General features: G+C 39.6%; 1 protein-coding gene across 1 annotated transcript; it reads left to right on the top strand.

Annotated features, from left to right (window-relative positions):
- Window positions 1-22,701: 22,701 nt before the first annotated feature.
- CGA (glycoprotein hormones, alpha polypeptide) lies at window positions 22,702-38,628 on the top strand. Its single transcript, XM_047859708.1, has 4 exons — window positions 22,702-22,839; window positions 36,609-36,715; window positions 37,881-38,065; window positions 38,465-38,628. The coding sequence occupies exons 2-4, from the start codon at window positions 36,616-36,618 to the stop codon at window positions 38,540-38,542; spliced, it is 363 nt and encodes a 120-aa protein (XP_047715664.1). The 5' UTR covers window positions 22,702-22,839; window positions 36,609-36,615; the 3' UTR covers window positions 38,543-38,628.
- Window positions 38,629-66,698: the final 28,070 nt, after the last annotated feature.

Raw genomic sequence — 66,698 nt, 5'->3', positions numbered from 1 at the left:
GTCATAAAATGCCAGTGGCAAAGACATACCAGTTGTCACTTAAGAGAGTATCACTTAGAGAACAGAACTGTGCACAAATGACAGAGAAGCCCTTCATGTTGTCTTAAGAGTTAGGAAGTTTCACATTTTTCTCTGTTCAGGCCATGCTTTAACAATTTGTACAGATTATGAACTTTCTCTGAGAGTCTCATGGAAAAATAATCCTGTGCTGCTAATTATTGTTGCATACACAGAGTTCAAGATTTTTTTTTTGCTTGATGTGTATGTCTAGTTTGACAAGTATAAACCTAAAAAGCAGAATTTAGTGCCTATGATTCGAACCATCTACCGGAGAAAGTGCTGGACTCTGTAGCAATGCCTTCTTAGAAAATTGTGGTGTAGAGAACCTTCAGGATAATCAGACTGAATTATTAAACTAGTCCCAGACTGGAAGGTGGGTGTGAAGGCATGTGCAGGAGAAAACCTGCTTGAGTTATTCAAGCCATTCATAAACCAGGAACAAGAATTTATCAATCTCACCTTTGGGGGAAAGTTCACAATATCCCATAAATTATTGCAACTAGGCTGCATATACAGAATCAGGACTGTCTGCATGAAAGTGACATCTAGAAGTTATATTTGAAGTCTCATAAGGCCAGCAATCCTCCCCTGGGTGCAAGTTCCTTCTATATGACATTCTAGTATACTTAATTTTATTTTTGTATGCATTTTAAGAAGCATGAAATTTTTATTTCCAAAATAGGTGAGTAATTATTTTGGGAGCAATAAAAGAAAGAGAGAACTGAGAATAGAAAAGAAGAAAATGCCAAAAGTATTAATGGAAGATTAGGAGAGCAAGATTTTAGAAAGCTTGAGTTAGACAAAGATAAAAAAAAAAGCTAAATGTTGGAACCAGCCTGCTATGTCTGTTAGAACAAAGGACACTGAGATGCCCCCAAAAGGGGCAGGTGAATTGGGGCCCCTCTTCAGGCCTACATTGGGATTCTGGGGACAACTACAAGTCCTGAGTAATAAAAGCAGAAAGTCTTTAGCATTTGGATGAAGAAGCAGGTGCACAAAAAAGCTAACGTTTAGGATGTGTACTATCTTCAGGAAAGTGAGACAAGTTTACTAGCATTTCCTTGAGACTGTAAGTGAAAGAGATTTGGAAAACTCTCTAGTAATCAGGAAAAGGTAGATGAAAATTAATTGTATGGTGCCCATTATTACTCATTTAAAATGCTTTTAAACCCAACCTCAATCAACCCCAGGCCATATCTAATAGGTCAAACACGTGGTGAAGGAAGACTGCATTTGGTAGATGTGTTTATACCTGTTCAGGTTCATAGTTTCCATGTCTGCAATCCTTGGGGACAGATGTCAGAATTCATAGATTTTTTTTAAAAAATTTAAAAATTAAAAATTTTAATGTTTATTTTTGAGGGAGAGAGACAGAGTGCAAGCAGGGGAGGGGCAAAGAGAGAGGGAGACACAGAATCTGAAGCAGGATCCAGACTCTGAGCTGTCAGCACAGAGCCCAATGTGGGGCTCGAACTCATGAACTGTGAGATCATGACCTGAGCTGAAGTCAGACACGCAACCAATTGAGCAACCCAGGCGCCCTAAGAATTCATAGATTTTTAAAAAATGTTTATTTATTTTTGAGAGAGACACCATGAGCAGGGGAGAGGCAGTGAGAGAGAGGGGAACAGAGGATCTGAAGCAGTCTCTGCAGCTGAGAGCGGAGAGCCTGATGTGAGGCTGGAACTCATAAACTGTGAGATCATGACCTGAGCCAAAATCAAGAGTTGGAAGCTTAACTGACTGAGCTACCCAGGCACTCCCAAAGATGTTTTTTTAAAGACGATAATGATTTTAGAAAAGTATATGTATTTATATGTTTTGCTGAGAAATATTGGGATGCTTGATTACTTGTGAGTTACTTTCCCCAACTCTACCAGAGTTGGATATAGATATATAGAGAGAATATAATACTATTTGGTGTCTCTCTTTGGTAGAGTTTGGAAAAGCAATTCATAATCAAGTGTAAGAATATTTCTCAGCACAACATAAATATTCACTCAAAGCAAAATAAAGATTATAAATGGTCTCCTCAGTTCAGGCCAGGATTTACTGCCAACTGAGTCTAAGTTGGGTCCAGTTTTACTGCCAACTGAGTTAAGAATGAAATTTCAGTTTTAAGAGATTTTTAGATTTCAGATGTAGGGCTGTGGGATTGTGAACTTACATTACTTTTTTTTTTTTTTAAGCCAAGACTCAGTTTTGGCTGAGAACTATGGAGTTCTATATGCCAAGTTATACTGTTTCAATGACAAGTGAGGTCATAGAATCTGGGTTGGACAAAGTAAAGGGTAGAGATGGGCTGATATGGCATCCTCCACGGGAGCAGACTGTGAAGGTATTTCCTCATAGAGAGCAAGCATGCACAGAACCTCTGGAGTAATCTTGTTTGGTGATGCTTGTCAGAAGGACAGGCTCAAGGGGCATCTGGGTTGCTCAGTCAGTTCAGCATCCAACTCTTGGGACTTCCTGCTTGGGATTCTCTCTCTTCTCCTCTTTCTCTCTCTGCCCTTTCTCTGCTTGCATGTATTCTCTAAACAAACAAACAAACAAACAAACAAACAATAGCACATATGCATGTGAGAAAGTGTCTCCATTATTAATCTTTATAACCTTTGTGCCAAGTGTAGGGGGTATATTAACAACAATAACAGCAACAATAATAATACAGTAATAATAGTTAATTTGCAGAGAACATTTTTTTTTATTTGAGAGAGAGAGAAGAGAGAGAGAGACAGAGAATCTTAAGCAGCCTCCATGCTCAGCATGGAGCCTGATGCAGGGCTCCATCCCACGACTCTGGGATCATGGCCTGAGCTGAAATCAAGCATTGGACACTCAACTGACTGAGCCACCTAGGCACCCCATGCACAGAACATTTTTTATGCACCAGCATTGTCTAAATGCTTTATGTGAATTAGCTTATTTACTTTTCACAGCAACCGCATGAAAAGGATACTATATCTACATCTCACAGATGAAAAGACTAACTAAAAGAGCAGTGAAGCAAGCTTGCCCAAATTTATGGAGCTATGAAAGAGTAGAGGTGGGATTTAAGCCCAGACAGACTTCACTCTGAGTGAATGAGTATGGGGATCAAACAAGAATAAAGTCAAAAGTAATCCCAAGAAAAAGTGGTGATACTATTAGCAAGATGGAGAACGAGGTTGGAATGGAACTGAGTTTGTAGAGCAGACAATGGAATTGTGGCCTGGCATCTAAACTCCCTTGTAGATATAATCCTCAAGTTTCGTTTGTGATCTCTCCTCTCAGAATCTCACTCCGTGTAGCTCTCATGCATCGGACTCCATCAGGCCCTAAAATGTGGAGGCAGACGATTCAGGGGATTCCCTCCTGGCCACGCCTTCCATGGTCCTCCATGGGTGACTGATCCCAAAGGAGTCCATAAGACAGTAGGAGCCTTTTCTGAGGAGAAAGACAGATGCTCTTGACTGCTGAGTTAGAACTCAGAGATTGTTGAGTCCAGATCGGCTGTAGCCGTCTGCTATCATATGGAGCCTGTGACTAATGCCCACACAGTAGGAGGGAGAATCAGGCTGTGGAGGGATACTGAGCACCAAAGACAAGGCTTGAGACTCAAAGCCAGTCCAACTATTCCTCTTAATGAAAACTTCAGGTTTATGAACCAACAAATTCCCTTTTAAAATGAACTCCAGTGGTGCCTGGGTGGCTCAGTCGGTTAAGCCTCCGACTTCGGCTCAGGTCAGGATCTCACGGCTCTCGTGAATTCAAGCCCCCGTGTTGGACTCTGTACTCACAGCTCACAGCCTGGAACCTGGTTCAGATTCTGTCTCCCTCGTTCTCCCCACTTGCGCTCTGCCTCTCTCTCTCTCTCTCTCTCTCAAAAATAAACATTAAAAAAATTTTAAAAACTTTTTAAATGTTTACTTACTTTTGAGAGAGAGAGAGAGAGAGAGAGAGCACGAGCAAGGGACGGGGAGAGAGACAGGGAAACACAGAATCCAATGCAGGCTCCAGGCTCCGAGCTGTCAGCACAGAGCTCGACGTGGGGCTCAAACTCACGAACTGTGAGATCATGACCTGAGCTGAAGTCGGAGGCTTAACCAACTGAGCCACCCAGGCACCCCTAAAAATTTTTTTAAAAAATGAACTCCATTTGGGGAGGGAAAGGAAAAAAAAAAGGAAAAAAAAATTAGAGAGGGGGGAGCCAAACAGTAAGAGACTCTTAAAAACTGAGAACAATCTGAGGGTTGATGGGGGGTGGGAGGAGGGGAAGGTGGGTGATGGGTATTGAGGAGGGCACCTGTTGGGATGAGCACTGGGTGTTGTATGGAAGCCAATTTGACAATAGATTTCATATTAAAATAAATAAATAAATAAGTGAACTCCATTTGTATTAGTTTTTTTGTAACTTAAAAACATATATATACTAACACAAATAGAATAAGAATTTGCAAGAGAAATAAGTTTGGTTGTTAGAACAGTCACTGGAGATGTTCCACAGACATTTGAAAATATAAACTAAAATGCAAATATGTGGGGATATCTGCTCAATCTCCCTTTAACAGTTAAAGTTGATGATTGGGAGGCTAATTAAACAAGGAGTGTGACTAAGCTGGTGATATAGAGGAAATGGAAAACCAAAGATGAAGTTCCAGGGCAGTGGTCTTCATAATATTTTCACAATACATGTGCTCAGTCAATATATTTTTTAGGTTCTAAAAAATTTCCATCATAAGTTGGAGTATTGCAAAGTGTGTAACTTCCTGCATATTCTAAGTTTGACATTTTAAATTAAAATGATAATATCTCTCTTTTAAATGTATCACATGTAATCCAAATGCCTTACCAATTTGATATGTATCATAAGCCATTTAAAAAATATATGAACAAATTCTTCTTTAATAAAGGAATTTTACATTGTCACCTTTTCTTTTCAAATTCCTTTCTATTGCACCTCCCCACATCATTTTATACCAATGTAATATATTTCAATATTTGAAAAATCTTTAGTAGATAATTCTAACATCCTTTTATGCCACAAAAATTATTTTCAGTGCAATTTACCAAAAGAGCATTCACATATTATGACTTGATTAATAAATATTAACAAAAAACATTTGGAAATGCATGTAGAGATAGCTGTGATACATGACTTTCACCTCTATGCCATGTACAATGGTAATGATGACGATGATGATGATAATCATGGTTCATATATATTGCCATTCATTTTGTGCCACATATTGTCTAAGCCCTTTTTGTGTTATTTACTTTTTACACCAATGGTATGCTGTATGATGACTCTTACCACTTATATTTTACGTGTATCTATGGGCAACTGTTATCACTAGAAGATGGGAAGTTAGCATCAATTCTATTCTATTTTTGTTTATTTTAATAAGGTAAGCTCCCCATAAGTAATGGGAATGGAAGAAGTTTTATTGTGGCAATATTACTCATTTTGTCAAACTTCTTTCCACTTATGTGCTAAAAATATTGCAACTGACAACTTGATTAGGGGCTCTTTCAATTTTGTTGAAAGCTCAGAATTAGAAGCCACCTAACTTAAAAAGTATTTATTACTCAGTCATTAGAGTCCTTTGATTTCTGAGAAGTCTCCCAAAGAGGCTTCACTAAGAGTTATCAAATGAGTATTAGTTACTCTTGTTCACTTTGAGGCATGTCAGTATACTCAGAAAGGGTTGGGAAAATTGAGAAACTATTGATGTCGATTTACCTTTGCAAATATATTTTACCTTATATGCAATTTACTTTTTTTTGGGAGGGGGTGCTGTAAAATCTTTGGAGCTTTAGGTTTAGTTCATTCAATCTGTGAGAAATGTCCAACATGTAAAATGGCCACACCAATCCTTTTGTCCAACTGATGAGCCAAATCACACCTACTTTCCATCAGAATAAATCTGATTTATTTTTTGAATCAAATGTGTGAGTTAGTATACATCCCATAAATTAATTCTTCCTTCCTAATTCTCATACTAGGGTAAATGTTTAGATTAAATCATTGAGCTTTACTAGGAGTTTGTTATGGAATGAAAGAGAAGACTGCTACTTTGATGACAGTGTATTAGATGGCTGTTTGGAGAGAAACAAAAAAGGAGAGGAGTAGGATGTGCAAGAGGATGTGATGTTAATTGTAATGCTTACAGAAGGCCCCACTGAAAGATGATAACTGAACAGATGTGAAGTAGGGAGATGAGCTGTGTCTGAGGAAATTGTTTTTGGGGCAGAAGGCATAGCCCTGAAGTGGAAAACTGTCTGCTATCTCTAGAATCAGAAAGAATGTCATGGCTGGAGAGGACAGAACAACGGAGAGAGTAGTTCAGGTCACAGAGAAGGATGGAGATGGGGCCAGTGTGAAAAGGTTTGGGTGGATGGTCTTGTTCCATCCCTGAAAAGGAAGTGTGGGTGGTGGGGATGACAAGCAAAATGCAAGTCAAGGTTTAGCAGGGCAGCACATGCAAAGGCAAGAGAGACACTGGTATGTTCCAAGATCAGGTGCACAAAGAGAAACCTTAAGACGTGGGCCTGAGTCAGGCAGACCCTTCTGGGTCAGGAAACCTTGGGAGGGGGCTGGGACATTGCCCAGTTGGCAAGGGCAGGGACAAGAGGGTTGTGAGCAGGAGGTGGACAGGGTAGATGTGCTTTAAAAGATTCTTGGTGGCACTGCTGGAGAACAGACGGTCAGAGTTCCATGGGGGGAGGAGGTGGGGGAGAGACAGACAGGTGAACAGATTTGTGACAACTTTGGAGTCTCTATCATTAGGAATCACTGTTGGACCCTACACGAAAGGGAAGGTGGAAATGGTACTCTAGGTACTAGCTTTCAACGAACACATGTTTTTCTTCCACACTCCTAATTGATATTTTTTTGTAATAGATTTCTCTACAAGATGATTGGAGAGCTTAATAATGTTAATAGGGAAATGGTTTTCTCTAAACAAGAATGCTTGCTCTTCACAGCAAACATTGGTCTGAGAAAGCCAGCATTGGTTTAAAAAACACAGTATTAGCATACGCATTGGATGGGAGATGTAGTAAGTTAGCAGGTTAGAGAATTGCCCCCTGGGGGCGCCTGGGTGGCGCTGTCGGTTAAGCGTCCGACTTCAGCCAGGTCACGATCTCGCGGTCCGTGAGTTCGAGCCCCGCGTCGGGCTCTGGGCTGATGGCTCAGAGCCTGGAGCTTGTTTCCGATTCTGTGTCTCCCTCTCTCTCTGCCCCTCCCCCGTTCATGCTCTGTCTCTCTCTGTCCCAAAAATAAATAAACGTTGAAAAAGAATTGCCCTCTGAAAAATGAGATTAAAGTAATACAGGTGTGTAAAGTGACAGGTTTCTATGTGTAAAGTTAATGAAGGTAAAGAGATAAGCATGCATTCAAAACCAGTGCTTCAGTCTTGATAATTTACAGTCACAAGATCTTGTGCTACTACTATTTTATTCATTTAGGTTGAGCTTTTAAAGTCAATATACAACACATGAAGACAATACCGATACCTAATCAGAGAGCATCCTAGGATGTGGGAAGTTGGGGTTTGAGTTCAAATGTTGGTTCTACTGCTTCCCGGTTTCCTCAGTGTCTTTTCACTGATTTGTAAAATGGGGATAAAATTTCTGAGATCTCAGGGTTGTTCCTATTGATCAGAGTTGTTATGATCATATTATGGTAATATGTACTGTATGTGTATGATATACTCTATATATCAAATGCTTAGTATGGGTTCTGACCCTCAGAAATCACTTATAACTCTGATGATAATGATGATAGTTTCAACAACCAAAATCTGAGGCTCCACAATTTAATTCAAAAATTCATGCCTTGAATAACGTGGCTCCAGAACTTGCCCTCATTATACTATCTGATCCGATAGTTAAACTCAGATCCTGCTGTAATACAAGATGAGTTTGAGTGTGTGTTTGTATGTGTTATTTCTTTCCTCCTTAAAAAAAGACAAAGAGATTAATCATTTTTAGTGAATAATAAGTCAAAAGCATCTTCCAATTTGTTTCAGATGTCTTGTTACGAATTATGGCTTTTTTTTATTCCTGCCATCTTTATCAAACTGCTTGCTGGGAGAGCCCAGTGTTTTGAGAGAATGGCATGTGTGTATGATCAGCAATCTATAGATAAGACTGAGAGGAGCAATGCTCTTGCCCTTGAAGTAGCAATGCTGAATTTAGAAGACACTGTATAGCAAAAAGCCACCCATAGACTCAGGAGGATTCCTGATCCCTTTAACTACTGGGCCTTACTTTTTGCCATACAATCCTGAGAGTAAATAGCTTCTAGACAAACTATGTAAAGGAATGGAAAAGGGGAGGAAAAATAATCACTTTATCCTAGTCCAAATAGTCAATTTGAGAGAAAGCAGGGGGAAAATAAACATGATATCATCTGTAATATATCCAAGGTAGAGATATGGCCACAACTTTTTCTAGATTTATCTTACTTGCTACCTTTCAACACACCCAGATTCTGGGCTTAAATACATTTAGAGAGAATTTTTCCTTTCAGATAAATATGTCTAAATCTTAAGGAGTGGCTCACCAGAAAGCTTAAGATAGGGCTCCTCAGGAAGTCACCCCCAATCCTTCATGGGCTATTTAGAAAAAATAAAATAAGAACATGAAAGAGAAGCTATACATCCAAAATCCAGGGTGGGCCTATACTAGGGAAATGTGTTATATTACCTAAGGATGAAAGAGGTAAATATGGCTAATTCATCCTTATTTCTGATGGAGTTTTTTTAATCTGAAGAGAAAAACTGTAGAAGTTCTCTGGCCTATTTCCCAGCTAAATATCATCTCCTTTAAATTTTGTCTCACATTTTGTCTCCTCTTTTCCTTCACAACATGACTACAATTTGTAATTATATATTTACTTGTGTTCATGTAGCATTTATCACCCCTACACAACTATACCGCACCGGGAAAGCAAGGATCATACATATTTTACTCATGTATAAATTTTTGTTCATCCATCACTAGTGTCTGGATGGACAGTGTCTGGTAGATGGGAGATATTAATGAAAGTTATGAATATACAGTTGCATCCTATGTTATAATTTTATGTATGTTATAAAATTAAGTTCTTTTTAGAATGGATATATTATTCTATCCATAGAATCTGTAGAATGTATGTATCCCAGAAGGTCAACATGTTAGAATCCTTACCTTTAATTTACCAACTTGTCATATTGCAACAAAGAAATCTTAGGTGTTGAGGGTACTCAATGGAGTTTAGTAGCTTAATCAAACAAAAATAACTTCACAACTGTGGACTCTCCAGTGTAACTTGGAACATAAACATGTTATATGGGTGACATGCTTCAGTCTGTGTCAGGCACTGTGCTACATAAAGAATATGCAATAGAATATAGTCTTTACCCCAAAGGAGCCAACAGTTCAATGGGAGGCAGAGCAGTAAATCCTCACCATGTCTGATGAGTACTATGGCAGGGGTTAGACAGCACTGTGGGAGCACTCTTGGGGATGCTTCACTCAGGAGAGGGCAGGCCAGGGATGATTAACAGAAAGGTGATACTTGACCTGAATCTTAGAGGGTAACAGGAGTTGTTGGACAATAAATGAAGGGACATTTAGGGCAAAGTCATGGGACATGAAGAACATGGTAGATTCAGTGTGCCATAATCAGTGTGATATTAAAAGAATAAAAAGTGTATGAGGGGGGAGTGATGGCAATGAAGTCAGGGAGCTTGGCAAGGCAAAATTGAAAAGGTCTCAAGGGTCATGTTAGGTAGTTAAGATTTTGTTTCCAAAAGCAATTGCACAGTGCCTGGTATAAAATATTATTGACCATCACATTGCTGATGGTTCTGATGTACAGGCTGCTCACAATCGATCCAGACATCAAAAGGCATGGTCACAGAATTGATGTTTGGCACTGGGACTGTTATACTGACATCTTTGCTTTGGGAGAGAAACATCAATGTGAAAACACTAAATTTTCTACATTTTTAAAATCTAAAGATCACAGGCATGAATAGGACAGGGAAGCTGTATATGAAAGGAGTGATGAGTAAAATTGGAAAGCTTGGAAATAATACACATTTAATACATACTCAAAGAGCCTCTATATTTCTAATACACTAGTTATTGATAGCAAGGATCTTTGCTGGGAATCTATTGATGAGCTTCTGGTAGTTTTTTTTTAATAGATTTTTTTAATGTTTATTTTATTTTTGAGAGAGAGAGAGTACAAGTAGGGGAGGGGCAGGGAGACAGGGGGATAGAGGATCTCAAGTGGTCTCTGTGCTGACAGCAGAGAGCCCAATGTGGGGCTTGAACTCATGAATGGTGAGATCATGACCTGAGCCAAAGTTGGACACTTAACTGACTGAGCCACCCAGGCGCCTGCTTCTTGGGAGTTCTCAAAACGTCTTGAAATTTTAGGCAAAATTTTGAGTATACATGTATTTATTTTCCAAGGGAAATGGATTTTGAATTTTTACCAGGTTCAAAAAAGTCCTTGACTCCGCAAAGGTTAGGATCCACTTGCCTCCATGACAGGCAACTAGTTCAAAAGGACATGGAGCAACATTGTTTACACATTGCGTTGTGAATTATAGTGGGAGTGGGAATTTCTTTTCAAGTCAATGTAGGGTTAGCAGGTAGGCCAATACCCAGTGGTCTAATAAACAATCCCCCAAACCCCAGTGCCTTATCACAGGTGTAATTTATTTCTGCCTCACCTCATAGATCAATGCAGTCAGTGGTGGGAGGTGGGGTGGTACGGGGCTATGCAACACAATGTGTGGGGAGGGTCTCCTATATACAGGCCTTTAAAGATTAGATTAGGCTCCTTCCATGCTCTGGCTCTGCCAGCTTCAACGTGTCACCTTCAAGGCCCTGGCATCATCCAGGTGGCACACAGGGGAAAAGCGAGAGCACATGGGGAAGGCATGCCCTTCCTGACTGCCATGATGGCAAAGTAACACAGCTTTTCTCACATTTCATTCCCAAGAAGAGATCATATGATCCCACTTCTAGGTATAAGGAAGTCCATAAAATGTAGCTTATCAGGGTGCACAGGAAAAGGAAATACATTTGGTGAATATCTGGATAGTCTCTTCCATGGGGAGTTTTAAAAAAGTATTTGGGGGCACCTGGTTGGCTTTACCAGGTTGGTAGAGCACGTGACTCTTGATCTCAGGGTTTGTAAGTTGGAGCCCCACTTTGGGCTTAGAGATTACTTAAAAATAAAATCTTTGAAAAATAAATAAAAAATAAACAACTGTTTGGATTTTTATCTGCTGGTTATGGTTTTGGTCTAATTCTAAATGAAAAAGAGGAATTGACCTAGATATCCATTCTCAAAGGCCTTCTTATGGTTGTGCATGAGGGTTTTTAAAAGTGCGTCCTTTGTTTAAAAAGTGTTTTATTTTATTAAATTTTTAAAAAATGTTTATTTATTTTGAGAGAGAGAGAGACAGATTGTGAGCAGGGTAGGGGAAGAGAGAGAGGGAGACACGGAATTGGATGTAGGCTCCAGGTTCTGAACCGTCAGCCCAGAGCCCGGTATGGGGCTCAAATTCACAAGCTGTGAGAACATGACCTGAGCCGAAGTTGGACACTTAACTGAGGGAGCCACCCAGGCACCCCAAAAGTGCTTTAGAGCAGGAGCACAATCTGAAGAATTCTCTGATTCAACAATGCTCTCAAAGGTAGTCACCCACCTGGTGCCTCAGATGGAATGTAGGCTAGGAGTCTAAGCCTTCAATATGGAAAAAAGGTTTCTCCCTATAATCCTTGATTTACTAGAGATAGCTGAAGTTTTTCAAGGCCTAGTGTGTTTTATTGTCAAGATTCACTTTCTGCTCCATTCTGAGAAATCATTAGTCCAGGAGCTCCTTAACTCAGACTGCCGAACAAGCCAATTCCAGAGGGGAACACGGAGATCCAGTAATACAGGTCATCTAAGACCTGAAGCATATCATATTAAAATGCTTTGCTTTGAAAGACATTTTCAAGTGACTACTTAAATCATATAGAATTCAGCTAATTAAACAGTCAATTTAAATGCCAACTCTACTAACTGGATTTTGAGTTACATTCAATCTTAATTGTTTCTGTTCTCTAAAAATATACATGAGAACTTTTTAATTTTAATTTCACTTTTTATGCAGCAGTTAACTCTCCCACACAGTCAACTCCAACAGCCGCAAAAGCAGAAATATGCTTGCTGAGGGTACAGTTTCCCAGTTTTAAGCTTTTTAAAAATTCATCTGTTGAAGTGTTTAGATTAAATTCTGCCCTTTATCTTACCAGTCTCACAAAGACTGAGCGGACAGAGTGGTCAGTTTGAATGTAATCATGGTCACATTTTGACTTTATGTAGTCTTTTTTGGATTTAAAATAGTTTCTTCTCCAATAAAATCAGTCCTGCCTCTTTGGATACATTGGGTTAAGTAGAAGATACTATTAAACAAAACAAAACAAAACAAAACAAAACAAAACAGCAAATAAATCACATCCTGCCTCTTCCTCTTGATTGCCAAGTCAATATTCTGGCTCTGTTTTCATTTGTTCACTTAAAAAATATATTAAAAATTGTCTACTTAGCCATCGGACTTTGGGCAACTTACTGTGCATTATAGAGCTGTAGCTTCTTTATCTCTGAGATAGGAATAGTCTCATAGGTTTGTTGAGAAGACCTCAAAGAGGACGAAGAATAGGAAGCGGCTTTGAAAAGCCTGTCAAGGGCTGCCATTATCAATGTTACCCTAAAACCCCAAATGATATAACAATAAGTGCTGAAGTTTGGAGAAGGAAGATAGTGTGATTTGAGGAATCTCTTTGAGAGAGAGAAGTGAGAGTGGGGAGGTAGGATTTGTGCAGTGTCATGGTGGAGTTAAATACGTGGAGAGGAGAGCAGTGGTCACCTCAGAAAGAGCTTTAAGATGTGAAAATGCACACAGGTGGGAATGAACAACTCAAGCTGGCTGCCTCCGAAGCAGGTTGTTGACTTAGGTGTATTGAGGAGTAAACTTAAAAAGTAGATTGGGATTAAGTGGAGAGGGTCTTTTCATCGACAAGGACCTTAGGTGTTTGATTAGGATATAGTGGGAGGAGGTTAGTATCTTCACAGAATCCAAAGCAGGCTCCAGGCTCCAAGTTGTTAGCACAGTGACCAACGCGGGGCTAGAACTCACAAACCATGAGATGATGACCTGAGCTGAAGTCGGACGCTTAAACGACTGAGCCACCCAGGCGCCCCTAGATTGGTATCTTTAGAAGACTCATCTGGCAAGAAGAGAGAGTGACCAGGTGTGCCAAGACAGGTCAGAGGACAGCCATGCCAAACCTGGTGAGAAGAAATAAAAGCCTGAACCGTATGACAGCAGTGGAGTAAGAAAGAATGGTATATGAGGGAAATGGAAAATCACTACTGTCATCATTGCACCACCACAAATACCACAAAAACCAAAGCACTGCAAGAGAGTAGCATGGATTTTGGTTTTGGTAGGATGGGTAAGGAAAGTAGTCAAGAATGATTCTAAGCTTTAGAAGTTTAGTGACTAGGAAAATGACATCACCAATAGACAAGATGGTACCCTTTGGGGGAGAGAGGGAAGCAGACTTTAGTGTTGGATATATTGAGTTTGAGGTGAAAGCTGGAGATGCATGTGAAAAGGTCAGAATTCCACTGCCTGCAACTCCTTGCTTTGAATGTTATGTCCTTGTAATATTGAATACGGTAATATTATAGTCTCTTTTTCCATGCACCATATTGTCATAATTCCATGACTTTTGCTGTTGTCTCTGATGAAATGTCCTTCCTACACTTATTTTTATTATTTTTCAAAGTCATGTTTAGTGATGTATAATGTATGTACAATAAAATCCATCCTTTCTAAGATGTATGGTTTGAGTATCTACAAAAATATACAGTCATGTAATCACCACTACACTCAAGATATAAACATTTTTGTGTGTGTTTCTTTGGAGTCAATCCCCTCATCCCATCTTCCAAACACTAATCTGATTTTGGTACCATAGTTTTGTCTTTTCCAGAATGCCATATAAATGGAATCATACTTTGTGTAGCCTTTTGTGTCTGGATTCTTTCCTTAGCATAACGATTTTGAGTTTCATTCATGTGTTGTATGTATCAGCAGTTCATTTCTTTGGATCGCTTAATAGCATTTCTATGTATAGGTGTGCCATACTTTGTATGTATACATTCACTAGTTGAAGAACAATTGAATTATTTTTAGTTTTTGGCTTTATGCTTAAAGCTACTATAACCTTCCACATACAGGTCTTTGCATGGACATATGTTTAAATGTTTCTTGAATAAGGACCTAGGAGGGAGATTGCTGGATCATAATATAAATATATATTTAACTGTATAAGAAATTGCTAAACTGTTTCCTATAGTGATTGTACCATTTGCATTCCCACTAATAATGTATGAGTCCAGTTCCTCTGTATCCTCACAGGCTGTGGTTGTTTTGGGTGTCTTCTCTTTCTCTCTCTGTCTCTCTCAGGAAAGCCAACTACAAGTTGTTAGCAGCTCCATGGAGACGCCTATGTGGTAAACCCCCTGCCCCTGCCCAGCAGCCGTTGAGGGACTGAGGCTTGCCAGGAACTACATGAGTGAGTGTACAAGTGGGTTCTTCACTCCTGTCGGACCTTGAGATGATCGCAGCCCCATCTGATAACTTGGGTGCAGTCTCATGAAAGACCCTGATTTGAAACCTCCAGGCTCAGAGGCTCCCAGAATTCTGACCCTGAGAGACTATGTGAGATAATAAATGTCTTAAGGTGCTAAGTTTGGGGTAAATGGTTATACAGCAATAGATAATTCGTACACTGGACTAAGACACTGCCATGAAGGTCAACAGAGATGCCAGGTCTGGGATAGAGATTTCATGTGGAACTATAAGAGAGGACTAGTTTTGCATGGATTATTCTTGAGGTCAGAGATTACCACCCTAGCTCTGGGACCGCATCCAGAATATCTTTATCTCAAAGGGTATAAATACTTTTCAAAACAAAATTAATTTAAAAAAATACAGTTTTGGGGGGGGCCACATACTCAAATAATGATTGTGTTGTCTCAACTCTCTGAATTCTAGGTGTCAGTCTCCACACTGGTTTTTTCCATCTCTTTATCAACAATTGTAATGCTATGTTTTATGACATTCTATTCTTTTGACAATTTTCAGGTATTTTTCAGGTAAAGTTCTTTACCTTCCACACTTCCTCCCCCTTCTCTTTCTTCTTTTTATCCTTGGAATCCAGCTTTAGTGTTTCATGGAGTGATCCAAGTTAAAATGGCTCCCATGGAATCTGGTCAGGCATAGAGAAGGATGAAGTGGGGAAACCTTTACCCCTATTTCCAACTGGTCCCCAAATCCAAGAGAGTACATTTATCCTGAAGATGTGACTATGGGCAATATACGGGTGTGGAGAAGGGTTGGTGGGTAATGGCTGAGTCACATGGCCTCTAAAATGCTGGTGAAATATGGAGGGATGCCTCTGTGGGAGGCAGTCTCCCAATGAATGATGACTGGGACTCACACCAGCTCAAATAAGGGTTTGGCAGCAATTAAGGGCTGAAATTAGACTCTTTCCATCCTCCGATTCAGTTTGAGCTCCAGGGTGGTTGGGTATGTGGGGAGGGGGATGTCAGGATAATGTTTGTGACAGGGTCTCTTTTTCCTTAAACACATTTTCTTTTGAATAGAAACCAAGATTTGAGGCCAGGAAAACTGGCACTGCTGGCCCCTCCTTTTTGTAGGAACAACGGGATTTCTGTTAGCCACACCAAAAACCTTGTCCAAAGGAAATCTCCTTTACTTTATAAAAGTGGCTCCAATTCTCTCCCACCAAGTTCTTCACTGTCTCTAAAGCTGCACATGGCCATTCATACAGCCACAGAAGGAAAGTATGCAGATTTCTGAATGTAGCACCCTAGCTCCTCAGGGCAAAATAGCCAAGCCCTTTAGGGAAGAGATGCTTTAGGCAAACCCACATGACATCTAATGTCTCCTAAGACTTCCCCTGAAAAATTAGGGTAGGAAGTTCTGTTGGACCTCATTTGCCTGTCTCCCACACTGCACTATAAATACAACTGAACTTCTCTGTATCAGTACCATTGCTTCTTTTTCGGTTGTGTACAAAACCCGTTTCTTTTGTGAAGCTTTTCATTGATAGTCCATCACCAAAAGCTTTCTGGAATGGAAGCAGAAGATATGTGCAAATCAGAAAGAAATGGGAAATTGTTAAACAAATTACTTTTCACCTGTGAGATTTTCCTCCCTTTCTCCGCAGCCTTATTTGCCTCATCTATTGACATTTCAGACTAGAGGAAGATTACGCATAATTGTACCAGCAGGTTCTTTATCTCTCTGAGGGTTCGAGTGACAGGGGTTGTTAGCCTGAGAAACAGGATGTTTGCATTATTGATTAGGCTATGCTGTTTTGACTGAAATAGTGGAGAATATTCTTGGCTGCTTTGCATGGGTCAAGTTGGTCTGCTTCTTGTCCATCAAGTCTGGGGAGATTTTGTTGCTGCATGTATTAGATATCACATCTCAGGTTGTTCTTTCAGACTGTCAGTCACCTTACCTGCTGTGCTGATTAAAAATCTTATCTCAACCAAGAAACTCTGCTGCTGTTTTTGTGTCTGTGACCATGGGGTAGTTGTTTGGTGTTTTGGGCTATCTTTATTGTAGATTCCCATGGCTGCGTGTTTCAGCTGTTTTTGTGGAATGGAGACTCACATAGCTGAACAAATGACTTTACCATTTTCAATTTAGTGATGCTACAGGGGCAGCCGAAGATGAAAACAAACCATATTGTTTCTTAACTATGTTTCCGGCTTACTAAACAGTGTTGTACAGTCATGGTTCTCAAGCTTTGGTATGTAAAATGCAAATTTCTTGGCTCAACTGACAGAGATTTTGATTCAGTAGGTCTCAGATGGGACCCAGGAATATGTATCTTAAACAGCCTGAAAATTCTGATTTAGTGGAGAAATGGGACATACTGCAAGAAATATAGCTACACAGCATCAAAGAGCTGAGTGGAAGTTAGGAAATCAAGATTCTGTCTTAGTAGCTTCATGGTAAGTCAAAGAAAATGTTGAGGGAAAGTCCCAATACCTTAATTTATAGCAACCAAATGGTTAGCAACTTAAGGATATGATTTACATCTAATTTCTCTTTGGTTGGTGATGTACTTTGCTTGGTAAACTTGGTAGGTAGGCACTAAGTAATGAAATCAAATACTTAATTATCTTAACCAAATTAGAACATCTATTATCATTTATGGAACAATTTTTGTTAATATGAATCACAGCAAAAAACCCAAAACTAGACCCAAAATATTTGAGAATTTAGTAACATTTCATATTAGCCCAGAAAGAAAAAGGATTGATTATTCCTCCCCCATATGGTATTATAACAACTGATTTGCCATTTAGATTTATTTTTTTAAGTATATTTATTTATTTTTGAGAGAGGGAGAGAGAGAGAGAGAGAGAGAGAGAGAGAATGCATGCATGAGCTGGGGAGGGGCAGAGAGAGAGGGAGAGAGAATCCCAAGCAGGCTCCACACTCAGGGTGGAGCCCCATGCAGGGCTTGATCTCATGACCTGAGCCCAAACCAAGAGTCAGTCATTTAACCGACTGAGCCACCCAGGCTCCCTGCTATTTAGATTTAAAAAGAAGCTGGATTTCTACTTCACTCTTCATTCCCAAATAAGTTATAGGTGAGTTAAAGATCTAAACTGAAAATAAATAAAGCTGTACACATTCTGGAGTAAAAAATGAATACTTCTTTTTAGTATCTTGGCATTACATAAAATCAACAATTCTAAAAGTTAAAGATAGATACCTTTGCCTACATATACTATTGTATGGTAAAAGTACCATAAAAGAGTTAAACGTCAGGCTTAAAATTAAAGATGAAATTAACAGCTTGAGATTTTTTTTTTTTTTTTTGAGAGAGAGAGGGAGAGAGAGCACGAGTTGAGGAGAGGCAGAGCGAGAGAGAGAAAGAGAATCTTAAGCAGACTCCACTCCTAGCATGAAGCCCTATATGGGGCTTGATCTCATGACACCAAGATCATGACCTGAGCCAAATCAAGAGTCAGACAACTAACTAATTGAGCCATCTGGGTGCCCTGAGAAAGATTTTTGAACAGGGAGTTCATGGAAAAATAACCCATGAATGAACTATAATTTATTTTTATTTAATTATATGTTTTATTTTTTAGAGAGAGAGAGAGAATGTGTGTGAGCAGGGGGAAGGGGCAGAAGGAGACAATCTTATGCAGGCTCCATGTTCAGGGCAGAGGCTATCCTTGGACTTGATCCCATAACACTGGGATCATGACCTGAGCCAAAATCAAGAGTCAGATGCTCATTTGACTGAGCTGCCCAGGCACACCTGAACTATAATTTATGAAGTGATGCTGAACCCTGCTCAAAATTATATAGATGCAAATGAAAATAAAATTATTTTTTTATGTATTTCATAACACTAACATATTTTAGAGCACTGGCTTTGAAGAATGGTGCAAAGCACTTGAGTAATCTCTATACAAGTTTTAAATACTCATATTCTTTGATCCAGCAATTGCACTTATAAAAATGTATTCTAGAACTATGATTGTATGTGCAACCAGAACAAGGATGATAATTATAGCATTGTTTACAGTAGTAAAAACCTGGAAATGATGCAAATGATCATTAACAGAGGGCTGGTTAAATAATTAATGGTCCATAATCCTTTGTGCTATTTAAAAAGTATGGTTAGATCTGCATATCTGCATGTGGGAAAACCCACTAAAATACATCATTAGGTTTAAAAAGAAGAAAGGAGCGCCTGGGTGGCTCAGTTGGAAAAGCATGTAACTCTTGATCCTTGAGGTTGTGAGTTTGAGCCCCATGCTGGGTATAGAGAGTACTTAAAATGTATACATACATACAAACATACACGAACAAACAAATGTTAAAGAAAATAAAAAGAAGAAAGAAGCCAGGGCACTAAACAATACGTATATTATATTTCTCTACAGTTGGAGGGGTTCAGTATAGCCCTCCACCTCAGAATGTGCCATTTTGGCATGTGGATTATTTTGAGCTGAAGGCACTGAAGGCACTTGAGACCCTGTGGAGTCAAGAGAAACTTCTGCCCCCCTTCCTTTAACCACACAGAAGAATCTAAATTGTGAGTCTTTCCCAGAAGAAGGATTATTAACGGAGATAAATTTTATCTGAGTGACCCATCTGTATTGCAGGGCAAACATGTGCTCTCCTTATTGCCTGTAAAGTGCATTCTTTTCCTCTAAAGTCCCAGGCCCCTATCTCCTTCTCCTTAGTTCAGAATGACATACAGTATATACTTCATTTTGCCTGACTGTCTTTGGAATTTCCATGTCTATGTGGATTCCCTGTACAAATGCCCATTAAATTTTATTTTCTCCTATTAATCTGTCTCATGTCAATTTGATTCTTAGTCCAGTTAGAAGTACCTTTGAGGGGCGCCTGGGTGGCTCAGTCGGTTAAGTGGCCGACTTCGGCTCAGGTCATGATCTCGCGGTCTGTGAGTTCGAGCCCCGCGTCGGGCTCTGTGCTGACAGCTCAGAGCCTGGAGCCTGTTTCAGATTCTGTGTCTCCCTCTCTCTCTTCCCCTCCCCTGTTCATGCTCTGTCTCTCTCTGTCTCAAAAATAAATAAACGTTAAAAAAAAAATATTAAAAAAAAAAATAAAAAAAAAAAAAAGAAGTACCTTTGAAAGGACAGGAATTCTTGCTCCCTGACACAGTATAATCTCTGAAAACATGTCTATATACATAGAAAATGTCGGCAAACAAGAAATTGTTAAAAATTAACTTTGGGACAGGGAGTGAAGGTTTTGAGGTAGAAGGAAGACTTATTTTTCATTGTATGTACTCTTGGGTTGCTTGAAACTTTAAAATCATGTAATGTAATTTGTTATTGAGATTACTGAAAAATACACTACTTGAAAAAGCAAGCATTTATCATGCCTCAGCTGTTCTTCTGATTATAGCATAGTGTTTGTGATATCACACTTTGCTATTAGAAAGATCAAATTAGGTTTAATAAAACAAATCAAGTAAGCATATGAAACACTTGTAAAGGTTGTTACTTAAAAAAATTCAGTGCGTAGATGACAAAACTTCACTGGGAAAAATTCATGCATTTAGCATAACCTCATAAAACTCACTGTGTCCTGCTACTATGTAAAGATCCTGACATGGTCTCCATACCATGCTAGGCTTTCAGCACCTTGCCCAGTAGGGGTGGCTAGTTGCCTTGTCATCCCAGTGTCTTCAGCCAGTCTACCTTCTTGGAAATGGGCACTCCAAATTTTAGGATCTGGGGGGTAAGTATAAATGAATGAGGAGTGGCTTGGATCTCTTACCCACCAGGCCCTACCAGTTCTCCAAGAAGAGGGAAAATCGAGCTGCCAGGTACGGGATAGAACTGTCAATAATACAGGAAGGCAGCTACATAAAACAATGAGACTTAAGAACATATTTTTGCTATTGGTACTTTACCCAGTTGTAATTGAAGAGTGTTATTTCCCCATTAACTAAAAATTCATTTCCCCAATTATAATGAAAAGTAATAGATGCTCATTTTTGAAGGTATGGAGAACTATAATTTATACTATGTTAACAGAAAGAAATATCCCTAAATTATGAGCACAAATTCAATTTCCTCCAACTTGTATTCTGTTTATCCTGTTAATGAGAATTTGAATGAGGAAGGGGAGTTAGATATAATTTACTTATATATACATACATAGAATAAAAGCAGAAATATATATATAAAACTGAAAACATCACTCCTTTTATTTTTGTCTCAGTTTTTTTTTTAATCTTTATTTTTGAGAGAGAGAGAGAGAGAGGCAGAACATGAGCCGAGGAGGGACAGATGGGGGGGGGGGGGGGAACATGGAATCTGAAGCAGACTCCAGGCTCTGAGCTGACAGCACAGAGCCTGACACGGGGCTTGAACTCATGAACCATGAGATCATGACCTGAGCCGAAGTCAATGCTCAACAGACCAAGCCACCCAGGCACCCTTCAAGTTCTTATTTAAATTGTAGTTTAATAACATGTAGGATAATATTGGTTTCAGGTCTAGGATGTAGTGAATCAAATGTGACTCCTGAAATGGGAAACTGGGGGCCTGGGGAGGGGGAGAAGTCACACATGGAAGGGACTGTTTCAGTAACTTTTTTTGTCTAATTTATTATTTGCCACACCATTTTTTTTAAATATGAAAGCACTGTAAACTTTAAAAACACTATGAAAACTTTCATATGAATCCTCTAATATGCCTCATTCTTATGCAGAAACATGAAATAAAAATGAAACCCATTACTAAATCATAAACCAAATGAAAATAATTTCATAACAGCACACAAGAAACATGCTATTTACTTAATCATGCAGATAAAAAAAAAAGAATGATCAAAAGAAGGCACAAATGGAGGAGAAAGAATAGAACAAAATGTCTGAATGGAGGGAAAAGGAGGCTATCCCTAAGACTAGAGAGATTTCCTTCCCCTGGAGCTATAAAGACTCAAGATTTCCACAATAAGTGTGCGACTTTGAGAATGTACTGCTAATCCTTCAAGATGTAAATGATAGAAATTCATGAATAATGGTGACAGCAACTGTCACCAGGCAAAGGTAAATGGATAGAGTGGATACTAGGAGAAACCATTGGAAGGAGATAATGGAAATCTGAAAAGGTGTAAGAACTGAAACAATCAACTTATCACAGATAATAAATCACAGAACAACATTGCTTTCTTTGATCTGTGTCTTTTGTTAAACAAGAGTTGCTTTTTGTATCACAAGAATCTTCTAAACCCTCCCCTGGGGAGGTCCTTGGTGGTTTATATCTAATGCCAATTCCTACAGAAATGGAAAGAGGAACCTTTGAGGGATTATATAATCTCTGGGTCAAAGCCATAGCTGAGTCTGAGGAGCATGGTAGTTTTAGAGAGTCATGGATTGGGAATCTTGGAGTTAAATGTCCCATAGCTGGCAAGCCGTAACATGTATTTTTTTGTTTAAGAAGAAATACAGCTTTATCAAAGTGGAAAAAAAAAAAGGGCACAATATTAAGAACCAATCAGTCCTTCTCAGAATCATCTCATTCTTTCTTTATGCATCCTTATCAAATCCAAATACATATTTAATGTTAGAAAAGTCTAAATAGGTATGGGTTTTATTTTTCTGTTTCTTCCTAGAATAATGTAAGCCTGTAAATGTTCTGTATCTTTATCTGAAATTTACAGCTCATCTCCTATTTTAAGTAAACATCAGGTACTTAGCTAATTAAGTGCAATACTCATAGGATCTTGTTTATAGGAAAGTGTCAGCTTTCAGGATGTTGTGTGCAAGTCTTGATAAAATTACGTAGAAAATGACAGTGTACCCTCTTTTCATAGGCTGACCTTGCAGTCACCACCGCCTGAAAATGGCTCAAAACAAAAAATGATCTGAGGGTTGAAACAAGATAAGATCAAATTGATGTCATGGTAATTACATGAAGGACCATTCAATCATTGGGTGGAATTTACTGTTGATCCCTGGGCTTAGATGCAGGTGGGAACATGCAGTTTTTATTACTCTGCTGGTATAAAAGACAAGTGAGGACTTTATTAACTGTAGTTACTGAGAAATCACAAGGCAAAGCCAAAATCCCTCTTCAGATCCACGGTCAACTGCCCTGATCACATCCTGCAAAAAGTCCGGAGGAAGGTAATATGAATGAAACAATTTTTGAGATTTTAATTGAGTGCAGAGTAAAATATTCAATAATATAGGGGAACTGTGCATAAGCCTTAGTGAGGAGAGAGACAGACATTTACACATTCTCTTTTCAACACTCATGATTGAATTGGGAGGAAGTCTGCAAAACTGTGGTCTGTGATCACAGGCTAAGATGTTATCTAACAGAAACCAGAAACCAAATGTCTCCTGCTGAGATGTGCAAGTGCCTGTCAGTATCTAAAAAATTTCCTTAAGAAATACTGGATGTCATTTGAAAGACATTTGGTTGAGTGGCTTACAGGGGTCAGGTAGAAGGAGAGTAGACATTATGTAAGTTGCTGATATTGTTTTACCATAAGTTTTTAAATGATGCATTAACTATATCTTCAAGCTGACCAGTGATAAAGCAGCTCACCTCTTCAGCTGAAGGACCATAGCTTCTGACATCTTTTGAGTACATGTTCTCCTGTAGACTTGAATATAGCAACACTAACAATTTTTGGACAACATTGTTTCCATTTTCTTTTTTCATAAAATGCTACAAAAATAAGAGTCAGTGCTATTTCTCCAACTACTACTGATGACCTTGTAATTCTGAATCTCTTGACCAAATCCAGTTGGTTTGTTCCAGTGAGAGTTTCTGGACACTTTTGCTAACCTTAGTTATATTTACATGAGCACTAGTTGAAATGGCAGCTTACTGAGAAATTGAGACTAGAAAATAAAAGTGCTCTCTTGTTTGTGTTGAGGAATAGGATTTGGGCGCATGGAAGAATTATGGGTCCTTTGGGAATGTGGAAGCTCTATTTAATCTGCATAGGAACTTTCATTCCCTAAGAACTTCCAATCCTTTCCTCACTCAAAAATGAGATATTTTATATTAGAACAAAGGAATCTTCTTAATTTTCTGAAGATGTCTTTTAAATAATTACTTGACCTAATACCAAATTAATTATTCAAACTATTAGTCACCCAAATTGCATTGTAATATGTTGCTATATAGTCTTGAATTATTTTAAAGAGATAAGAACAGTTACCATTTATGAAAGGTTCATGTGCTTTCATTTCAATTTTAACTTTGGTTTTGGTTTAAGTTTTTTTTTTTTTTTCGGTAACAGAGTTTTTGAAATTTTGAGTCATATTTCTTACCATTTCCTGCTGAAAAAGGTAGCATGCGAACAATGTTAGAAAAGCAATTGATTATGTTCCAGAACAGATTCTTGGTTTCATTGTACATTTCTTATAAATGTGGGACTCAAATTTACATTAAAACTCAAAGTAAGAGCTGGGAAATAGAAATAGCAAAATTAGAAGGTTAATGTGCATCTTGCTCAAAAACAGATCAAGATAAATCTGACTTTCACAGAGAGAAAATGTAGAGCAATTAAGATTTCCATTGAGAACAGTATGACCCATAGCACCAAACTTCTGTTTTTACAGACTGTGAATCCTAGGGTAGTTTGCTATCAATTTGTGACCCTTGCAAATTCTGGGTTTGGTGTATCACATTTCAGCATTACCTATTGTAATGTTGCACAAAGTAATCTGGTCATTCCTCGGTTCATCAGACTCAGAGATAGCATTATAAAAATGCTCTACCTTCCTCAATACGCTGGGGTCTAAGAGAAAGTGAGGGTTTAGATGGGGCTTAGGCTGAACTGAGAGTGGAACCAAGGGCAGTGTTGGGAGTCAAAATAGAAAAGACAAGGCACCTGGGTGGCTCAGTCGGTTAAGCGTCTGACTCTTGATTTGGGCTCAGGTCATGATCCCACCGTTGGTGGGTTTGAGCCCTGCATCGGGCTTTGGGCTGACAGCATGGAGCCTGGTTGGGATTCTTTCTCTCCTCCTCTCTCTGCTCCTTCCCTGCTTGTGCTCTCTCTTTCAAAAATAAATAAACTTTGGAAAAAAATGCAAAAGACATTTGTAACAGCATGATCTATGTGTAAATCAATGTCCTAAAGGAGGTAATGGATTAACTATATACCTCTGGGCTGTAGGGGTAGTACAGGTGGAAAAGCACAATCTTAGGATCAGATCACTTTCCAAGTGACTTTGGCAGATCTTTTTAATTTTCTGAAGTGTAGTTTTCTGGTCTATAAAATAGGTGCCATAAGAATGCTTTCCTCCCAGAGGTATAAAAAGAATCAAACAAGGGAATGCATGCGAAAGCCAATGTTTCTCCCTTTCTCCCACAATCAGACACTGGTCCCCATAATTGATCAAGTATAAAATGCCTCTCGATCTAAATGAAATGGCTTTCTTAAGGCTGTTCTGAAGAAGGTGAAGTCAGACAAATATGTAAAATAAAAAATTGCATTGGCAAGTTATATTTAAGCTGGCACAATATAATGTTGCTCTAAACAAAAAATGTCAGCATCTTATTTAGGGACATACCATCTGAAAAAATCATTTATGAACTTCATTGTAAAATATAAAGATTTGCAGGCAGTATAGTGAAGTGTGGTTCAGAGCTTCGAGTTTGGAGTTATAAAGAGATGTTCTAAAATCTTGGCTCCACCAGCAAAACATTTTGTGACTTTGTATGGGTTACTTTGCCTCAAGAATTTCATTATCTGCCAAAATGAGAATAACACTTCACAGGATTGTCATGAGTGTTGAATATGTTTGTGTGTTCAAAGTGCCCAAAGGAATATTTATCACACACAAGTGCTCCATTAACTGTAGGCATTATTTTTAAAGTATAGTTATTATTATTACCAAAGCCAGTATTGCAGATACTGTGTAGAACGCTAACTCCAACATTTTTTCACACATTGCTACATTTCCCAAATAGAGTAACTGGATATGTGTTATATAAATAACCATCCACAGAGGAAAAGTAAGGAGAAAGTAGAAAGAGGAGAAAGCAGAAAAGCAAGATTGGAGTCCTATATTTCAGACCCTGGAGGAAAAATTTTTGTTATAAGAGAGAGCGATAGATAATTGTTCCAGTTATCTATCGCTGTGCATCAAACTACCCAAAAACTTATTGGGTAAAACAACAAGTTATTATTCTGTCATGGTTCTGTAGGTGGCCTGGGCTCACCTGGGCAGGGTGAGAAATGGGTTTCTCCTGTATTTGCTATCAGACAGGGCCTGGGGCTGGAGTCATCTGGAGGCCCCACTGGACTGGTCATTCAGGATGGCTTCTTCATTTCTTACTTCTTGGCCTTCTTTTCTCTCTCCATGTGGCTTGGCTTCTTACCGATGGTGGGCTCAGAGTAGCAGCAACTGTCTTCTAAGAGACCGGAAGCAGAAACTGCAGGGATACACCACAACTGGCACAATGTTGCTCCTGCCATATTCTATTGGTTAAGTAGTCAGAGGATCCACCAACATCAAGTGGGGCACAAAAATAGACACACCATGTTTTGATGTGGAAGTGGCAAGGTCATACTGCAGAAGGAACGTAGGTTGAGAGAGATGTTTGTTGCCATGTTTGGGAAGCACAACCTGCCATAGCAATGGAAACTTAGGGGCCGGGAACAACAAAGGAGTTTCTCTTTGAAGTTCTTCTGCTGTTTTTATCACAGAAAAAAAAATCCTTATAAAGTCAGGTGCGAGGGAGGAGAAATCAATAATCCTGGTCTGTATATTCCATTATTGAAAAACTTCAAGGCAAATGAAATATGTTTTAATGCTTTAATGCTTTTAAATGGGAATTAAAGTTTGTGTGTCAAAAGACTGCATAAAAATAGCTCAGATAAACATGACAAAATACAATGCACGAATTTTAAAAGTTATAAGAAACATTCTTCTATGACTGTATTCATGCTCCGTATAAAACTTTTCTAGCCTTTGGCTATTTTACTTTTCTGAGTGATAAATTGATACTATCCAGTATTTGATCCTTGACAGCATTTATTACTACGATAATCTTAATCTTAAAAATTGGGTATTTTTAAACAACAAACATTTGAAATTCTCATTTAAAACAATATTTTATGGTGCATAGAGTTTGTCCTATCAAAATTTCTTATTTCCATGATTTAGTATGCAGACAATTTAAAAACAGACTGATGTGCTAGGAAAACCAGAGGGTAATGGAAAAACCAAGATTTTAATTACATAATTAAGCTAACATTGTAAAGTGCCTTTAAATAACGAAGTAGAAAGTACACATTTTACTATATGACCCTTAAATTTATTTAATTAAAAAAAAAAAAACCTTTCAGGATGAGAAGAAACTGCCTGGATGGCTCAGTTGGTTGAGTGTCCAGCTCTTGATTTCAGCTCAGGTCATGACCCCATGAGCTCCCTCTCTCTCTTTCTCTCTCTGTCCCCACCCCACCGTGCCCCCACCATGCTCCTCTCCCATGCTCACGCTTGTGTGCTCTCTCTCTCTCAAAAAGAAAAAAAGAAAAGAAACTTCTCAAGATATGATTGTTACAAGAATGGTCATAAAGGGATTGAAATCATTTTTATAAATCCATGAGCCTTTCAGTTTTCTTCTAATTCCTGCTTACATTTTTCCCTTTACTTTTAAAATGAGTTTTAAGGTCATCTTTTGTTCAGTGTTTCTTTATGGAAACACCTGTGTTTGGTAAAGCATAGTTGTATAAGTTGTGCTGTATATTTCTTCTGTCCATGAGATCCTTGTTTCCCATTCCTTTTCTCTTCATTTCATTTGGAAAACAAGCTGGCTCCCTTTAAAACTTTAGTGAAGGCACAAAACACTTTTTGGTTTTTTTTTTTGAAAAGCACTTGTTAGCATTTAATGAACCTTCCTCCACATGGCTTCAAGCTACCAGGACGCAGGCTTTTCTTCCCAATCCACCGGCCTGGCCCTGAATCTTCTTCACGATGACAGGCTGTTCTGGGAACTTTCCCTTTCCCAAAACGTTATAGTAGCCCAACCTCATCACATCAATGACAGGAACGGCTCTAGTCTTGTTTTTGGCGGCATTTACCCGTGTCCCCTCACTGATCAAGGTCCGAAGTTCATCAAGGTTGAAAGTTGGGCTGAGGCTCTGATTCCTCTTTAAGTGGTAATGCCTCATAGCAGCTTTTCCAAAGTCACTTGGGTGATATTTGTGGAAGTTGATCCTGTGGTGGTGCCACCAGCATTATCCTGGCTTCCTGGATGCTTTTGGTGCTTGCCCATGTGGCCCTGGCCATGCCTGACGTGGTCCTGAAGTTTCTGGTTCGTCCTCAGTCAGGATGGCGTGTCAGCAGCCCAGACAAAAGAGGCACAAAGCACTGTTAAGTGACTGAGAGAGAGAAATCCATCCCAAATATTGCCAGCAAGCTGTGTGGCTTCGCTAAGCCTTATTTTCCTCTGGATTCTGGGGTACTTTGAGGAACAGGGACCTCTACCTGCTGTATGAATTTTGAGGACCACCGAATCCATGAAGTTCCTGGACAAATGTCAAGATATTAATGTATATGTTTGCTGCTGTAGTGATTCTTTTTCCATCAAGTGGATGCTCTTTATTGTCATTTGCTTGTCATCTCTCCCTTTTCATGTCCTCAGCCCAGCAAATGCCTCCATGTCCACAGATGCTCTCATTCCAGCTTTCTTCCCTCTCATGGTGACTTGCCTTTGTATCTGGGTCAGAGAGCGGGAGACTTCCTCCTGTTTGTGTCATCCATACTTGGCATAGTGCTGGCAGGTAGCAGGGGCTTATTCAAAGTCTTTAAATCTTTCACGTGTTCAATTTGGACATTAAATGTTGCACTTAATAACACCGAGCTCCCGTTGACTTTTCCCAAACTCATCTTTTTTATAAGATAGAGAAAACAGTAATTACCTATACCCAAGAGTGGATGAGATGACTGGGGACACATTGAGGGAGCATCGAGCAGTCTCTTCTTGTTCCCCCAATTGCTCAGCCATCCACATCACCACCTTTGGAAAAACTATCTGTGAAGGTGTTAATGGGTCTGAAGGTCATTGTGGTACCTGGGAGCAGTGTTTGAATGTCTACGTGGAAGAACTGGGAAGCTGGAGGTTTACTGAGACTAGGGGCTGGAGCATCGGATCATGAAAGGCGCTCATGCTGGACCCACGGTGCAGAACATGCTACCATAACAAGGTAGAAACTCACTTACTGCAAGTAGAGCACACGAGGAAAGAAAAATACTTGCCAGGGTCACTCCAAGCTGAGATCCCCTACTACTGACTGCAGGCTCTTTAAATTCATCCACCCGGAGGCAGAGACGGTCACTCGGCGGGAGGTGGATGCTTGGTGGAAGTTGTGGGAAGATGAATTCCAAACCTTCTATTTTCCCTTGTGGCTTTTCTCCTTCAAATCTTTCATCAAGGTGAACTATGGCCATGTCCTTGGCACCAGGCAAGATGCTAAAACTTACAGGCCTATCCTCTGTTTAATAAACAATTATTGAATACCCACCTCATTCCAGGCAATGTGCTAGGGATTAAAGGCTTTATTTTCAGGGTTCCCCTTCATTAGTTATGTTCATTGAAGGCAGCCTACTTGTCCCCTCCTTGGTAGTTAGCTGGGTTAGATGGGGCTAATAAGGAGAAGCCTTAGGTTAACCGTCTATAAGTCAGTTAGATTTCTACTGTTTTGTTAACAAAGAATTGTGCTTCTAATCGTAGCCAGTCATCTCAAAAGTGTGCTATGAGTCAGATGGGCTTCCCCATGTGGAGAGTATGGATGAGTCACCCCTGCCGTCACCAACGTTAGAAAAACCGAAAATTTTACTCTGGCAGTGGGGGAGCAACGGCAGCATCTTTGCAAGTGAAGGGCAGGATGTCACATTGTACCAGACACTTGTAGTCTTCCTGGCGCAGTCTCTTACATATGTGTACATCTACATATATGTGTATACATACGTGTATGTATACATATGTGAGCAGATAGGTACACACATATAGATGTGCACATCTACCCATGGATAAGTATGTGAAAAGATATTCAATTTGCCTTGAAGTCTTTCCATAATAGGATAGATAGGCCAGGATTATCGATAGACAGGCATCTTACTTTATAAGGTTTTTTTTCTGTAATGAAAACAGAGCAGAGGAGGCAAAGAGAAGCCCCCTGGTTATTCATTGCCCCTAAGTTTTCATGTGATAGCAGGTTGTAGTTCCAAAGAAGGCCACAAAAATATCTCTTAGACTAAATTCGCTCTGCAGTATGAGAGTACGTGTGCCATTTCCATATCAAAAAGAGGTGTGTCTGTTTTGCATCTCCAAAAGTGGTATGTGAATTGTGTGTGTGTGTGTATGTGTAGGGTACTTGGTCTATCTAACTAGCTTGTATGGTATGCTGATAGAGCGTTTATCTGTTTCATAAGTCATTTAATATATTATATATAATCACAATGAATAATATTATGAAAACATTAAATAATAATAGTAAATTATAGCAATAATATTCTTTTATACTTTTAAGAATGCTATGTTTTCCCCACAGTCTTATCAAGAATCCAAATTTGTGCACACATATAGTTTGATATAAACTAAGAGATGCCCAGTTTAAACCTTGAAGCTCTTATGTATGCTTTTTATGAATGCTTTCTTTTGAATTTTTATGACTTTTATATCTTTGCATAAGATGGCTTCTGCTTGGGGGCACCTAGGCGGCTCAGTTGGTTGAGCATCTGACTCTTGATTTTGGCTCAGGGCATGATCTCGAGGTTAGTGAGTTTGAGCCCCGCATCGGGCTCTGTGCTGACAGTGGGGAGCCTGCTTGGGATTCTCTTTCTCCCTCGTCTCTGCCCATCTCCCCTTTGTGCTTGCTCTCTCTCAAAATAAATAAAAAAGAGAGAGAGATGGCTTCTAGCTGTGGCATATTTACCACTTATAGGTTCACATGTTAGCCAGCTACTAATTGTAGAACTAAGTGAGAACATAAGGCCTCTAATGAATTTATTATTTGAAATTATTTTATTTTATTAAACATGTACTCAAAGTCCTCATTCAAGAGTTATCTTGTTCCTTAACGAGAACTCTACATTAGCAACTTTGAGTTATATTATTATTACTGTTCTAAATTCCCAGTGCAACATACTTACGTCTAGTCTGTACAAGGACCTATGCTGGGGTGGTGGCAGGTCAGAGGGGCCTAGTTTCTACCCTTAGGAGCTTTTCACGGAAATGGAGAGACAAACATATACATAACGGGCTAGAGATCAGGGCAGATTGTGGAACTTCGTCTAAGAATTCTGAGCAAAGTGATAGGTGGATGCAGTGGAGATAATTATGTATTCTGGCTTTGGGCTTGGGTAAAACCTTCACAGGGAAGCTGGCAGCTTGGCGGATCCTTAAAGCACTGAGGTGGATGGACTGAGAAGGGGGAGAAAGGCACTGGGCCAAGTTGAGAAAACACACATTCTCTTGGACTGACATCATTCTGATGTGTCAGGGGGCAGGAGGTAAAACCATGTCGAGTGGACACTGCAGGTGCACTGTGGGGTCAGATGTGCACAGTCTGTGATGTCTGCAAGGTACTCGCTTGGAATGCCAGAAGAGGTTGGGGTAGTAAATCTGATTTCGCTTGAGCACATCTTGCAAGATAGCATAAATCTCAGCCAAATGTAATTATTTTCTCTGTCTTGATTGTTAATATTTTCCTTCCAAATTCCAAAACAGAAAGATCTAAAGGTGATTAGAATGATAAAAACATTTATTAAAATGTTTTCAAGATTTGGAGGTTAATCCTTTTCTGCTTGATTAATCTCATTTCTTCTCAAAATAAAGTCACTTCTGTTACTGAACGCTACAGCAATGGGGACTTTGATGGTGACTTTGGTTCTGCCTTTCCAATCTTCTTTTCACTTTATCATAAAGCAAATTCTAAAATGTGCATTGACTTCATGCTCTCACATTCTGCAATCTTGTTATAAATGTTTCTCTCTGAATTAATTCTGATATAATTGTTCACTGCATAATGCTGAATTTTCATAATATATGAGCTGCAATATCAAAGCACAAAAATGATACTAGTTTAAAAAAGGAAACTAGTTTCAATTCTGAAAATTTTCTTGTGGCTTTGTGTATCACTTAAGCAGTGGTTCTCAGACTTTTGGGTCTCAAAAAACTGTTTATGCTCTTAAAAATTGTTGAAAAGTTCAAAGAATTATTTTATGAAGTTGTATTTGTCAATATTTACTGATTTAGAAATTATGTTAGAAAAAGTTGTAACATATTTATTCATTTTATTTTTTTTAATTTATTTTAAAGTTTATTTAGGGGTGCCTGGGTGGCTCAGTGAGTTAGGCATCTGACTTCGGCTGGGATCATGACGTCACTGTTCGTGAGTTTGAGCCCTTCATCAGTGTCTCTGCTGTCTGCACAGAGCCTGCTTTAGATCCTCTGTCTCCCTCTCTTTCTGCCCCTCCCCCCTTGCTGTCTCTCCCTCTCTCTCTCTCACACAAATAAATAAGCATTAAAAATTTTAAAAAGAATAACGTGTATTTATTTATTTTGAGAGAGAGGGAGTGAGAGAGAGAGTGTGTGCGTGCAGAAGCAGGGGAGGGGCAGAGAGAGGGAGAGAGAGGATCACAAGCAGGCCTCACACTGTCAGCATGGAGCCTGACTTGGGCCTCAAATTCACTAACTGTGATATCATGGCCTGAGCCCAAATCAAGAGTTGGTTGCTTAACCAGCTGAGTCACCCAGGCGCTCATTTACTCATTTTAACACAACCACAATTAACCTATCACATGTTAACACAACTGTATATTTATAAAAAAAAAAATGCCAACTTTCGGGGGGCACCTGGGTGGCTCAGTCGGTTAAGCCTTCAACTTCAGCTCAGGTTCTGATCTCACAGTTCATGGGTTCGAGCCCTGTGTTGGGTCTGTGCTGACAGCTCCGAGGTTGGAGCCTGCTTCAGATTCTGTGTCTCTCTCTGCCCCACCCCTGCTGATGCTCTGCCTTTCTCTGTCTATCAAAAATGAATAAACGTTAATTTTTTTTAATGATCACTTTCAAAACAAAAAAAATCAGTGAGAAAAGTGGCATTTAAAATTTTTTTTCATAATTTTTTAAAAGACTGATCTAATAGTTGGATTTTCATGTATATCTTTAATCAATCTGTTGCAATGTACATGTCATGTAGCTTCTACAAAATATCTCTGAACACTCCTGGGAGGCTGAGAGTGAAAACACTCAGTAGCATCTCAGTATTGCTATGAAAATCATTTTGATTTCACAAATCCACTGAAAAGTGTTTAGAGTCCCCACATCACACTTTGAGAACCACCAATCTAGAACAATAGTTAGTTCTAATTACGTATGGAGACAAATAAAACCCATAATTACTTACGTGTAAGTATATACATCAGGTAGAAATAATAACATACCTTTGTTTTAGCCTTACCTATATTTATGCAGTTTATTTTTCTATATTTTAAACTGTTAGTTCTGCTGTCTGACAATTTTTTCTTAAAAGATGTATAGGTTGATATAAACTTTTGGCAAAAATATGGTCTTATGTCAGTCTACATGAAAAATAACCACAAATATTGACTCATGCAATTTTAAACTTTATTTTAGAATGCCTTTTTTTTAAAAAAGTAAACTTTTTGTTTTGAAGAATTATAGATTTACAAGAAGTTGTAAAAATATGTACAGAGTAGTCCTGGGTATACTTTAGCCAGTTTCTCCCAAAGATAATACTGTGCCTAACTCTAGTACAATGTGCAAACCAGGAAATAGATGTTGGTGCAACCCACAGAGCTTATTTAGATTTCACTGGTAGTGTGTGTGTGTGTGTGTGTGTGTGTGGTTCCATGTAATCTAATCCCATTATATATTAGTGTGACAACTATCGCAATAAAGCTTCAGAACTGTTTCATCACCACACAGCTCACTCGTGCTACCTCTTTATAGCCACACTTCTCCTCCATCAACTCCCTTCCCAATACTAACTCCTTAAAACTGCTAATTTATTCTGCATTTCTCTAATTTTACTATTTCAAGAGTGTTACATAAACAGAATCATGCAGTATGCAACCTTCACTCAACACAATATCTGAGATCCATCCACGTTACATGTGTATCTATATCAATAATGTGTCCTTTTTAGTTGCTACATAGCCTTTCTTGGTGTGGATGTATCACCATTTATCTGTTGAAGGCATTTGGATTGTTTCCAGTTTTTGGCTATTATAAATAAAGCTGCTCTGAACCTTCATATACAGGTTTTATACGAACACAATTTTCCTTTCTTTGAGGTAAATGCCTAAGTACAAATACTGGATTATATGGTAAGTTTTATAAGAAATTTATAAATGATTTTCCATTTTGTATTCCCATGAGTAATATTTGAATTATCCTGTGTCTCTGCATCCACGCCAGCATTTGGTATTATCGTTGTCTTTTAGCTATTCTGGTAGGTATATAATATTTCACTGTAGTTTTATTTCTCACTGTAGTTTAATATTTCACTGTAATTTGCTTGTTACTGATGGCTGATGATGTTGAATACTTTCCATGTCCTTATTTGCCATCCACATATCCTTTCTGCTGCAACACCCATTTTCTAATTGGATTTTTTTCTGTTGACTTTTCAGAGTTTGTTATATATTCTAGATACTAGCCCTTTGTTGATATGTGGCTTGTGAATATTTTTTTCAAGCCTGTATCTTGTGTTTCTATCTTCTTTTTTTTTTAAGTTTATTTATTTATTTTGAGAGAGGGAGAGAAGGAGCAAGGGGGAAAGGGGCAGAGAGAGAGAGAGAGAGAGAGAGAGAGAATCCCAAGAAGGCTCCTCACTGCCCAATGTGGGGCTCAGTCCCAAGAACCACGAGATCATGACCTGAGCTGAAATCAAGAGTGAATAATGATGCATAACTGACTGAGCCACTCAGGTGCCCCTGTATTTTTATCTTCTTAACAAAGGATTAACCTATAATTTGGATGAGGTCCAATTTATCAATTTTTCTTTTATGGGTCATGTTTTCATTGTTAACTCTTAAAACTCTTAACCTAACCCTTGGTTCCCCCAATTTTTTTTTCTATTTTTTTTCCAAAAAATGTTTATAGTTTCACATTTTACATTTGTCTTTGACTCATTTTCAGTAGTTTTCATACAGGGTATGAAGTTTACATTGTTCTTTTTTCTTTTTTTTTTTGTCTATGGATGTCCAATTGTACAGGCAGCCATTGTTGAAAAGGTTGAATTTCTTTGTTAAATTGCTTTGGCATCTTTGTCAAAAGGCAGCTGGCCATATTTGTGTAGGTCTATTTCTGGGTTCTCTATTTTGTTCTATTGGTCTATGTATCTATCTTTCTGCCAATATCACACAGTTTTGATTAGCTATATACTAAGTCTTAACATTGGGAACAATGTACTGTATTGAATAACAGAGGTGAAAGTGGACATCCTTGCCACATTGCTGATCTTGGGGGGGAAACATTCAGTTTTCACCATTAAGTATGATATTACCTCCAGGTTTTGTATAAATGCTCTTTATCAAGTTGAGAAAAACATTTGTTTGCTGATACTTTTTATTATGAAAGCGTATTGAATACTGTCAAATGCTTTTCTGCGTCAACTGATAAATCATATGACTTTTTTCTTCTTTATCCCGTTGATATGGTAGATTATATTAAATGATTTTCAAATACTGAACCAGCCTTGCATATGTGAATTATTCCATGTTGGTCATGTATAAATCTTTTTATACATTGCTGGGTTCAATTTGCTATTATTTTGTTTAGGATTTGGCATCTAATTTCATGATGTATACTAGTCTTTCTTTCTTTCTTTCTTTCTTTCTTTCTTTCTTTCTTTCTTTCTGAATTTGTCTGATTTTTGTGTCAGGGTAATCCTGGTCTCACAAAATGAGTTGGAACTATTCCTTCCTCCTCTATTTTCTAAAATAGATTGTGTAAAGTTGGTTTTAATTCTCCTTTAAATATTCTGAATTGTCTTTTTATTGGTAATTGATGCTCTGTTCATCTTATCTCTCATGGTTTGAACATAGGCAATCCATAACACTCTCACTTAAAAAATAGGAATAAAAACTTGCCCATTTTATCTTACATGAAAATTTTCTAGGACATGTGGGGACACAGTCCAATTCCTTGTCTTCCCATTCTCAGGTGCAGTGCTGTCAATGCTGGATATGGTCAGTCACTCAGATGACTTTGGCTAGCCTGATCTTAAGCACTAAAAATGCTCAGGTAAAGCTGTATCTACAGGTATAAATAAGTCAAGAAGTGCAGTTAGGAAAACTTTGATAAATATTCTCTGCTGTCTACTCTTGCCACATTGCTAGGCTAGCATTTTCTGTTGCACACTGATAATGAAACTTAGAGCTCATTTACCACCAGTGAATAAAAAGAAGGGCAGACATTGTCCTTTCCTTCTATTCTTCCACCTGACAATATAGGAATGGGAAGGCTGAACTCATCTGCTTGTACAATTTATACATTGTATATAAGCTTATTTATTTTATATGAGCTTATCTATCTATCTATCTATCATCTATTATTTCTCTGTCTGTATTCTTAGATATTATCTAGTTTAAGTTTCATGTCTTACAAATAAGGACACTGAGGCTTGACAGAATGATATATTTAAAAAGAGAATTTTTTTTATTAGCATCAAGTCCAATTCTATTTGTTTATATGAGAAATGGAAAGACTAGATGCCTTAGTTTCTTCCTTAGGAAATTTTTTTTCTTCTTTACCTGGCTCCAGAGTGTATTGGGAGCTGTAAGAAGAGGGGTCAAGACACCGATGACTATTATTAGTAGTAATGCTGAAACTACTAGTTGTTGTAATGACTGGTAAGCCAATTTTAGAGTAACTTTTTTCTTCCTCTTCTGTTTTGCAGGAGAGCCATGGATTACTACAGAAAATATGCAGCTGTCATTCTGGCCATACTCTCTGTGTTTCTGCATATTCTCCATTCTTTTCCTGATGGAGAGTTTACAATGCAGGGTATGTGACCAAACAGATTTTCAGCAATAGGGAAAACACACATTTCTAGATATATGTCAATAACTCCATTAATTACATTTCTACTTCCTTTTTAAATGTGATAAATCTTTGCTGCTGGATACATACCTAGGCACTTTTAGATTGTAAACATGAAGTTAAATTAGTTTCAGAAAATCTATAGTGAAGTTTATCTAACATGTCCATTTAAATAGCAGCATATACATTGTCATCTGAAACAGATTCCATATCATTTTTTATCTGAGTTTTACAAGCAGAAAATGCTCCTTATTCAGTTAGCTCAGTTTTTTTTTTACAGTTCTCTCAGATTTGAGAAGATTTCAACATTACTTTTGTTGATGAATTTTCGCATCAGTTAACAAGTGAGAAAAACAAAACCATTTTGTGCAGTACATTTATTTTGCTGTATTGTTTGAAAAATCTCATATAGAAGCTGATATAAGTCCATCTGCTAAGAAACTGTGACCTACTCTTGGTTATGGTTTTTCTTAGACAAGTGGTAATATTTTAATCTCAGTTCTCAAGTGCGGGTACTCCATCCAATATCAGCTCTCTACACTCAACAAGCTTTCTTAATTCTGACATATTTTTCTCTGTCAATATTTGGAGTTTCCATGGGGAAAAACAATAGCAGATTCTAAAGGGGAAAATATTTCGCCTCTGGGCAAAACTCTCCTTTCAGATGAACATGGTGTTTTCATCTGTCATATTTTGTGCTCCCTATAGGCATGCCATTAGCATTGGGATAGAGAATCCATGGTTGAAGAAAGAGGAACCACTACTCTTTTTTAAATATTTATACAAGAAACTACTACTCTTGAGATCTCCTACACATATCTGCAAAAATTGTTTCCCATGAAAATAACTATAATCAATACAAATAGATTATATGCATGAAGATTAACAGCATTTATTATTTTCCTTTTATTTACAATATAAAAAGAATATTTACTGTCTCATAATAAGGAAAAATTCAGTTTATTTTTTTTTAATTTTATTAAAAAAATTTTTTTAAGTAAACTCTATGCCCAGTGTGGAGCTTGGACTTATGATCCCGAGATCAAGAGTTACATGCAGCCAGGCGTTCCTCAGTTTCTTTTTGAATCATACTTGGATTATTCTACTCTTTGCCTTTTTTTGGTGATAGGGTGCCCAGAATGCAAGCTAAAGGAAAACAAATACTTCTCCAAGTTGGGTGCCCCAATTTATCAATGCATGGGCTGCTGCTTCTCCAGAGCATACCCCACTCCAGCAAGGTCCAAGAAGACAATGTTGGTCCCAAAGAACATCACCTCAGAAGCCACATGCTGTGTGGCCAAAGCCTTTACCAAGGTGAGAATTAAAGGGCTCCAGCAGCTTTCTAACAGTCCAGCCAGAGAAATGTCCTCAGAACACATCCATGGGGTTTAATGTCAGAGGTGTCTAATGACCCATCTTTGCTGGGCATTTGTACAAGAACTTCTCCCCTTTAATCAAAAGAATAACCTTGTGGGGACAGGCTGGATTTATTCAGAATGAAAGGAATAGCTGTGGAGGTGATAATGGGTAGGCTGGAAGAGAGTATAGCATACATAGTGCAAACCCAATGTTTTAGAGTGAAATATTAGCTGAAATGGAGAATGTACAAATGTAGCAAGCATCTATTTAGTACAGATGACTACAGATAATTGTATTTAGCATTTTTCAATTTTGTCCATCCATCCATCCACTTTTTCCCCCCTTTCTCTTTAGGCCACGGTAATGGGAAATGCCAAAGTGGAGAATCACACAGAGTGCCACTGCAGTACTTGTTATTATCACAAATCTTAAATATTTTGCAAAGTGCGTGTTGATGACGGCTGATTTCCTGGAATGAAAAATTAATTTTTTCAGCGTTTATGGCCTTGTGAGATAAAGCCCTCTTTTCCTCACTAAACGACTTTGGCATGCTTCAAGGATGCGCTGCGGCTTTGTTGCCTGTCTCTTTATCCTACAGTATAATCAGAAGTCTAGTTCCTTTCATTTGGAGTGTAATACAGCATTCAGTGTGACCATAAAAAGCTGGTTCCTCTGGAAATAAAGCCTTTCAAATCATCATTCTATGTCTGGATTCTAATTTTTTTCTCAAGAGTTTATTTTTAAGAGAGAGAGAGAGGCAGAGAGAGAGAGAGAGAGAGAGTGAAGGAGGAGCAGAGACAGAGGAGAGAAACAGAATCCAAAGCAGGCTCCAGGCTCTGAACTGTCAGCACAGAGCCCAACGTGGGACTCAAAGCAGCAGGCTCCAGGCTCTGAGTTGTCAGCATAGAGCCTAATGCGGGACTTGAACTCATGAACCATGAGATCATGACCTGAGCTAAAGTCTGACACTTAACTGACTGAGCCACCCAGGCATCCCTTAAGAGTTTAAAGTCAGTTACTTTTGATAGGACTAATTGAAGGGAGTGGGTCAATGGGTGAGTGGGGTCCCATGCACTCAGTGAACTTACCCTGGAAGACCTTGCCCCTACCAAGGCTTCTAGAACAAGTTGTACATCCTTCGGCCAGTGGTCTGGTTATTATTTTTTCTGAAGTTTATTTATTTTGAGAGAGAGGGAGAGAGAGAATCCCAAGAGGGGTTGAATCCATGAACTGTGAGACCATGACCTGAGTCTAGATCAGGAGGCAGTTTGCTTAACCTAATGAGCCACCCCGGCACCCTAGCCAGTGGTCTAGTTATAAAGCAATTTGTTTGAGTGAGGAAAGAAAACAAGAACTTCTGCTATACGTTATTATATTCCCCTCTGATGAGTTTTTGTAAAAGTACATATACACGAGTATGACAATAAATGTATAAAATTTATAAATAATTATGCATATATTGAGGATATGTGGTCAGGTACTTTTTACTGGTAGAAGTGTGCAAAATAAAAAAAAATTAGAGAACACTGCTCTAAGTTTTGAGCAAGACAAAAAAAATCCTTCCCACCCTGAAATTTCTATCCACTTGGCTTATATCTAGCCAGATAGAAGTGCATTTTATTAGTCTCTGGCAACTAGGTTATAATCGAATAGTGGCTAAGGAAAGGGCATTGTTGTCCTCAACTAAAATTGGGCGTTGCTCTGATATTGCAGAAGCATTGGCTCTTATACTCCACATTCAAGCCTAGGTGGGAATGAATAAATGATGAGTGAAATACTGAACACTCGCTGCGGGCCAGGTGGGGTGCCAAGCTTTTTACTTTAGTAGAATTTTGTGTAGTTCTATCCAAATGCATAAGAGCAGTGCCACATTTATTGAGAATTTATATTTTAAAAACAGATACTCCTTACTCTGAGGATTATAGTTTTATACATTAAATTATGTTAGCTATGGAGGAGATCAAAGCCACTCAAAAAAATCTACTTCTAAAGGAGGCTGAAATTAAAAAAAAAATCACACTGGTCACAGATAAGGTTTTCAAAAAATTTTTCAGTTATCACCAATTTGTCAAGATTCCATTTCTAAGTGAAAAGCTAGTTCCTAACAGGTTGGTAAATGCACCAGGTGTCAGGATGAAAAACGAGAATGAGTGCATATACTTTTAAAGAAAAACAGATGAAGACATTATTTCATTTTTTCATTCATTTGTTACACTTTTTTTTTTAGTGTCTAGTAAGTGCTGGCACATTGTTACATCATGGGGATTCAGAGATAACAGGATTCTTTGAAAGATAAGATTGAGAAAATATAATGCAGCTTGATTGAGAGAACAGTGGTGCTGATCATTAGTTCATCCAGACATTTAATAGATATTCATTGAGAATCTACTATGTGTCAGGTCTTGAGAGCTCAAGGGAGGATTCAGCAGGAGAGGAAAGCCTTGATCAGTGTCCTTGTCCATCTGGGATCGTCTAATTGACAGAGGGGAAGGAGACATCCTCAAGGTCATTCAGATAAGTCAGATCAACCCTGGAGAGCACTAGGATGAAATGTCTTGGCCATACTGATGTCTTATCTGAGCATGTGCCAGGTATGGTGCTGGTCTTGGGAAGGTCAAGATGAATAAGACACAGACCTTGCTCTGAAGCAATCCATAGTCCAGTGGGGAAGAGAGGCATAAATGAAGAATTATAATCTAATGAGAAACATGCTATGGGAGAGGTGTGGACTTTGGTAGCACAGAAAGAGGGATGGTTAACTCAGCCTGGTAGGGTTTGTCATGGAGAGCTTCCCAGGGCAGGTGATACTTGAGTTGGGTCTAGAAGCTAAGTAGCAAGATGGGAGAGGGGCTCAGCTTAGTTTGAGGAAAAGAGCATAAGAAAACATCCTGAGACGGTAACCAGTATGATGATCACAGAATTGCAAGAAGTTCAGTGTGACTGTATTGCTAGGAGATGGATGGAGGGCTGGAGCTGCAGAGACAAATAGATACCTGTCAAGAAGTTCCTTGTATAATATGCAGAGAAACGTGCATTCCAGTGGGGATCCTAGCTTCTCAAACTGGAGGGCCTGAAGTTTCCTGAAGCCACACAATAAACATGCATCTTTCTTCTTCTTCTTCTTCTTCTTCTTCTTCTAATGTTTATTTACTTTGAGAGAAAGAACACATGTGGGAGCAGGGAAGGGACAGAGAGAGGGAGAGAGAGAGAGAATCCCAAGCACGCTCCACGCTGTAAGCATAGAACCCAATGAGGGGCTCTATCTCACGAACTGGGAGACCATGATCTGAGCTGAAATCAAGAGTCTGATGCCTAACTGACTGAACCACCCAGGAGCCCCAAACATGCACTTTTCTACAGGATCAATTTTGCTTGAAGATTTGGGAAGATGTTATTTTAATTTTAAAACAAAAACTGATACATTTTAAATAGAATGCAAAATTGCAAAAATGGGATTACAAAAGCAAGGTGGAGCATCCCAGATCTTGCCTCTCTGAAGACTGTTGGAAGCTCCTGCACTTTTCTTGCTTTAGGAATACTTAAGTGGAGAAGCTACTATTAAAGAAATAATTTGGTCAGCTTTACACTTTAGAAAAATCATTCTGGCAGCAAGCAAAGGGTGATTTGAAAAAGAGAGACTGGGCACAGGATCACAAGTTGGGGTCCTTTCAGTTGTCTTGGCAACAGATGTCTTGGCAAGAGAGATGTCTTGGTCTACTGGCAGTGAGGGTGAGGATAAGAGAAAGGGACAGATTTGGGAGGAATTGGGAGGAAATGAAGAAGTAATTGTGGGTGTGGCTCCTGTTTTTTGTTTGTTTGTTTTGTTTTGTTTTGTTTTTTGGTGGCTGGTGGATGATCATGTCAATAACTGGGAAATGGAAAAAGTTTGCATGGAAGCAGAGTGGGAAGATGACGTTCACTCTGGAGCCTTCTCAGTTGAAGTGTCTAAGGAGTACCAGGTGAACATGTTTGATAAGCATCATGTACAGTGATATGAGGCTAAGGAAAGAATTCCAGCCTGGAGGTACAGGCTTGAGGGTTATCAGTTGTCGGTGGTGCCAAAAGCACAGGGGGTGGCTAGGATTGTTCAGGAGGGTGTGAGAGGTGTGGAGAAGAGAAGATGTTGAACCACTGAGGATAGACATGGGCCAGCCTGGCTGACAAAATGATCGTTGTCTTGTGGGACAGTCAATTTGAAAGCCCTGATATGAGCGCTCTAGAGAAAAGATTATACCCTCAAGTATATAAGTAGCAAGGAGAAAGAGAGACAAGTGTAGAGTCTGGACATCTAAACATTTTTTTAAAATAGTTTATTTATTTTTAAGAAAGAGAGAGAGACAGGGTGAGCAGGTGAGTGGCAGAGAGAGAGAGAGAGAGAGACAGAATCTGAAGCAGGCTCCATTCTCTGAGCTGTCAGCACAGAACCCAATATGGGGCCTGAACCTGCGAAATGCGATATCATGAGCTGAGCCGAAGTCGGATGCTGAACCAACTGGGTCACCCAGGTGCCCCAAAGCTGGGCATTTTTTTAAAGTCTATCTGAAAAATTCCTGAAAGAAAGAGGTAGAATGAGGTGTTTGAGGTGTTATTCTATCAAAAAATTCTCAATCATTTATCTCAGCCAGAATGCTGCCTGAAATTCTCCCATTTGAGATTCTCTCTTTTGGACTAAAACACAGTATCCCAGGCACCTTCCTTTTAAATGATAACGCCTCTAAAAAACCAAACACACACACACACCCCAAACAAAAAACAAACAAACCCAAAAAGCAAGCAAGCAAACAAACAAACAAAATGATAATGCATCTGACTGAGGTAACACCACAAGATAAGTCAAACGGACCACTAGGTCTGTCTGCATGGGTCTGGGACCCTGGTCACCAGGGAGAGAGGGGTGTCAGGCAGAGTGATAAAAGGACAAAGCAGCAAGACTTCTGTTACTTTGCAGTTGTGTCCAGAATTGACCATGAGCAGAAACCCCTAAGTGATTACAGCGATGTCACTGATGCTTAGGGCTCAAGGAAGAGGTCAAGGGAACAGGGATGGCTCCTGTGCATCAGTCTGTCCCCTGAGAGTGGGAGGAAAGGGCAGGCAAAGATGAAAGGAAAAGAGCCAGGGGGAAGAGAAGAAGAAAAAAAAGAATGAGGGGATAGAAAAAGACGGGGCAGGAAAAATGTGTAAGAAGGAAGGCAGAGAGGCAAGAAAAGGTGCTGGAGGAGTCTGTGGCCTCAGAGGTGGCTGTCCTGGACTAGGGCAGGAGGAGAAAGCCATGGCTCTGCATACCTCCGCCTCTTCCCCCACCACTGCCGGAATCTAAGTAATCACCCAAAGTCAAGACCTCTGGCCTATATGGAGCCTTTGTGCAAATGGACAAAGACACCCTCTCTGGGCAGGCAGAGCACCTTGAGTAAATGGCTTCATAACTAAAGGGCACAGAAAAGTGAGTATTAGTCAGTTCTTAATCCCTGGCTGGGCATCTTTGTGTAGCATACACACTGTGCAATCTTACATGGCAGCTCTGAGCACAATCTCTTTATCCTAATATGACCATGGGAGATCATGTCTTAAATTGGTGAGAATCTTAGTTGACATCTGAGATTCCAACTGTTGATTCCTAATTATCTACATACTGCTGGGAGGCTTCTGGAGAAAATATTGCCCCAAATAGTTTGGTTTCACTTTTACTAGCTATAGGGAAACTAGTAGAGTTGCTCATAATCGGGTCCAATAGGAAGGTAAAACCAAAGAATCCACGTGTAAATGACCATGGAGTTGATATGATGAAGGTGGTTAGGACCACAAACCTCAAGAGGTCCAGAGAGGTCCCCTTACTTGATAAAAAGTTAATTGACATCAAACCACCTGACAATAGTACAGCACTTTTACTTTCTCAGAGATTTCTGTGTCTAATATCGGTGAGTCTGACTCAGCCTCTTGTGGACCGCAGGTCAAGGCTGGTGGCACTGTCTCTATCTGACAGTTGGATAAATGGAGGCACAAGGAACTTTAGTTGTACAGGACTGAGAATGTATGGAACCAACGGGGTTCCCCATGTCCAGTTTTGTGCTGCTTCTTTCGAATTCCAATTTCTTCTCAAGGTATGAAGTTTTTGCTTTAACTACAAAGAACCTATTTCTCCCTGGGTACTTAATAGAACTCTCTTGCAGATTGCCCAAGGTGAAAAGCCATCGTATTAAAAGAAATGAAGTCTGAACTATGAATCGTCCATTGATGTTTTGTCTGGAAGGTTGAACGTCAGTTTTACCTTTATTACACTTTTTGGTTCATTCAATATATCCTCCAGACACTTTCTTTTTGAACTGGATTAGGAGAAACACAAAGAGATTTTCTCTTCTGAAACCCAAGTAGGATTTCCATACTCTCCTATTCAAAACTGTGTAGCATATGGAATTGTAAATATTAAATGCTGTTTTCGTAAAGAACTGAAGCCAAATCTGAGTCTGCTTGAAGCAAAGAGAGAAGTTAATTATTGCATCAAACTTCAAAATGGGAGACATAAAAAGGAAATGATGGTTGGATGTTTTTTTAATGAATTTCCCTTCTGAACCCTAGAGAAGCTCACGCTCTGATAAGTACTTTCCTATTGAACCTGACTTCCAGAGCTCACTCATCTGAAGGATTTGCAAGCTTTGGGAAGAGAATGAGGAAAATGGGGGTCAGGGAGGACTCTTTGAAGAAGCAACCAGAAAGTTTGGCACACAACTGAAAATTGGTAAGAATGTTTCCAATGAAGATGTTCTGCTGTCTTAAGGCCATTTCCATTAATGAAATTGTCGCAGAAGAGTAGGATAGTAAAGGGGAAAGCACAAAAAGCTGTATTAATTTTCTCTAAACGCTCTTGATCAGAAAGTGTGTTTGACTTCTAGTCACTTATTCATCTGTAAATTGTCTGTAACAGTAATTGATTCTCAACTGAGTTGACAGTAGGATTTCAGCATGTACAGATTTCCTGACACACACCTTTTTCTCAGTTGCAACTCACATTCAGAGTAATTAGAAAAAGGCAGCATTAGGGCTAGGCTGAGGAAACAGGAGAACGGGGAGGCAAAGCAGAAGTGGTGGTTTGCCCAGGATAGTTTCAGAGGGATGAACGAAGAGGAAGAAAGGAAACCAGGGCTTGACCTACAAATGCACTGCAGCTTTGTGAGCATGGAGGAAGTGGTGTGTGTGTGTGTGTGTGTGTGTGTGGAAGAGGTTGCTGGCAGAAGTTTAGGTTGAAGTTATGGTGGGAGGAATTAAAGCCTTAACTTTGGGTAATAAGGATAGAACTTATTAACTATTTAAATTAAAGTATGGTTAGTCTAGTGACTGTGTCTCTAGTATCACTCTGTAATATGGAAGACGGTCGTAACATCAGGGATGTGTTCACCATTTGCTGAGACAGAGAGACCTCTGAAGGTGCGCCCTAGTGGTGACTGAAGCTGAAGACACAAGTGCTCACCACAGCGTTATGAAGCTGAGCCTGACCAAAGAGAGGTGCTCCCCTACGTGGTGGACTCCTCCAGTCCATCAATCAGAAGCAGAGGTGCCGCTGGCCCTAGTGGACAAGAGGCACATTGAGCTTTTGGAAGAGTTGGTGGGTGAGGCTGGGGAGGGAGCCTGTGTGTTTTCCAGGGAGGCCTGGCAGGATGGGTCCAGCTGCCTGGGTACATTTGTCTTTATGTTGATGGGATCCTTCTGTTCATTTACCTCTTCATGTGCCCTTTTAGACACATTCAACTAGCTGCAGGGGGACAGCTTCAATGCATGGGCACTCAGCAAATTGTAGCTTCAACATTCTTCAGAAATATTTGATGAGCTAAAGTTAAAGCTCAAAATCTATTCACATTATTACATGAATTTCAATGTGACAATTGTCAATGAAAGAAAAGGAAAAGCCATTGGGTCCTTTACATTTAGTTTAAATTATTATAAAGTTTTGCATATTTGTGAAATAATGGCTTAAAAATTTTTTAAATTCCTTACATGAACAAAGTTTTTATCTGGTGAGGACTATCAAGAATTTGAAGAGATTTTCATGAAAAAGTCTTGATGATGAATTTCACATTTCCTCTTTTAGTTTTAATTAAATTTAGTTAATTTATTTTTTACAAGTAGGCTGCATGGAACCTAATACGGGTTTGAACTCACAACCCTGAGATCAAGACCTGAGCTGACAGAGATCAAGAGTCAGATGCTTAACCAACTAAACCACCCAGATGCCCTCCACCTTTTTTTTTAAAGGATTTTCTTTAATGTTTATTTATTTTTGACACACAGAGAGAGAGACAGAGCACGAGTGGGGGAGGGGCAGAGAGAGAGGGAGACACAGAATCCGAAGCAGGCTCCAGGCTCTGAGCTGTCAGCACAGAGCCCGAAGCGGGGCTCGAACTCACAGACCGTGAGATCATGACCTGAGCTGAAGTCAGACGCTCAACCAACTGAGCCACCCAGGTGCCCCCCCAACCTTTTTAAAAATCAAGCCCCATATGGGCATCTCCAAAACGCCCTAGTTCGTCCTACTTTTTTTTTTTTCTGTGTGTCTTGCTTGACATGAAAGGTTAGGAAGCAGTAGGATAAAAGACAAGATTAAAAAAAAAAAGACAAAGAAAGACTGGTTGTCATCTATAACAAAGCATACACAAATACATCTACTGAACATTCAGGAGAGATCCTGAAAAATGTTTAGCAAGAGAAGGATGGGAAATAGAATAATTATATAGTAATCTATATAATTAGATAATTTAAATTAGATAATTTAAGATGTGTGAAATGCCATTAACATTATCTTCATTTGTTTTGCCGTCTTTATTGTTTTACACTAGTGAACATAAAAATATTCATTAAGTGCCTTCATACGTTCATTCTGCCAAGTCCATTTTCTCTCTGTGGCTGGAAAAAGGGCCACTAAATATCTTTTCATCTTTATGGGCTCATTTACTCATTTGAGAGATGAATTTGGATAAGATAGTGAGAATGACTTGTTAACAAGTATTCAGAGAGTTCTTCTTTTAAAGTTTTAAAATGTATTTTGAGAGAGAGCGAGAGAGAGAGAGCAAGTGAGCACAAGTAGGGGAGGGGCAGAGAGAGGGAGAGAAAATCCCAAGCAGGCTCCGTTCTGTCAGTGCAGAATCTGACAAGGGGCTGGATTTCATGAATTGTGATGTCATGGCCTTAGCTGAAATCAAGAGTCAGGCACTTAACCAACTGAACCACCCAGGCACCCCAGAATTCAGAGAGTTCTGAGCCCAGTTTACTGTACAGATAAATAACAGATAAATTGTGACCAGTGATCGTGGCTTTTTTTCCCCATAACATTAAATTCTTAATTAGTTTATTCAGGAGATATTGTTGAAAACCACTATGCTTTTTTAATTCATTTGTTTTTTCCCCACTTTTACTGAGATATATTTGACATAAAACATTGAATTAGTTTAATGTATGCAACATAATGATTTGATACATGTTTACTGTGAAGTGATTGCCTGCTGTAAGTTAACATCCATCACCTCACAGAGTTAAATGTTTTGCATGTGATGAAAACTTTTAAAGTATACTCTCTTAGCAACTTTCAAATACACAGTATAGTATTGTTATTATTGTTAACTTCGTTGCCCTGCTGTACATTACATCCCCAGGATTTATTTAACTCCTGAACTTTGAAGGGAATAGTTTCTCTCCACCTATCCACTGTTTGCTAGGGGGGGAGAGGTTATAGCTGGACCCCTTTGCTGCCCTAATTGGCCATTCCTACTCCCTCAGGACATGAAGGGAAGAGAAGGAAAAGGAAGTAAAGGACTGGTAGATAAAGACCGAAGTTGGGCAGGTTTATGGGCTCTCTCACTGGGCACGTCACAAACTTCCTTCTCAAAGAATTCTACCCCATGTCTTGGGAGAAATTCTGTTATTAATTCCATAATTTCTCTAAGGGCATCTCCAGTTTGAATAACTTTTGAAGTTTTTAGGCTGTTTTATTCCAGATATCAGAAACTCAGTAAATTTTTGATCACAAATTTAGAATAAAAACAATGTACTTTCACCTTTTGGCATGACCAATTTCATCATAAAAATGGCAAGCAGCAATTTGTGGTGAAAGTTGGGGGTGGAGGAGAACTTCCTGAAGGCTGATGCTTACCCCACACCAGGAATATTAAAATCTCTGAAGCTCTCCTGGCTCCCCAGACAGGTCCACTTGTGTCCCAGATGGTCCCTTTGCCTTTCAGAATTGCCGTAGGAGGGCTGATGAGCCTGGGAATTCAAGAGAGTTGTAGATTAAAGTTATGTTTTAAAAGGACAATAAATCTAAGGCCAAAGGCAGGTTAGAAGGGGGTTTAACAACAAACAACTGTGTTCTCATTTCCAGAATTTCCTATATTAGTGTGTTTCTCTACCTTTACTCCCCTGCCCATCACAACTGACATGAAGGATTGTATACATACAATAACAGGTACTCACTGCAGCTTTGAAGGAGATGCTGTGGTTGGGGCCCCTCAGGTGATTCTGACCCTCCCTCTGGGAGAATGTGCCTCCTCTCATCCACCTATAAGATGGAAGCAGATAGTTTAAAATCATACTGGCTGCTTTATAACAGCTTTCGACATTATCCAAGGCTCCCAGTCAATCTGTCCTAAGGTTTGGGAAGGAAATGAGTGGAGAGTTTTATCAGAGTAGAGCGTTATAGTGCAATCTTTCTACAAGGCTGATTTTATGTTTTTAGAGAGAGAGAGCCTGTAGGGGGGAGGGAGAGAGAGAGGTAGAGAGGTAGAGAGGCGAGAGAGAGAGAGAGAGAGAGAGAGAGAGAATCTTAAGCAGTCTCCATGCCCAGCACAGAACCCGAAGTGGGACTCGATCTCATAGCCTTGAGATCACGACCTGAACTGAAATCAGCAGTTGGATGCTTAACCAACTGAGCCATCCACATGCCTGGAAGCTGATTTTATTTTAAAAGCTGAAATCAAATCTTTAGATTAGAAACTCCACTTGATAGAGTCATGTTGAAAAGCACAGGAACCAACCTAAAAGAACTGCCAATGACCAAAGCTGGAAGAATTTGAGTAACAAAATAAATAACAATAATAATTGATTAAACCCATTGTACAAATATCTATGAATCCATGCTAATACAAATGCTTAACTGTGTATGTAAATGAGGACAAGATACAGCTTCTCCTTATGGCAGAATCCCAATTAATAGATGGGGAAAGAATGATAAAAATAGAAAGTCACCACCACAGTAATAATCATAGGTAGGTCCACTGTTGGATGCTAAAATTAGTGGGCAGAACTTTGAGGAAATACAGGATATTACTTTATCAAAAAGTATTTACTCAAAGACACTTACTCATTACAAAGGGGAAAGTCATAACTCTACCAGTAATCAGGTGTTATCAACAGCAAAGCCCCCAAAATGACGTGCTGAGAAGGGCCAAAAATTCATAACCTTGAATTTTGCTTTCATACGAAAGCATCAGACAAACCCAAATTGAGGGACAACCTACAAAATAACGGACCAGTTCTTTTTAAAAATGTCAAGGTCATGAAAGTCATGGAGAGATGAGAAACCGTCACAGATGGGAGAAGACTGAGGAGACACAACAACCAATTGCAAAGTGGGGTTCTCGGCTTAGACCGCAGAACACAAAAAGAACATTAGTGAAAAATTGGTGAAATCCAAATAAAGTCAGTACTTCAGTTAATAGTATTGTGCAAATGTTAATTTCTTGGTTTTGATAATTGTACTATGGTTATGCAAGATGTACATTAGCGGGAGGCGAGTGAGGGGTATATGGGAACTCTGTTCTACTTTCCTACTTTTTTGCCGATCTAAAATTATTTCAGTAAAAAGTTCACAGAAATCCTTCTTAGGATCATAGTCCTGTATCCCCTCCTCTACTGTATTGAGTCTCTTTATGGTCATTACTGATTTGTTTATGTGCCAAAGTCTAATGTTTTTTTTTTTGTCTCTTTGCAACATCTGACCCTCTGGGCCTCTTACTCCTTAAATCTCTTTTTCTTTTCAGGGACCCCTGGGTTGCTCAGTGGTTAAGCATCCCATGCTGGATTTTGGCTCAGGTCATGATCTTATGGTTTGTGAGATGATCTGAATCTGCCTCAGAGCCCACTTGGGATCCCCTCTCTCCCTCTCTGTCCCTCCCTCTGTCCTCCCCCAAATAAATAAATAAACCTTGAAAATGAACCTCTTTTTCCTTGCCTCATATAACACTTTCTTCTCTCCTCACATCACATCCTTCTCTCCAACTGTTCTATTTAAACCCATTTCCTTTCTATGTCTCTCAAGAAGGTATTTCCCAGAGTTTTGGCCTTTGCCCTCCTTTCCTTTTAGATCTAGGCTCTAAGGTTGCCTTGTAAATTAAAATTCCCATTAAAATTCCCCTGTGTAATGACAGGCTCTTCACAGTGGGCTCCCTTCTGCCTCAGTTTTTTGTATAATTCTACCTACCTTCTGGCCACACCCAACTTGTGTTTCACAAACACTTATATCCTTTCATGCTTCCATACCCTTGCTCTGGATATTCTCACTGCCTATGAAGCTTTCCTTCTTCACTGCCCCGAATCCTATTAATTGTTCCACACTCGGTTCATGTGTCGTCTTCTCTGTGATGCTTTCTTTGATCTTCTCTAACAGTATTCATTCTCCTCTTTTTTCCTGAAGGCATGCTGCACTCCTTTCTCTTACATCATATTTGTTTGTCCACCCATCCATCAAGCAATAAAGATTTTGGAGCAGCTGCCCTGTACCAGGCACTGAGCTAGGTTTTGTGTATACATGGAGTGAAATAACATAGTTCTTCCCTTGAGGAGTTTATAGGCAAGAGGCAAAGACAGAAAATAAACAAAGAAACAAATAAATTAGTAAGTATATAACTACAAATTGTGGTAAGGGCTATTAAGAAAACCAATGTCATGAAGTGATAGAGAATAATGGGGTGAGGGTATATTAGATGTTTTTATAAAACAGAATGTCTCTTTGTTTTATGATTTTTTATTTTTATTTTTTTCAATATATGAATTTATTGTCAAATTGGTTTCCACACAACACCCAGTGCTCATCCCAAAAGGTGCCCTCCTCAATACCCATCACCCACCCTCCTCTCCCTCCCACCCCCTGTCAACCCTCAGTTTATTCTCAGTTTTTAAGAGTCTCTTATGCTTTGGCTCTCTCCCACTATAACCTCTTTTTTTTTTCTTCCCCTCCCCCATGGGTTTCTATTAAGTTTCTCAGGATCCACATAAGAGTGAAACCATATGGTATCTGTCTTTCTCTGCATGGCTTATTTCACTTAGCATCACACTGTCCAGTTCCATCCATGTTGCTACAAAGGACCATATTTCATTTTTTCTCATTGCCATGTAGTATTCCATTGTGTATATAAACCACAATTTTTTTATCCATTCATCAGTTGATGGACATTTAGGCTCTTTCCATAATTTGGCTATTGTTGAGAGTGCTGCTATAAACAATGGGGTACAAGTGCCCCTATGCATCAGTACTCCTGTGTCCCTTGGGTAAATTCCCAGCTGGGTCATAGAGTAGGTCTATTTTTAATTTTTTGAGGAACCTCCACACTGTTTTCCAGAGTGGCTGCACCAATTTGCATTCCCACCAACAGTGCAAGAGGGTTCCTGTTTCTCCACATCCTCTCCAGCATCTATGGTCTCCTGATTTGTTCATTTTGGCCACTCTGACTGGCGTGAGGTGATATCTGAGTGTGGTTTTGATTTGTATTTCCCTGATAAGGAGCGACGCTGAACATCTTTTCATGTGCCTGTTGGCCATCCGGATGTCTTCTTTAGAGAAGTGTCTATTCATGTTTTCTGCCCATTTCTTCACTGGGTTATTTGTTTTTCGGGTGTGGAGTTTGGTGAGCTCGTTATAGATTTTGGATACTAGCCTTTGTCCGATATATCATTTGCAAATATCTTTTCCCATTCCGTTGGTTGCCTTTTAGTTTTGTTGGTTGTTTCCTTTGCTGTGCAGAAGCTTTTTATCTTCATAAGGTCCCAGTAGTTCATTTTTGCTTTTAATTCCCTTGCCTTTGGGGATGTGTCAAGTAAGAGATTGCTACGGCTGAGGTCAGAGAGGTCTTTTCCTGCTTTTTCCTCTAAGGTTTTGATGGTTTCCTGTCTCACATTCAGGTCCTTTATCCATTTTGAGTTTATTTTTGTGAATCTTGTGAGAAAGTGGTCTAGTTTCAATCTTCTGCATGTTGCTGTCCAGTTCTCCCAGCACCATTTGTTAAAGAGACTGTCTTTTATCCATTGGATGTTTTTTCCTGCTTTGTCTGTCAAAGATGAGTTGGCCATACGTTTGTGGGTCTAGTTCTGGGGTTTCTATTCTATTCCCTTGGTCTATGTGTCTGTTTTTGTGCCAATACCATGCTGTCTTGATGATGACAGCTTTGTAGTAGAGGCTAAAGTCTGGGATTGTGATGCCTCCTGCTTTGGTCTTCTTCTTCAAGATTACTTTGGCTATTCTGGGCCTTTTGTGGTTCCATATGAATTTTAGGATTGCTTGTTCTAGCTTCAAGAAGAATGCTGGTGCAATTTTGATTGGGATTGCATTGAATGTGTAGATAGCTTTGGGTAGTATTGACATTTTGACAATATTTGTTCTTCCAATCCATGAGCATGGAATGTTTTTCCATTTCTTTATATCTTCTTTAATTCCCTTCATAAGCTTCCTATAGTTTTCAGTATACAGATCTTTTACATCTTTGGTTAGATTTATTCCTAGGTATTTTATGCTTCTTGGTGCAATTGTGAATGGGATCAGTTTCTTTATTTGTCTTCTGTTGCTTCATTATTAGTGTATAAGAATGCAACTGATTTGCGTACATTAATTTTTTATCCTGCAACGTTGCTTAATTCATGTATCAATTCTAGCAGACTTTTGGTGGAGTGTGTCCGGTTTTCCATGTATAATATCATGTCATCTCCAAAAAGTGAAAGCTTGACTTCATCTTTGCCAATTTTGATGCCTTTGATTTCCTTTTGTTGTCTGATTGTTGATGCTAGAACTTCCAACACTATGTTAAACAACAGCGGTGAGAGTGGGCATCCCTGTCGTGTTCCTGATCTCAGGGAAAAAGCTCTCAGTTTTTCCCCATTGAGGATGATGTTAGCTGTGGGCTTTTCATAAATGGCTTTTATGATGTTTAAGTATGTTCCTTCTATCCCAACTTTCTCGAGGGTTTTTATTAAGAAAGTTGCTGGATTTTGTCAAAGGCCTTTTCTGCATCGATTGACAGGATCATATGGTTGTTATCTTTTGTTTTATGATTTTTTAATGCTTATTTATTTTGAGAGAGACAGAGTGAGAGAGAGCAGGAGCTGGAGAGGGGGAGAGAGAGAGTCAGATAGAGAGAATCCCAAGCAGGCTCCACTCTCCACATTTAGTGCAGAGCCCAATGCAGGGCTTGATCTCACGAACTATGAGATTCTGAAATGAATTGAAATCAAGAGTCAGTTGCTTAACAGACTGATTCACCCCTGAGAAGGTGCCCCTGAGAAGGTCTTTTTTAAAATGAGTGTTAATTTTATGAAAACATCCTTATTAAAACAATTTGATTAGGGGCGCCTGGGTGGCTTGGTCGGTTAAGCGTCCAACTTCGGCTCAGGTCATGATCTCACGGTCCGTGGGTTCGAGCCCCGCGTCGGGCTCTGTGCTGACAGCTCAGAGCCTGGGGCCTGTTTCGGATTCTGTGTCTCCCTCTCTCTCTGACCCTCCCCCATTCATGCTCTGTCTTTCTCTGTCTCAAAAATAAATAAACGTTAAAAAATATATATAAAAAAACAATTTGGTTAATATGGAAAATTCAAAAATCAGTGCAAAAAATTGCTCATAGTTCCACCACTCAGAAACAATAATCATAATCAGATATTTTAATATGTACATAAAAAGAAGAATAAATATACATACTAACATGGCCACACTGTATATGCTGTTTTATTTCAGTTTCATTTGGATTCAACCTAAGTGAAAAAGAGAATTGTCGACTTTCAAACAAATATATACTAGATACTAGTAATAAAGCAATGATTCTTAACTGTGGCTGCCCATGAAAATGCCTTGAGGCGTCCTAGCACAATGTGGTAAGGTTGGGTATTCAGCTCTGCCTGGGACAGGAGGTTGGGGCAAGGATCACCTTACATGGGTGGTAATATCTGAGGCAGTCTTTGGTGGAGAAACATAGCTTCACAAGGCAGGAAAGGAAAACCAAGGACATTCCAGCCAGAGGCAAAGGCTCGTCCATGTGCTCTGGGGCTCTGTGAGCTGGTGTGAGTGAGGGAGTAGTCTGGCACATTGGCACAGTGGTTCGGTGCTGTGGGCTGGGGAATGTGGAGCCCTGGCTAAGTCTGTATGGGAGACATGACAAAGGGGCTGCTCTAAGGAAATTATTTTGTTCTCAATTGAGTTTTGTTCTCAATCTATGCAAAGGGGTCAGTGAAAGAATTATTTGTGTTTTCATCAAAAAGATTAGTAAAGAAATTCAATTAAGGGGCTTAATTGTTCTTTAATCACAGACTCTTGCTACTTTCAATCTTATTAAGCATCTATCTAAGATACTTTTCTATGTTTATTAGAGCAGAAAATGAATCTTATGAAAATCAGCTTGTTGTCTCTTCGCCTTAGTTTTGAGGAGACTCAGGACCAGCCATGGGTCCTAATTCAATGCCTTTCCAGACTCTGAAAGTCTAGCTGCTAGTGGCTCTCCAGGTTTCAATTACCTCTGAATTCCTGGTGACTATGTTCTCCCCACACACCTTAATTTGTGGTGGATCGTCCTGATACTGACGGGCCCCTTCTCAGTAAAGCACATGTCCTTTCAGCCAGACAGGACTGCTCCCAGGGCCACAGCTGGGTCCCTGCCCTGGCACCTGTTCCACACAGGGGGCATCTAGTCCATGTTCCTGCCCCACCTTTTAAAGTCCAGCTGATATGTTGAAATAGCCAAAGCTGGATGGTATGGCTGGAATGAGTGAAGGTAGGCAGGGGTCACATCACAAAGGATTTGCTTTTGTTCCAAGTACAGAAAGAAGATAAATGCCAGTTGTTGTGTTGTCTTGTACTGACAATCTGCTCATAGACAGATAAAGACCATACACAGTTCAGAGAGTAACTTTGATAAGCAGGATTTAATTATCACTTATGTGGCTGCAAATAAGTAAATGATTATTGGTTAAGAAAATCCTAGGTGTAATTTTAGCTCTAATAATGACTCTTTCCCTTGGTGGCCTGACTCAGTTTCCTTAGTTCAATAAATGGAGCATACATTAATGATTAGAAATTGCACTGGAGAATAAAAGGCAGAATGCCATGTTCCTTTAGGTAATAGAGGTCTTGCCTTTAGATGCGTTTTCTAATTAAAAAAATCATAATCTCGACACTCTGCCTGGAGTGTAACATTTGAGGGGCTGTCTCAGTCGGCTGGTGTCCTCGGCACCCAGCACTAAACTGGCAAGAATTTTTTTTTTCCCCATCCGGCCACCCCAGAAATGTTTTGATGAAGTGAGCTAATCCAGACCTCAGATTCTCAGTCAGGCATCCCATATCCTTCTTTGACTGGTTCTGACACCAACAAGCCATGTGGTCTCGAGCAAGCCTCAGTTTCCTCTTCTGCAACATGGGCTTCATGCTTGGTTTTCTGCAGGGTTGTAAGGATTAGACAGAGTACAGAGCCCACGGGAGAGGGAAGATGGTGGCGTAGGAGGACGCTGGGCTCACCGCGCGTCCTGCTGATCACTTAGATTCCACCTACACCTGCCTAAATAACCCAGAAAACCGCCAGAGGATTAGCAGAATGGAGTCTCCGGAGCCAAGCGCTGACGAGAGGCCCACAGAAGAAGGTAGGAAGGACGGCGAAGCGGTGCGCGCTCCATGGACTGGCGGGAGGGAGCCGGGGCGGAGGGGCGGCTCGCCAGCCAAGCACGCCCCCGAGTTTGGCTGGCAAAAGCGGAGGGGCCTGACGGACTGTGTTCCGAGAGCAAGCGGGACTTAGCGTCTGGGAGGTCATAAGTTAACAGCTCTGCTCAGAAAGCGGGAAGGCTGGAGGACAAAGGGAGGGAGAGCTGCTGAGCCCCCGGACGACAGAGCTCAGTTTGGTGGGGAACAAAGACTCTCGCCAGCGCCATCTCCCCTGCCTGCGCCATTCCCCCGCCCATCCCCCAGCCAAAATCCCAAAGGGAACCAGTTCCTGCCAGGGAACTTGCTCGCTCCGCACAAACACCCAACTCTGTGCTTCTGCGGAGCCAAACCTCCGGCAGCGGATCTGACTCCCTCCCGCTGCCACAGGGCCCCTCCTGAAGTGGATCACCTAAGGAGAAGCGAGCTAAGCCTGCCCCTCCTGCCCTTGTGCACCTTGCCTACCCACCCCAGCTAATACGCCAGATCCCCAGCATCACAAGCCTGGCAGTGTGCAAGTAGCCCAGACGGGCCACGCCACCCCACAGTGAATCCCGCCCCTAGGAGAGGGGAAGAGAAGGCACACACCAGTCTGACTGTGGCCCCAGCGGTGGGCTGGGGGCAGACACCAGGTCAGACTGCGGCCCCGCCCACCAACTCCAGTTATACACCACAGCACAGGGGAAGTGCCCTGCAGCTCCTCACCACGCCAGGGACTATCCAAAATGACCAAATGGAGGAATTCCCCTCAGAAGAATCTCCAGGAAATAACAACAGCTAATGAACTGATCAAAAAGGATTTAAATAATATAACAGAAAGTGAATTTAGAATAATAGTCATAAAATTAATCACTGGGCTTGAAAACAGTAGAGAGGACAGCAGAGAATCTCTTGCTACAGAGATCAAGGGACTAAGGAATAGTCACGAGGAGCTGAAAAGCGCTTTAAATGAAATGCAAAACAAAATGGAAATGACGACAGCTCGGCTTGAAGAGGCAGAGGAGAGAATAGGTGAACTAGAAGATAAAGTTATGGAAAAAGAGGAAGCTGAGAGAAAGAGAGATAAAAAAATCCAGGAGTATGAGGGGAAAATTAGAGAACTAAGTGATACACTAAAAAGAAATAATATACGCATAATTGGTATCCCAGAGGAGGAAGAGAGAGGGAAAGGTGCTGAAGGGGTACTTGAAGAAATAATAGCTGAGAACTTCCCTGAACTGGGGAAGGAAAAAGGCATTGAAATCCAAGAGGCACAGAGAACTCCCTTCAGACGTAACTTGAATCGATCTTCTGCACGACGTATCATAGTGAAACTGGCAAAATACCAGGATAAAGAGAAAATTCTGAAAGCAGCAAGGGATAAATGTGCCCTCACATATAAAGGGAGACCTATAAGACTCGTGACTGATCTCTCTTTTGAAACTTGGCAGGCCAGAAAGAATTGGCACGATATCTTCAGTGTGCTAAACAGGAAAAATATGCAGCCGAGAATCCTTTATCCAGCAAGTCTGTCATTTAGAATAGAAGGAGAGATAAAGGTCTTCCCAAACAAACAAAAACTGAAGGAATTTGTCACCACTAAACCAGCCCTACAAGAGATCCTAAGGGGGGATCCTGTGAGACAAAGTACCAGAGACATCACTACAAGCATAAAACATACAGACATCACAATGACTCTAAACCCATATCTTTCTATAATAACACTGAATGTAAATGGATTAAATGTGCCAACCAAAAGACATAGGGTATCAGAATGGATAAAAAAACAAGACCCATCTATTTGCTGTCTACAAGAGACTCATTTTAGACCTGAGGACACCTTTAGATTGAGAGTGAGGGGATGGAGAACTATTTATCATGCTACTGGAAGCCAAAAGAAAGCTGGAGTAGCCATACTTATATCAGACAAACTAGACTTTAAATTAAAGGCTGTAACAAGAGATGAAGAAGGGAATTATATAATAATTACAGGGTCTATCCATCAGGAAGAGCTAACAATTATAAATGTCTATGTGCCGAATACCGGAGCCCCCAAATATATAAAACAATTACTCACAAACACAAGCAACCTTATTGATAAGAATGTGGTAATTGCAGGGGACTTTAACACCCCACTTACAGAAATGGATAGATCATCTAGACACACGGTCAATAAAGAAACAAGGGCCCTGAATGAGACATTGGATCAGATGGACTTGACAGATATATTTAGAACTCTGCATCCCAAAGCAACAGAATATACTTTCTTCTCGAGTGCACATGGAACATTCTCCAAGATAGATCATATACTGGGTCACAAAACAGCCCTTCATAAGTTTACAAGAATTGAAATTATACCATGCATACTTTCAGACCACAATGCTATGAAGCTTGAAATCAACCACAGGAAAAAGTCTGGAAAACCTCCAAAAGCATGGAGGTTAAAGAACACCCTACTAACGAATGAGTGGGTCAACCAGGCAATTAGAGAAGAAATTAAAAAATATATGGAAACAAATGAAAATGAAAATACAACAATCCAAACGCTTTGGGACGCAGCAAAGGCAGTCCTGAGAGGAAAATACATTGCAATCCAGGCCTATCTCAAGAAACAAGAAAAATCCCAAATACAAAATCTAACAGCACACCTAAAGGAAATAGAAGCAGAACAGCAAAGGCAGCCTAAACCCAGCAGAAGAAGAGAAATAATAAAGATCAGAGCAGAAATAAACAATATAGAATCTAAAAAAACGGTAGAGCAGATCAACGAAACCAAGAGTTGGTTTTTTGAAAAAAAAAAAAAACAAAATTGACAAACCTCTAGCCAGGCTTCTCAAAAAGAAAAGGGAGATGACCCAAATAGATAAAATCATGAAAGAAAATGGAATTATTACAACCAATCCCTCAGAGATACAAACAATTATCAGGGAATACTATGAAAAATTATATGCCAACAAATTGGACAACCTGGAAGAAATGGACAAATTCCTAAACACGCACACTCTTCCAAAACTCAATCAGGAGGAAATAGAAAGCTTGAACAGACCCATAACCAGCGAAGAAATTGAATCGGTTATCAAAAATCTCCCAACAAATAAGAGTCCAGGACCAGATGGCTTCCCAGGGGAGTTCTACCAGACGTTTAAAGCAGAGATAATACCTATCCTTCTCAAGCTATTCCAAGAAATAGAAAGGGAAGGAAAACTTCCAGACTCATTCTATGAAGCCAGCATTACTTTGATTCCTAAACCAGACAGAGACCCAGTAAAAAAAGAGAACTACAGGCCAATATCCCTGATGAATATGAATGCAAAAATTCTCAATAAGATACTAGCAAATCGTATTCAACAGCATATAAAGAGAATTATTCACCATGATCAAGTGGGATTCATTCCTGGGATGCAGGGCTGGTTCAACATTTGCAAATCAATCAACATGATACATCACATTAACAAAAAAAAAAAAAAAAAAGAGAAGAACCATATGATCCTGTCAATTGATGCAGAAAAGGCCTTTGACAAAATCCAGCACCCTTTCTTAATAAAAACCCTTGAGAAAGTCGGGATAGAAGGAACATACTTACACATCATAAAAGCCATTAATGAAAAGCCCACAGCTAACATCATCCTCAATGGGGAAAAACTGAGAGCTTTTTCCCTGAGATCAGGAACACTACAGGGATGCCCACTCTCACCGCTGTTGTTTAACATAGTGCTGGAAGTTCTAGCATCAGCAATCAGGCAACAAAAGGAAATCAAAGGCATCAAAATTGGCAAAGATGAAGTCAAGCTTTCACTTTTTGCAGATGACATGATATTATACATGGAAAATCCGATAGACTCCACCAAAAGTCTGCTAGAACTGATACATGAATTCAGCAAAGTTGCAGGATACAAAATCAATGTACAGAAATCAGTTGCATTCTTATACACTAACAATGAAGCAACAGAAAGACAAATAAAGAAACTGATCCCATTCACAATTGCACCAAGAAGCATAAAATACCTAGGAATAAATCTAACCAAAGATGTAAAAGATCTGTATGCTGAAAACTATAGAAAGCCTATGAAGGTAATTGAAGAAGATTTAAAGAAATGGAAAGACATTCCCTGCTCATGGATTGGAAGAATAAATATTGTCAAAATGTCAATACTACCCAAAGCTATCTGCACATTCAATGCAATCCCAATCAAAATTGCACCAGCATTCTTCTTGAAGCTAGAACAAGCAATCCTAAAATTCATATGGAACCACAAAAGGCCCAGAATAGCCAAAGTAATCTTGAAGAAGAAGACCAAAGCAGGAGGCATCACAATCCCAGACTTTAGCCTCTACTACAAAGCTGTCATCATCAAGACAGCATGGTATTGGCACAAAAACAGACACATAGACCAAGGGAATAGAATAGAAACCCCAGAACTAGACCCACAAACGTATGGCCAGCTCATCTTTGACAGACAAAGCAGGAAAGAACATCCAATGGAAAAAAGACAGTCTCTTTAACAAATGGTGCTGGGAGAACTGGACAGCAACATGCAGAAGATTGAAACTAGACCACTTTCTCACAAGATTCACAAAAATAAACTCAAAATGGATAAAGGACCTGAATGTGAGACAGGAAACCATCAAAACCTTAGAGGAAAAAGCAGGAAAAGACCTCTCTGACCTCAGCCGTAGCAATCTCTTACTTGACACATCCCCAAAGGCAAGGGAATTAAAAGCAAAAATGAACTACTGGGACCTTATGAAGATAAAAAGCTTCTGCACAGCAAAGGAAACAACCAACAAAACTAAAAGGCAACCAACGGAATGGGAAAAGATATTTGCAAATGACATATCGGACAAAGGGCTAGTATCCAAAATCTATAACGAGCTCACCAAACTCCACACCCGAAAAACCAATAATCCAGTGAAGAAATGGGCAGAAAACATGAATAGACACTTCTCTAAAGAAGACATCCGGATGGCCAACAGGCACATGAAAAGATGCTCAGCGTTGCTCCTCATCAGGGAAATACAAATCAAAACCACACTCAGATATCACCTCACGCCAGTCAGAGTGGCCAAAATGAACAAATCAGGAGACTATAGATGCTCGAGAGGATGTGGAGAAACAGGAACTCTCTTGCACTGTTGGTGGGAATGCAAATTGGTGCAGCCGCTCTGGAAAGCAGTGTGGAGGTTCCTCAAAAAATTAAAAATAGGCCTACCCTATGACCCAGCAATAGCACTGCTAGGAATTTATCCAAGGGATACAGGAGTACTGATGCATAGGGGCACTTGTACCCCAGTGTTTATAGCAGCACCCTCAACAATAGCCAAATTATGGAAAGAGCCTAAATGTCCATCAACTGATGAATGGATAAAGAAATTGTGGTTTATATACACAATGGAATACTACGTGGCAATGAGAAAGAATGAAATATGGCCTTTTGTAGCAACGTGGATGGAACTGGAGAGTGTGATGCTAAGTGAAATAAGCCATACAGAGAAAGACAGATACCATATGGTTTCACTCTTATGTGGATCCTGAGAAACTTAACAGAAACCCATGGGGGAGGGGAAGAAAAAAAAATGTTATAGTGGGAGAGAGCCAAAGCATAAGAGACTCTTAAAAACTGAGAACAGGGGCACCTGGGTGGCGCAGTCGGTTAAGCGTCCGACTTCTGCCAGGTCACGATCTCGCGGTTGTGAGTTCGATCCCCACGTCAGGCTCTGGGCTGATGGCTCAGAGCCTGGAGCCTGTTTCCGATTCTGTGTCTCCCTCTCTCTCTGCCCTTCCCCCGTTCATGCTCTGTCTCTCTCTGTCCCCAAAATAAATAAACGTTGAAAAAAAAATTAAAAAAAAATAAAAAAAATAAAAAAAAACCTGAGAACAAACTGAGGGTTGATGGCGGGTGGGAGGGAGGGGAGGGTGGGTGATGGGTATTGAGGAGGGCAACTTTTGGGATGAGCACTGGGTGTTGTATGGAAACCAATTTGACAATAAATTTCATATATTAAAAAAATAAAAATAAAAAAATAAAAAAATCATAATCTCATATAAGACTTAAAAAAAATTTTAGATCCTGGTGCCCAACCCCAGACCCAATGAATCATTATCCCTAGTTTTTTGAGGTCAAGTATATGCATACTTTAAAACTCCACAGGTGTTTATTAAAATTTTATTTCTAAGTAATCTCTATGCCCAACGCAGGGCTTGAACTCACAACCCAGAGATCAAGAGTTGCATGCTCTACTGACTGAGCCAGCCAGGCGACCCTCCACAGGTGTTTCTAATGTCCATCATTTCTTGAAAAATGGTGTTTCAGATGATTATAAAAGTCGTATTTGCTGTAAGAATGCAAATAAGAATGGGGACTGGTGTTAACTATTTTTGTTTCTGAAATTGCTTCCCTCAAGGACATTCCATCTTAATTTTGAAGTACTTCTTGAAAATCCTTTTTTGCATTTTCCCCCCTAACTCTCTTGAATAAACATCTTGGACTAAGTTTTAGCAAGAGAAAGCAGCAATGATTATTGTGTTTAGTCCCTGTAGTTTTTTGGCTGTACTCAAATTAGAGGAATTTCCCAGTAGATTCATTTGTCATGTCTCTTCACATTTTTATGTGAAGAAAGTTGGTTAGGGGATTCTCATTAAGGCATATTCTTTCTCATAGGTCACAGGAAATAAAAAAAAATCACTGCTACCACAAACAACAACTCCATGAAGTCATAGCACAAAGGAAAATATTAAGTCTTTAACCTTGTTCTTGACCAAATAAATTCAATTGTGTATTGTCTGTCCATTCTCTATTTAGAAGGGAAAGAGAAAATGTTCCACTTAGTCACATTCTGTGATCATTCCATTAATCAAAATATCAAAGAAGGCCTCGATGACTATTTTAACTCAAAGAGACACATACTGGTGGGATTCAGAAGTAATTTACTTTCTTGATCCAGGAATTAAGAATACTGAAGTCATCTGCTTGGATATCTGTTCTCCCCACTGTGTTCACTTACTGAAGTAACATTATTGAATTTCTTGTACCTTTTTACAGAAGCAACAAAAACTGATATCCACTAGAGGAGAAATCTAGATCAGTGTGTCTTGTATGAATACAGTAATGCCCACCAAGAGGTCCAAGTATATTTCATGCTTACAGGTGGGTAGAGCCATATGACCACTTCTGACCAATTAAATAGATTACATAGGAGTGAAGTGACTTTCCTGTACGTTCTCTTTGCCTCTCACTGGACTGTTCCAGGGTGAATTTCCAGATGATGGAGCCTCTCTGAGTCTGGGTCCCTGGGTAACTGTTTGCACCAGGGCTCCCCAGCTGCAACGGACATGTAACACGAGTAAAAAAATTAAGCTTAGTTCTACTGAGCCACTGAAATTTTGGGATTGACCACAGTAGAACTGCCTACCTAGACTTGACCAATGTAAGCATTATAAGGTACCAAAAAATTCCCCAAGACATGGGCTCATTTGCTGTGTTTTCTTTAGAGTGATCAGTGTTTGGAACATCAAAATGAAACCTGTAGGGGGAGGTACAACTTAAAGCAATGAAATTCATAGATACAGAAGATAAAAATAAATAAAATAAAATAAAATAAAATAAAATAAAATAACACACATTTTATTTCACAAACTTTTGGGCCAGAAGACTCTGGCACTTAGTTAGAGAATAGCTCCATATTCAAGAATGTTAAAATCATTTAAAAAAAATGCTGTATGTCCTTGCTTAGTTATTTCTAAAATTTCCTGCTAACAGCAGTTCCTATGACATCCTTAGAGGTTGCTGGAGTGTTTTGTTGACCAGAGCCTTCAGGAAGAATTAATCGGCTCAGTGCTTGATGCCAGAGAGGTTGCTATTTTCTCCCTTTGGCAATTCCAACAAGACTTTGTTATCTCAGGAAATCCAGAGTCCTGGACTCACATCCACCTTCTTAGAAGCTTCCATTTATGCTTTCAGGCTCTCAGGACAACAAATATTGACTCCTGTTAGTCTGGGGGAGGAAGTTTGTTCTGGTAAATAATTCTTTCAGAGTTTCTCATATACCAGCTTGGGACCTTTAAGCTATGGAAATTAATATATACAATTTCAACAGTCCCTGCCCTCATTCTGATTATAATCTACCTGGGGAAAAAGCCATAAAGCAAGGGTAGGATAACAATAAAGTGAATGAATAAGTGCAGAGAAATAAATGAGTGGTGAAAAAAGAAAGCTTTGGGGATTCTTATTAGAAAAAGGTTATTTCAGGCTGGTGGAAAGTAGAATTTAATCTATGTCTTAAGTGGTAAGTCAACTTCTGACAAATGGGGGTGGGTATACAGATATGTAAAATGGTGTGTATAAAGGCTTGGTATGGTCATGAGGCATGACTGAAATAAAGCAAGAACTGGGGAGAAAACCTTGGAAAGATAAGTTGGAAGCAGATTGTAGAAGGCATTGGGTAGTGGACTAAGGACAGAAAACTTTACTCTCCAGATAATGGAGAATTATTATTATTACTTAATATGGAGAGTGTGAGGAAGCTGGTGGCATTTTAGTGACGTGAATCTTGTCAGCTAGCTGCAAGATTCTTTGGAGACGGGGGTGGGCTGGAAGTGTGGATCCTTCCATGGTAGACCAGCAGTCGTGTGTGCAGAGAGGTGGCAGGTAGAGAGGCTGAGATTAGAAAATGTGGTGCAGAGGCACCTGGGTGGCTCAATTATCTGACTCTCTGTCTCAGCATTGTGAATTCAAGCCCCATGTTGGGAGTAAGCATGGAGCTTACTTAAAAAAATAAAAAGAAAAAGGGATGCAAATCTGGAGATGTAGGATCAATGATACTGATAATCAATGGTCAACATTTGTTAGCTTGTATAGTGTGTCAGGCAATGTTATATACATTAATTCATTCAATTCTCATAACAACCTAAGTGGTAGGTATTGTTATGATTTGTGTTTCAAAGATACAAAAACATGGGGTGCCTCGGTGGCACACTCATTTGAACGTCTGACTTTTGATTTCGGCTCAGGTCATGATCCCAGGGTCGTGGGATTGAACCCCACCTCAGGCTCTGAGCTGAGTGTGGAGATTAGGATTATTCCGCTTAAAGTTTTCTCTCTTTCTCCCTCTGCCCTTCTCCTCTGTTCGTGCTCCCTCCCTTTCTCAAAATGACAACGCAACAAAAACGAAAACAAAAGCAAAAAAAACCCCAAACAACAACAACAACAACAACAACAACAACAACAAAAACCAAAAAAATCAAAGGAAAAAAAAAACAAAGAAGAAAAGCACAAGTGAGGTTATGTAACCTTGCAGCTAGTTAGATTTAGGTGCTCTCCAGTGACTACAATGGATGGAAATTAAAGTCAGCAGAATCAAGACTCCACTGAGTCCCTTTGGGAGCAAAGGGGATGCGGAGCTTATTTTGGGTGAAAAGTCCCACTGGAGGGGAGCCTGTGTGGCTCAGTTGGTTGAGAATCTGACTTTGGCTCAGGTCATGCATGATCTCAGGGTTCATGAGTTGGAGCCCTGCATCAGGCTTACCTCTGTCACCTCAGAGTCAGCTTTGGATCCTCTGTCCCCCTCCCTCTCTGCCCTTCCCCTACTCTGTCTCTCAAAATGAATAAACATTAAAAAAAGAAGAAAAAGAAAAGTCCTACCGGAAAGCCAGGTTTCCCTTTACCCTCAGATCACAGTGCTGCTCTGTGGGACCAAGGAGCTGACAGGGTGGGGCCAGCAAAGTAGCTCATAACCAGGACACCTTCCCTCAGGCTCAGTGCATTAACTAGGACATCCTGAAATCTCAGTGAAATGTACTTATAGAAAAGGAAGAGCATGTGTTTTGGTGCAGAGATGCATCTGAGCCAGGTACTGCCATTTCCCAGCTGTGTGTCCTGCATAAGTTACTTAACGTTGCTGAGATTTCATTTCTATACTTGCAAAGTGTAGATAATAATTCCTTCCTTATAGGATTGTTGTATTAAAGGGAATGAGGAAGTAAATTGCTTAGCACCAGGCATGTAATAAAAGCTCATTAAGTGTCAGCTTTTTATTATTATTATTATTATTACCCAGCACCACCAGCATTTTGTTATTACTCAACTGTATTTTGTTAAACCTCATTAGGTAAATCATTACAATAAAAGGCAACTGAAAATTGAAAAAAAATGTCATTCTAGCTACAAAAGAAAACGCGAGAGCCAATCAAGACACATCGACTTCCATCTTCTCTTTGTCAAAGGACCTTTCAGCACACGCTCTATAGGTAATGAAAAGCTCATTATTCTTTTCTTCTCTGGTTTGCAACCCTTGCTTTCAGGAATTTGACAACGGGGGAAAGTGCAAGTTGCCTCATCTATAACAGTGCAATAATTGGTTGTCCAGGCGACATTTTTATTTGCTTTTCCCAAAGGGATAGATACTGGAGCCAGACAGACAGTCTGGACCCCAAGGGCATCCCCTGGCCTTCTTTGCAGGAATGTATTTAACATATACTCAAAAAGAAGAACATATCCACACAATGTCTATATGCAAAACATAGCTTCAAAAGAGGCAAGCGCCTCTGTGCAAGTGAAAAAGCTGAATAAAAAATAAACAAATCTCTGTATAAGCACAATTCCGTCACTATTGAAAGCCACCGATCACACCTTCAGGAGATTGCACATTATTGATCTCTGAAAACTGCTTCAGCAACCTCTTTCATAGCTG

The sequence above is a fragment of the Prionailurus viverrinus genome, chromosome B2, assembly GCF_022837055.1.
Source record: "Prionailurus viverrinus isolate Anna chromosome B2, UM_Priviv_1.0, whole genome shotgun sequence".
Classification (NCBI taxonomy): Eukaryota; Metazoa; Chordata; class Mammalia; order Carnivora; family Felidae; genus Prionailurus; species Prionailurus viverrinus.
The sequence above is the reverse complement of the archived record's forward strand: the minus strand, read 5'-3'. Positions and strand labels throughout refer to the sequence as shown.

Excerpts from the sequence above, each read along its gene's own strand:
- CGA (XM_047859708.1), top strand. The coding sequence starts at position 36,616 with ATGGATTACTACAGAAAATATGCAGCTGTCATTCTGGCCATACTCTCT. Across the intron at positions 36,716-37,880 it reads TGGAGAGTTTACAATGCAGG|GGTGCCCAGAATGCAAGCTA; the intron begins GTATGTGACCAA and ends TTTTGGTGATAG. Across the intron at positions 38,066-38,464 it reads TGGCCAAAGCCTTTACCAAG|GCCACGGTAATGGGAAATGC; the intron begins GTGAGAATTAAA and ends CTTTCTCTTTAG.